Here is a 63879-nt window from a genome sequence, read left to right on the forward strand (position 1 = left end):
GAGTCGTTGGAAGCTACTGTGTCGAGGGATCGAGACCCGGCGGTACCGATCCATTTATCAATTAAAATTCACCTCCAGTTATAGTTCCCCATCGGGAATATTCCCGAAGCAGCGTGAATTGGATATTAAACGACATTTGTAGCTTCATGTTTATATATATATATATATATATATATATATATATATATATATATATATATATATATATATATATATATATATATATATATATATATATATATATATATATAACCTCACTTGATCACTTACACAATTGTTCTGTGCATTAACATAATTAATAACAGGACCTAATTTTTGGCTACCAGACGATGAGGACAAAAATTCCTTAAAAACTTGTGACCTTATTTAATAAAAAATCTCCGTTACATACCATCCTGTTTAATGGAGGCCCAGTTGAAAATATATATATATATATATGCAGTATATATATACTTTTATTTATTCTTATTTTCTCTTACTCCCAGGCTCGTATGCAAATAAATACACCATCTATAGCATAATGCATATCTATTACCACTATTAAAATTAATACATAAATACATATAAATATAATATATATATATATATATATATATATATATATATATATATATATATATATATATATATATATATATATATATATATATATATATATATATATATATATATATATATATATATATATATGAATAATTAATCACTTTCACAGGGAGGGGAAAGTGCAATATGAAGAAAGCCGAGCGGACGGCGCGCCATCAACTCCTACTCGGGATTCTGATGTTGGCCTTGGCTCCAGGCCTGACGAGTGCAAGGAAGTCTGTCCACCAGGCGTCGTCTTTCTGCTCTCTACTCTCTGATGAGACCCTGTCGTGCGACTTCGAGCAAATAGAGGAGGTAAACTATTATTATCATTATCATTATTCAGAAGATGAAACCCATTCATATGGAAACAAGTCCAAAGGGGTCACTGTTGACTTGAAATTCAAGCTTGCAAGAATGTGATGTTTATTCGGGAGAAGTAAAAGGAAGCAAAGGGAAATACAGGAAGAAGAGATCCCACTCATTAAAAATAAAAAAAATATTAAATAGATAAATAGATAAAAAGTATCAAATAGATAAAACTGTGTCAAATGTTCAAAATAAAGTGCTCTTTTCGCTTGTGGACTTCTTGTAGATTAAAATGAATTGGCGTCATCTATAAAATTTGCTAAATAAATGGGAAATCATTTTAATCAACCCTTTTTTTATTGTTGAATATATAGAAGTAGGCTGGGTTTAATTTTGGTGTATACGGAAAACCTACCAGCATTTTTTCTTATGAACAATTTTTTTTTTTTTGCCACAGCAATAAAGTGAAGAGATCAGTTTTCACATACGTTACATGTTTTCAAGGGAATTCAATGCATGCAGCCCTGAATTTATGCTAATGATAATAGAGACACTTTGAACACAAACGTAATATAATACCATACAGAATAACTTTAAAAATATACTCCCCCCTTTGCTTAAGAACTTTTAGGTTAATAGGATGTTTAAGACCAATAATAAAAAAAAACGCTTATAAAGAACACTCCTGACAATACCAAACAATGTCTTAATTACATCAATGTAAGTCATGTGACAATTTGTGCATTGGTCAAAATGAAAAAATCAGTAGGGGAGAGAACAGAACAGCATAACAAATTATAAAACAGGCACAGGATAAAATGGCCGATCATATTAGTGAAAATCATCATGCTCCCAAGCCGACAGGGACAAAAGAAAAAAAAATAAATAAAGGCTGTTTTATTCTGGCGATATGTTGATCAGAAATATAATACGAACAGAATTTTATAGAAGAAAGTTTTCGCAACAATATGAATATCAGCCTATGAATGTTTGAACTTGGTGCATTTATTTCAAAAGAAACAAGCAAAATGTACATATTTTAGTGAGTGCAGTTATTCTGAGTGCATTGAGAAACAGCACAGGTGTGAGCCCAGCTGCATGCAAAACACAAGATTTTTTGATACGCAATCACTCCTATACAAAAATTAGGTTAAGACTGGTATCCACCTTGCCGGATTGTTAATACCTTTCCTGTACGTTCGTTTGTACTATCAGTTTAGCATATGTAGGGTAAATTTCGAAATGAATAAGCCCTCTCTTCTGTTACACACATACGCACTTGTGTGCATGGGAAATTTGTCTTTTGTAAAACATATACACAAATAAGAATATATATACTGTATGTGTGTGTGTGTGTGGTGTTTGTATAAATTATATATATATAATATATATGTATATACCTGTATACATATATATATATATGTGTGTGTATATATGTGTGTGTATGTATGTTAGTAACTGTGACGGAATACGTGATCAAAAGCACAGTTAAACGAGATAAGATAAAAGAAAAGTCAGTAGCGTCCTCTTACTTATCTTGAGATTAACCGCAGTCGCTCAGTGTCCTACGGTAACATACTCTGGTTCTTTTAACTTGTCAGACACGAACACAACTTCAAATACTGTAAGAGGAACACGTGACAACAATAATGATAAACCTGCATAAAATTCACAGGCTGTTTTATCCTACTGAAATCGATGTTACCACGGTCTTCAAGAAAGATCATTCTGCCATAGCGATGACTATGCTTAAGACTATGTGCGGTATATGGATTAGCGATGAAGAACCAGAAGCCGTTTTTAAGAAGATTTTGGCGTACCCAGTTACACATATCAAGAGAATTGTTGGAACTTAAGCTACTGAGTAAAATTAACCAATTATAATTTCGTTCTATGTAACTTCATTTTATAATTTCAGAACCTCCTACTTCAGGAATGAATTACATAAATCTTTCCTTGCTTTTCTTTCTCTTATCAATCACTTCTATGATGAAACAGATAAAATTTGCAGTTCATCTTATCTTAGAAGCAAAAACATTTCTTTTTCTCAGGAGGAAAGCTGGTATCCAGAAAGCTCATTTTCAGAAATACAAAAGAATTTTGGTTTTTTCCAACCAAATGTACCATCACCTTTCCACAACTATTCTGTCTTATTTCCTGGTGAATTTACAGGCTAATCTTTAAAAAAAAATCAATGAAAGAAATAAATTAATAAAAAGCTGTACTTTCTGGTTCACATTTTTTCATCATATGTTTTTCTTTTACTTCTTTAAGTCTCTCTCTCTCTCTCTCTCTCTCTCTCTCTCTCTCTCTCTCTCTCTCTCTCTCTCTATTATTGATAGGGATTACATACTATAAAAAGCTTTCATTATATCTTGTATTATTCTTACTTCACCATAATATTTAATTACTATGTTATTTTATATAAAAGTATGCGAAATTGTTTGTCTTACAAGTAGAGAGCATTGTTAGATACAACTGTATTTCCATGTGCATTGTTTAATACAACTGTATTTCCATATTTCCAGCACGTGCAGTTCGACAAACTTGACAGCGAAGTTGGAAGGAAGATCAAAACGGTCTACCTTAAAAACATCGAGCAGCTGTCAGTGTCGGGTACCCCTTGCGTGAACCTGCACTTGGATGGCATCACGGAGGCCACATTCATCCTCGCCCACACTTGCCAAAGCGTAGGCGACATTTCCATGACAGTAACCAACTCCAAGGTAAACATCGTGCCGAAATATGTCACCCACCTGCACATGGAAGGTTCCACCGCAGACTGGCTCACCGGAGACAAAGGATTCAAATCTCTGTCGATCGTCAACTCTCGCATTAAAACGCTGAACATCGACAAGGCCATTGGAGAACCTATCACCGTCAAGTTCGAGGGCGTCACTATCGACGTTTTCGAGGAGCTGAAACTAGAAAACAAAGCCCAGCTTCTTTTGGTTAACGCAACCATCAACAAATTCAAGTCGAATAGCTTGCAACTAGCAGATGCGCAAGGCACCATCAGCAACAGCTACATTAAATTTGCCGAAGAAAAGGCGATCAAGCTGGAAGAGAAGGGCTTGCTGACTCTGAAAGAGAATGTTGGTACTATCACCTTCTCAGGACCCGCAGGGCTACCTCTCAAGAAAGAGGAACCTCGCGCCCCTGGAGTGCCCCCTCCGAATATTAAGCCTCGACCTCCAAGGAACTCTTCTTCTCCACTGATATGGATCATCCCAACTGTCTTAGCAGTAGTGGAGGCCATGATTATCATGGTTAACTGCACGAACTGGTTTCCCGCGCTCAAGAGCAGACGACATCGAAGATCCTCGTCTAGCCAAGGGCTTTCGGGGTCGGAGTATGGCATGATGCCGGACTCCGTGTACTATGCCACTGGCGACTACAGCTCGATAAATAAGAGGAGGACTGGCATGGAGTCCTGATTTTAAAGCAGCCTGTCATTAGATATTTTACTTTGCAATTCTTGGGGTTGCTTCATTTGAGCCTATACTTCTGAAACGTGTGCTAACAATAATGCATAAGGTTTTCTAAAAGTGTGACTTTAGCTGCAATAATGTTCTGATTTTTTTTATGTAAGGAGAACGAGCAAGAACGTGTTCTGTGTGTTGGAACTAAATCGTTTTCATCTTATTTTTGCTTTTTATTTCCTTGGTTTAGTTTTTACGAGGTTGTGGCTCTTATTATATCTAAGTATGATAGACAAAAAAATAATAATAATAATTTTACTTTAAATAATCATAATACTCTCACGTACAGCATAATCATATCAGTCAGAAAAGAATCTCCGTAGGGGGGGTAGTGCGTCACTGCACCCCACGCGGTGCACTGTAGGCATTACTCAAGGTTCTTTGCAGCGTCCCGCCTGCTCCTAGCTGCAACGCCTTTCATTCCTATTATTGTGCCTCCGTTCATATGATCTTTCTTCTACCTTACTTTCTACTCTCTCCTAACAGTTGTTTCATAGTGCAATTGCGAGCTTTTCCTCCCGTTACACCTTTAAAACCTTTATACTCTCAATTTCCCCTTCAGGGCTGAATGGCCTCATAGGTCCAGCGCTTGGCCTTAGGCCTAAATTTTATTTCATTCATACCAGTCAGAACAATTAGATGTCTCCGAATTACCTTTTAAGAAAAAGAAACTGATTCCCTAAGATATGTAATCACTGATGCGACAAAAACGTCTAAAGTAAAAAAAAAAAAAAAAAAAATTATCTCCTTAAATTTGTGTTAGCTGCGTCTTAGATTAAATGGAATGGATAACTTTACTATATGGAGTATTCATACTAACATTCTGCGTTCGCCCTGACACCAGAATGAATGTCCTTGTGGCCTAATAACATGACAACGTACAACATTCTTTTCTTCTGGCCAACAAAGAAAGGGACAGTGTTGTTAAGATTTCTCTCTCTCTCTCTCTCTCTCTCTCTCTCTCTCTCTCTCTCTCTCTCTCTCTCTCTCTGTGTGTGTGTGTTAACGAAGATTTCTTGTGCTCTTCACCATTTGCGTGTTTATAATAACAAATTCAAAGACAAAGAAAAATTTTGCAGAAATAATGATTGTGCTCATCTCTCTCTCTCTCTCTCTCTCTCTCTCTCTCTCTCTCTCTCTCTCTCTGTGTGTAAACAAGGATTGCCTACATTCATTATTTACTTGACTATGATAACAAATTCGAAAACAAAAAAGAAATCTTGCAGAAAATATGACTGTGCGTATATCATCTCTCTCTCTCTCTCTCTCTCTCTCTCTCTCTCTCTCTGTTAACGAAGATTACTTATATTCTTCATCATCTTCATTATGTTCTTCATTATTTACTTTTTTATAATAACAAATTCCAAGACAAATTATGCTCATTTCTCTCTCTCTTCTCTCTCTCTCTCTCTCTCTCTCTCTCTCTCTCTCTGTTAACGAGGATTATCTATATCCTTCATTACTTGCTTGATTATATTAACAAGTTCGAAGAAAAACAAATCTTGCAGAAATAATGTTTATGCTTTTATCGTCTCTCTCTCTCTCTCTCTCTCTCTCTCTCTCTCTCTCTCTCTCTCTCTCTCTCTCTCATTACGAGAATCACTTATATTCATTATTTGCTCTATTATAATAACAAATTCGAAGAAAAAACTCTTGCAGAAATGTTTTTGTTCGTGTCGTCTTAGTTCGAAAAGCTACACCAGTGACATTGGTTATATAGCGCCATAATGATAAGATAGCGACAGCTTTGAAATAGCAGAGATAAGCAGAAGAGAAGACGTCCTACGATATATCTCGCCAGCTTCCCCTCCTTGCAGCTGAAGGCATCTATCTCCTCCTAGCTCAACCGGGAAGAGGAAAGCCGGGAGGGATCAGGGGATCATGGGCGTTCACCAAGCCACTGTCCGATTTCTCTGCCGTCAACTAGCAACGTATTGCAACCGCGTCTTCGTGGAGCTTTTACCCTCTTAATAGCTTCAAAGAAGTTTTCTTTATATCTTACCATCGTATAAAGCTTTATTATTGCAGAGCCTTCATCTCTTGGACGCATGAAAGATGAAATAGATGGAAGTCGTCTAGCCGTGATGCGTAAAGGACACACAATACGGGAGGCAGAAGTAGGACTCTGGCACGGTCTAGTCCGTGGACTCAGGGTCCAACGGAAATTTCGATCGATAGTTTCCACTCCTGCTGCTGCCCAAAGTCTATCTTGCTGCTGCCAGGCTTCTTTTGTTTTAGAGCTAATTCCTCTTGCAATAGTAAACCATTTAATTTGTCCCTGAATGCTGCATAGTTTGCGGTGCCCAAAACCATCTGTTAGCACAACGCACTGTAATTAAGTCGTTTCTAATGCTGGTTGCTCGAAAGATTAAGGGTTCGTTCTGTTGTACGGAGAGCTTAATTTACCAACAACTTAACCAGTCATGAGAAATGTAGTTCGAATAAGAATGTCTGAACCCGGGGAACGATGCTTGGGGTAATTGTTCATGGCAGATTTTAGTGCATCTCTGAAACCTATGTATGATGAGAACCATTTCATCTTATCTATAGGTATTTAAAATAAACACTTTACGTCTAGATGTCAGCCACATGATAGAAATAATAATGTTGATAGCAATGAAAATTATTCATACCAAAACCTTCTTTAAAATATAATGCATACGGAATGTGCCTTTCTCTATGTGGAACCCGAATATTTTAATCATCTACAGAATATTTTGGTCTGTTAGTAACATAATGGCAAGGTTATGTTTTCGTGTCATAACAGGAGAATTTCAATTATCACAAAAGAAATAGTGTCACAAAAAAAAGGAAAGAAAGTGAGAGAGAACACCGCTACAACTGAGCGAAGCCAGAAATTTCTGAATCTACATTTTATTTTAACGTCAGTCTCTTGAGCTGCATAACCAAGACTGCTTTTGAATGGAATGTGGGTCATCTAGGTTACGCGCCACAAAAGAGGGGCTCATAAAAGGTAAAAAAAAATATATATATATTTTTCTCTTTATTAACTAACAAACAACACTCTGTTTCCTAGACTTCAACATACTTTCATAGATATAGGCCTAGGCATCATTAAGGGCTATAATTTTGAGATTATTTTAACGTGTTGTTAGACACACTACAGTGATCGCAGTCTGGCACCTGCCCTTAGTGTGCACAACACTCATTTGATCGACCTTGGTCGTAGTATTGCCCAACTACGAGTGCATTTCATTGCATACTAATTACTTCGTTTTATCAAAGGCAGCGGCGTCGCTATGGGTGGCCCAGGGGGCCCCGGGCCCCTCGTCAGATGCTTGGCCCCCCCACTGGCGCCCCCAGTTGAAATTCCCTTTGTAGCTAAACTTTAACCCTTACAGTATTTGATACATTGGTGATATATATTGCATATAGTAAGAGTTGGTAATTAATTGAAAATTGAGCTCTATAATTTCAAATACAGGTTTACTAATTACTAATACTATTATTTTCCTTCATTCCCATGGATATATACAACCGAGAATAGTATATTTTACTAATACAGAATTGATACATTGGTTTTGTGCAATTTTCTTTGGCCCCCCCAAAAATAACCTGGCCCCTCCTAGGGGGCCCCACTGGTGGAATGCCTGCAGCTACGCCACTGATCAAAGGTCTTTCAACGCTAGTCCTGGTGTGCTTGTAAAGCAAAGCCACTGCTGGGCTCGAAGCCAGTGCTTATGACATGCATACGAATGATTCAACTTCTTTCATTTGATGCTCCTTATTGGGAACAGAAATTTCTTGCGCTTGTTTTACACGAGATTCGTTCCACGCTCCTCAAGCATTTTAGGAAAGAGTTGCACCTTATACAAAAATCAGCAGCCGCCTAAAAATGTCGTTTTGTATTGAATTTCTCCATCCTGAGTTTTTCTCTCTTTAAAAGAACATGAACACCAAACGTTCGTCATCTCTTCTTGGCAAATGTCTGGAATATTTGAGAGAGAATACGTTGTAGGCAAATGAAACTGTTATAATGATTATTAACCGCAAGTTGTACATTAATTTCATTAATCTCATTTCATATAACATACTCGTACATTACACAGTGACAAACCTCCCACTATCACAGAAGAACCGTAGGCCATATGAGTTCTGAGAGTGACGTTCAATATTATATTCCAATGGAGAGTATTCTCAGAGTAGCGCAGGCAATATCCTGCCAAATGGCTCGTCTTAATGACAGACTATGCTGTAGATATAATTATTTTGCTTTTTTTACAGCACATGGTATCACAACTGAAGAAGTGTATTACTGTCAAAAACAATTCACATTGAATGCTTCTTAACGGTGGCACTCCTGAGACGGAATGGTATTCTTCACTATTTGCGAAGTTGTTCAAGTGAAATTTCAGAAACTTCTATGGTTTTCATCTCATTAGTACAGATAAAGATTTTATAAATGTTTTCTTGTTTTATTGTTTAAGAAACAGACATTTATCATTTTAAAATTTCGTTAAATGTTCGCGTATACTGAGTTGAATACAGCGCAGAGAGAGAGAGAGAGAGAGAGAGAGAGAGAGAGAGAGAGAGAGAGAGAGAGAGAGAGCATTTGCTATATTTTTTTTTTTGTAATGCACAAATTCGTATACCTTACAAACAAATGCAATAAGTTTTGATTATTGTGTTTTAAAGGAGGGCAGGAACCTATGATGAAAAATATTCTACATTTTAAGGAAATTTATATACTTAAAAAAAATTATATCTGGAGGCAACTGTATGAAAAGAGGTGCTTTCTCCGTCGTGACGAGGTTTTATTGCCAAATACTGCCACATGTTGGCACTTACCAACGAGAGGACAAGACAGGTGAGAAAGAGGCTTCATTACAGTTAATTGCAATCACTTTCCCAGGCGAGGCGCAAAGCTCTTTCTCCAACTTACCAGTTATTATTTTTCTTATATTTCTCTTTTCTTAAATGAAATCATCAAATTCTGGAAATTCTCGTTCTGTTAATTTCTGTTTCAGAAATTCTGGAGATCTTAGATTATTAGTGATTTTTATTGTCAATTTTCTCAAGTACATAGTAAATAAATTCTAGAGAGTTCTATCCTCAGAATTTCTAGATGACCTAGAGGCAAGACTCACATGATGTACCTGGGTTAATGAACGATAAATTTGTGCCTTAGTTAATAAGACTTCTTGTCACACCATAGCATATTGTAGTTATTGTTATTGTCAACTATTGCTTCCTTGAATAATATCGTGGACTTTTCCTTGCGAGGCTTATTGGTAGGCTCATGATTGCTTCAGTGATATTTTGTGTTTAGAGCATTTCAATAATTATGCCCTGGCTTACGCAGATTAGCAACCCTAACCCTGACAGGGGAATTTCAGTAACTGTATCAGTTAGGTAAAGGTGTGTGTTTGCATATGCAAAGACCATTACAGATTAAGCGACCTGTTTACTTTATCATCATTCAGGATATTCCTATGATAGGAATATCCTGAATGAGGATAAAATAAACAGGTCGGTTAATTTTTTTAAAAAAAGGTAATTATATTTCCGATGAATCATTACAGACTCTATTACTGCTACTCGAAATGGGCATTTACCGAAATATATCTCATATGTGTTTAATCGATACCATAGTCTACCAATAGTTCGGCAGGTCTCTAACACATAGCGGAATGTATCGCCTTTACTAATGGCTTTATATTTGTTTCTTTTTTTATGAAGTGAAAAGAGCGTCTAATATAGTAGTCTTGGGAGGAAGAAGGAGAAAAAAAAAATAGATGGACTGAAGATGTTAGATTTGTGGAACTTGAACATCCAGGAATTGGGCATGATAGAGGCCAGTAGCGCATTGTTAGATCGTGATGGGTAGGGGGAGGAGCGGTTATCATACCGCTAATGAGACCTCTTTGTCGGTATACAGAGCGGCTGATGTTTAAAACGGTTCATATACAAGATGTGAGTGTAGCAGTGATCATTATCTTGATCATTTCTGGAGCCACCACTTACTAGGAAAACTGTTTAATGGTAAAATAAAAAGCTTAAGCATGTGTGTAATATACACATTTACACAGGTTTACAACCTGTTTTAAGTCGTCAGAACGACAAGTTCCCAAATACCTGTATAAGAAAACGTACAGGTATTTGTTACAGGTATCCCATTGCAATACACAACCGTTAAAAATGAAAAAAAATCATTAACTGGTTATCAGATGCGAGTAATCTTTATGAGTTAACGTTTCTGGTTTGATGTGAAATCAGTTAATCGGCCTTCAACGATGTAGTAAGCGTGACCTTGGAATATTTCTTATGTTATTGTTATTGTAGGTACGGATGGATCGTGTTATTATATCAAACAAAGGCTTTGTCATTAGTACGATATTATCAATAACGATTGAATTTTAAGCTCTCTCTCTCTATCTCTCTAAATTTCTGCTTGTTTATTTAATTTTGAAATATTTGTACATGTAAGAAATATCAGAATAATAATAAAACATGGTTATATTCTCTTAAATTATCTTACATCTGTAGGCATTTTTCATCAGTGCCAAAAGAGAAACTGCGTGATAAGTATCTTTGAATTTAACATTCACGGCAAGTCTTGTTCTCATCATCATTCATATATAAGGCTTTACGTTGTTCAAGTCTTTATTCATCATTTTATCACATTGCAAGTTGGTATTTTGTTAAAAGAATGGTTATTTATAATTTAAAAGGGCCACTATATATCTCAGCGAGTGTAAGCCTACAATCGATGTTTCTTGAAAAAATCTAAGGTTCCTTTTCCTTTTCTGCAACATAATGCATAGCATATTTTGTCTTAGAAAGACACCAGAAAGCTAAGTTTTATGCTGGTAGAAGCTTTTCCCAAAGGAATGCAAAACTTGATGCAAAATTGCAGATATTTGGTGCCATTGTAGCATGCGTCAAAATCAGCCGTCTGGCAACGGTGCGTCAGTAGCATCCAGCCTGTGCTTTCGTACAGTAAGGGTTTTCTTCGAATTTTACGTAAAAATCATGTGTTCCAGTTTTATATAGCCCACGATGTTCAGGGTCAAACGTACCTAAAATACAGTGGAGTAAATAGGTAATCAGGTGACCATATAAATTGCTAAAATAAGCTGCATATTAGTCATTTAGCACATTCTGTGACGTCATCAGTGTACTAGGAAGCAAAATGGCGGGTGAGCTATCGCTCTGAAACTCTGTGCTATTTGAAAGCGAATAACGCTGGTTTATTAGGGTATATCGTACTGGGGTTTGTTCTAACGATGCTTTATATCCTACAGATACGTTTGCCAAGTATCACTGCAACTACTGTGAGGAAGATGTCAACGGGCTGAGAGTACGGTGTTTAGAGTGTGAAGACTTCGATCTTTGTTTACAGGTGAGAGGTCATAGGTCACGTGATCATTATGGCGCCTCTTTTTAAATAAGGATGTCAGATGACTTAATTTATAATGTATGGTTAAATATCAAAGTTGTAAATACTCGGAAGATATGGGATAAGCAAAGGAGGTAATTTTGAAGTACTGAGAGCGATATTAAAGCATCGGGAGTACCCTGGGATACGCTTGCTTGGTCATTGGAGATTGCTTTTCTAATGATAGGGTGTAAACGTTCCCCTCCTGCCGCAGGTTGCACCCCGTCCCTACACATACCCTCTCGATCATTTAACTTGACGTACAGCTTAGGTTAGTGAGTATGGATACCGAGGCTAGATTATTTTTTATAGTCTAGGCTACGGTATTAGCTTAACCTTCATGCTAATTAACATACTTGACTCAGGAATTGCCATTTAGCCCTTGTTTTTTCAAAGTCACTGCACATATCCTTTATCCTAGCATCAGACCCAGCCTAGCCTGAGCTCTAATCAGTGGAAATGGACATAGCCTATTTTTGGTAAAACTGCAAACAACTTCCGCATTAGTCTGATTCTAACTACCATTTCATGTGCAAAGTGGGTGCCATGCTTACTAGTCTACCAGACCTTTGTGGATGAATGTATAAACTTAAACAAAAGGCAGTAAATATTCAGGTTGGCAACTTGCGTAGTTTTTTAATTTTGATACCATTTCTTGGTATTCGAGTTTTTTACGTCTTTCTAAAGTATCCTTAATAGGTTTAATACAAAACCATACTAAATTCTATCTCAGATTTATTGTTATCAAGGTGTTTGCCATCTTTTGTGTATGTTTCAACATTCTTGCCTATGGGGCTTGTACTAAGCATGGCATTCATGCGAGTGGGCCTGGTATTAAAATAAAAGTTCACCAAAAGGGGATAGTACACAGCCTAACCTAATCACAGGGTAGATTAGCAGCACTGGTGGTGATTACCTCATTTCTCATTAAATACTTGTGCCACATATTTTTCAGATTGCTCACTTTATATATTTTTACATTTTTAACCATTATTGTTGGTGCAAAGCACATCATATTCAATGACGAAAAACTCATAAAATCACCAGCAATTGTCGTTGGATAATGGTATTGTTATAATTGTGAAGCAAATGAGAAGGCAGCACATTATACCAAATCCTTGGAAATCATTAGTAAAATATAAGGCAGCATAGAGGAAATGATTACATCCTGCAAATGAAGCTATAGAATCATTTAAAATAGATTAAGGCAAGGGAGCTTTAACCTCTGTGCATTACTGTAGTCTGAATGTCACATCTTTGCATACATTGTTGTTATCTTGAAAGAACACGGGAGGGGTCTTTTTAATCATTTTTTTTCCTTCCAGTGCTTTGCGTGTGGTGCTGAGATTGGTAAACACAAACGTGAACACGGTTACCAATTTATGGTAAGGTTTACATACTTTTTTCCTCTGTGTGGCTTAGGATATTTATGACTAAGTTCCCTTGCTTTTCTCAGCCTTTCTCCTTTCGGATTTCAGTTTGAATAGTACTTAATAAAGTCATTAACAGTGCAACAAAGACTGTTGGAATATGTACTGTAGTTTGCATAGTTAGAAAACTCTATACTAAAAGTTTGTAGATCTTCCATAACTCATCTCCTTGATTAGTATATACCAGAGGTGTGTTATTTTTGTATATTAATTTTATCATGAGAAATACTGAACTTTGAGAATTACAATGTCTAGCAGTCTCATAATTTTTTCCTCAAAATAATTTTGTCATGGCTGTTGTATATTTAAGTTTGGTTTTTAAAAGTTAGTTATTGTAAATATTTGGAAAAGTATAAAAGATAGTAATTGGACATGTTAATTTGGTCCCAGGGCTGTTTATGTAGATTTTGATTACATTTTGTAATGTTAAGGAATTTATTTTGGCAAATTTAACGGCAAAAAAAAGTTAAGTATACCTTAGTTTTACCAGACCACTGAGCTGATTAACAGCTCGACAACAATAGTGTAGTATAAGTAAAAGCCCATTTACACTTCACCATCCACTTTCTATAATTATAAGAATGTGTTTACAGTTTTATTGTTGTTCGTGAATTTCATTAAAGACATTGGCTTTAGAGTTCATTTTGTGTTGCACTTTCAGACAGACTTTAATTTAGACTTGTTCTAAAGAGTCTGAATATTGATAAGTATGCAATTTGGGACGTATTGAGAGGGATTTTTACTCTATAAAAGCTATGTATGGTAAGGTGTGAATACTGTCTCTTTAATGCTTTTAAGTTAATGATACCCAGGGTTCCATTTTTTTTTTTTTTTCCAGTAAGAAGGTATGAAACTTTGTACTCATTGCATTAGTTTTTGGTGACAATGTTACCTATTTGTCATTTGTGTGACATAGAAGTTTAATACAGTTATGCAGCCAATTTAGCTCTGTTACCAAAGTAACATTTAGAATGTTCTAGTCATGTATGTTGTATTTAGAATTACCTTCTTTTATATTCATTCAAACTGATTCATGTACAGTATTAGAGGAAGTCTTTCTATCAGTATAGTGCTTCAGAGTGTGCAACACATATGAGATGTGTTGCCACAGGGGTTTTGTGAGAAACTAATTGATTGATGATACCCTGGTTTAAACTAATAAAAGAGGTTATTTGCAGAATCTCAAGCGTGACTGGTCCGGTGCTTGCTATGTTCATCTGCTGTCTTGGGCTCACCCTATGCTTGCATGGGTTTTATGCTGGAGTTTTGTCTCCATAATGTATCCATATTGTATGTTGATGTTGACAGACTGCATAACATAGCCGTAGTTAATTTAACTGTAAACGAGTGGTTTGATGTTTTGATTGCTGTAGTACATTATATGATCTTTCCCATAACTTGCACATGATATTTTGGCACATACAAATCCTTCTTTTATATTTCCTTTACTTTCTGACTTGCTCTATAGTTTTTTATGCAGACACCAGCTAGATGAGCCTGAGCTTTTGATTTGAAAGGAAAAAGGAGGTGGAAGGAAGAAGGGCGCACCTTAATTACACAGTAAGCAACAGGCTTAATTCTTGAAGAATGTTAGGAAACATAGCAGGATGAAAATATCAAACCTTGGTAGTAATTAACCAGTCGTAGGTTTATGACAAACTGCTGATAACATTTTTTAAATGGTACTGAGAACTGTATTTTAATGTACTTGCAGTCTAATTTTTAGATATATGATTGTTTTGTGTCAGTTACTGCTGTTGTGTTATGGTCACTATTTCAGACATTTGTTCTGTGTTTTGTGTTTGCACAAGCCTCTTGTATCATCTGCACCTACTTGCATATGCTGCCAGTATTCATTCCTAGCTCAGTGGAGAACATTTAGGTTTCTCTAATTATGAAACTGAAGATAGGATTTATTAGATGATAGAAGAGCTTTGATTAGTACAGAAAGTAATACCTGTCATCCACCTTGTATGATTGATGGACATCTGTATACTTGAATTGACAGTCTGCAAGGCTCTACAGTTTTTGGAGAGTGGGCTCATGTTTTTCTAACTCAGTGTGAGTCATGTCAGCATCTATCCTGCTCTAATGCCTCAAAGTGTGGTGCAAACTTCTCTAATGGAGACTTAGTTGTTATCCAACATTCTCTTGCATGAATATTCTCAAAGTTATGCAGAAAATTTTATTCAGACTTTAATCTCTTCACCCCAGAGCCCAGGCTTATCAGGAAATCAATGTGCCCTCTCTTTTATTGTGAACCACGTTCAACATGTTTTCGATTCTCTCAGGAGAATTATTGTTTGATAAGAGGATTTCTTAACCTGAAGGTGAGCTGCCACTTTTGCTAAGTTCCTCTGTCTTTAACCACTGAGGTTATTGACTTCTTAGGACATTCACTCACTGGTTGCTTTTCTTCCCTGAGGTTGGGAAGCTATTTGTACAAAATGTACAGGTCAAATTATAAAGTAAGTGATAGTAAATCATCTTCAACATTTACGATTTTGGAGACTTAGGTCATCACACATTCCTTCTGTAAGGCATATGGTAAGTCTCTTAGCCAAACTTCCTTTTTTCCAACTATGCCTAGCATTTTATTTAATTGCTTTACATCAGTTGGTGTCATCTGTGCAGTATCTGCTGCCTTTCCCAGGATAATGTGGTTTTCTTCAGTGGGATGTTATCTGTCTTTTTCAGTGTACCCTTTTTGTTCGTGCTCATGCTTATGGCTAAATCAAAATATATCCTCCACTTTGCTCTTCAGCTGACCATAAAGAGCTTAGCTCTGAGTGTCCATGATGCATTTTTTTCCCTAGTCCACTTCTTTCATTCATGCTTTTGCTGATGATTCATTATATCTCCTTATTTTTTCTTCCTTCACCTCTAAGGCCTCATCTATTGCTAGCTCTCAGTATTGCATCATTCAGTCTTCATATGTCATATCTGATCATATGAACATATTTGAATGGAAATCTTTCAATTTTGTCAAGTTATCTGCCTATAAGAGACGGTATACATTTCTTTGTTTCTTTTCTATCAATTTTTTTTTATCTGAGAGAAAAATGAGGCTTTCACTTCCATCAAGATTTTGTGGTTACTTGTCTAGGAGAGATCACACAGTTCAGATTGGTAAACATGCTTCTAAAAATTGACTTGATTTGTTTAGATTGAACAATTTAATTATACAAAAGAAGTAAGCTTTGTAAACTCCTAGTGGGTACTGCCTAACCTCTCAACACGAGTTCTCAAGCTTTTAATGCTGTGTTTAGTTTGATATATGTATATATACCTGAATGGCTAGTTCCAATAATTTGTAAGTTTTGTTAATTACGTATCCTGAATTAAGAGTGATACTTTGCACAGACCCACGGGAGGTGTAACATTCAGTTACTTTAGGGTGTTAGTCATCTTAGTTGTCATTCATCAAGTTTCATGGTCAGTCAGTACCTGGCAAGGCAGCACTGAGACATTTCCCTCATACGTGTATTGTTATCAAATGCAAAACAACTTTTGTATTGCATGATATAAATACTATTTTCTCATCCTTCAAAACATTGTTAAAGTGATATAGTATGTACTTGGTCTTTCACTACCAATATAACACAGCACAGATTTCCCTTTATCCATACCATTTTTTAATTTTAGTTTTTTAAACATATCATTTACTACACATATTTCCAAGTTCAGTAGTAGGTAGCCTATGTTAGGTGTAATGGGTATTGTATTACTGTATGAATTTTCTTGTGCAGACTTTATTTGAAAGTAGAGTATGAAAATGTTTGTATTGAGCATTATTTATAGAATTTTTTTTTATTCTGCAAAATTCAAATGTAGAATCAATTCTAGATTGAAGTGAAGTGGATGAAGTGCTATGAATGAATGAAGAATATTCATGTCAGGTTATATATCTCAGCAGTAGTAAATGACTATGTAATGGCCATTGTTATGCAGTCTGGTGTGATGGATATGAACAGCTCACTGATCTGAGGAATGGCATAATTATATATCCTATTTAGATTACTGAATAACACGATGCACCTCAGATAAATATTCAAGTTCTTCCTTTTCCATATTTTAGATATTTTGGGAAGTCTCTTGTTAGGCTGCTGTAATGATGGTTTTATTTGCAGAGTAATTCCTAGGGCATGTTGTGGCATTTATAGAATATTTGTCGTGTCAATTGAGCTATAAAACTTAGCAAATTAGTTAAGTATGTAGGATCTTGATGAATTGGTAAAGAGCCTATGGTGGCGTTATATTTTCTGCAGTATGTGGAGTATGTATGATTCTGATATTGATGACTTTGCATTTACAATTTAGTTAACTTAATCCATAAACTTAAAGTAAGATTGTTACCATGTTATATTTGGAAGTTCAAGATATTAATGTCCTTTGCTTTACCTTCTTATGTTGTTAGATGTAAATTGAAATTAATTACTAGATTATTACTACAGTACCAGAGGGAAGTAATCCTTCAAAATATTTTGCTAAGATATGAGATTGGAGGTACCATATTCATTGTTAAGCAATATATTTTTAATATATTGAGTAAGTGTAAATGCTTTTTTCTTTTTCTTTTTTTAATTACTGTATACTGTAAGTTTAAAAGCTTTTCTTACATCTTCAGTAATTTAAGTATGGGTTTATCAGCTTCCTAGGGAGAGATATGATTTGCTGTTATAAGGTGTCTTTTTGGAATGTCACAGGGTATCCAGCTCCACCCATAAAATTGCATCTGTTATACAGCCATCTCCTTAGGAAATAGATTACCACCCCTTAGGTTGTGGCAGGATGCTTCAAACATATCCTGTGTACAGGACTTGTAAACTAGCCTCTTATGCCTGCTAGCTGTGATTTTTTTTTTCTTTTTTTTTTTTTTACTTGCTTTCCAGTGGCAAAACAAAACAAGAATTGCTTCGCTAGATATAATTGGCACGGCCATGTGTGACCAGGATGTTTTGACTTGAATATTTAAGATATTTATTTGATAGCAGTTATGGTTCCTTTTATTTACCTTTTTCCACGATAGTGATTCCAGTGGAACACCTTTATAACAAGGTTTCTTACATCCTGATCATTGAACTGTTTTATTTATTTCTTATAGTTTCTGGAGTTGTTTCTGAGTACTGTAGACTATTTCTCATTTTGCACTGTGCACTTGTTCTGTATGTATTTCCCCATGCTGTGTTATGGTGGCAGAGTGCATGCTTGGTTATTTTTGGTCAGTTTTGAATATTTTTCAACTAATTCCTAAGTCAAGAAATTGCTAATATGAAATTAAAGATACTGGACATCTATGTTATGAATTGCATACACATATTCACTTCAAGACTGATTATAGATACCTTGGGAGCCAGCTAACTTATTGAATAGAAAGAAAAACCTTATTAATTCTGAGGCAGTAATGGATAGTTCTTGAATACTGATTTCTTCTTATCATATGCTCATTTATTTAGTTATAGAATATGATATATGCAACTTCTAATTTAAGTAAGGCTTCATTGATGTTTTGGAATTTGTCTTTTAAAAGTAATCTACACTCTATCAGGGTAACTTGCATTGCCTTTCTTTACAAAATCCTCTTGATGATATTTGTGAATATAGTTCAAGTCACTGTGTCCCCCCTTTTTTAGTTTTCTGTAAAAGAAAACTATTGTGCAGGCTTTGTTTGCCCGTCCACACTTTTCTGTCCTCACTTTTTCTGTCCACCCTCAGATCTTAAAAACTACTGAGGCTAGAGGGCTGCAAATTGGTATGTTGATCATCCACCCTTCAATCATGAAACATACCAAATTGCAGCCCTCTAGCCTCAGTAGTTTTTAAAATTTATTTAGGGTTAAAGTTAGCCATACTTGTGCATCTGGCAACGATATAGGACAGGCCACCACTGGGCGATGGTTAAAGTTTCAGGGGCCGCGGCTCACACAGCATTAATCCGAGACCACTGAAAGGTAGAGCTATTTTCGGTGGCCTTCATTATATGCTGTAGCGGCTGTATGGAAAATACGATTGCGGTGAAGAAACTTTGGCGCATTTTTTACTCGTTAAACTTGATGCTCATTAGTTTTTACTGTATTTCTTTCATCGTAAACCCATTGCTCTAAACATAGCCTAGATGTGCATTACACAGAAATCTCAGATGCACCATTCCATTTACATAAGAAAAGAGATGATGATAAGGTGGCTGTGGCAGTTTGGTGTAATACATAAATGCACTTATGTTCCATTAGGTTCTTGGTAGTTAATGAAATCACTTCTTGACATTTGGAACTGTTTAGCATTACAGTATCGTCTGTTACTTCCAATTTTATTTTTTCTGTTCATTTCTTTGTTTTATAACATTGTATGCTAAATACTGTACACTAATGAGATTTTAATTGAAACCTTTCTTAGGTTTGTGAACTGGAATAACCATTTTCTTCACCATACTGGAGGTAATTTTAGAATTTTTTGTAATCACTATTGTTACTATACTTGAATTCACAAGCTCTGAGTTTTTTAACTATGCTGCAGTGATTTTTTTTCGTGTTTGAAATTATTGGTTTCCTTTATGTATCCTTGTCCAGGTCTCTCATGTTTCTTCAGGTCCTTTTTGTTGTTTTAGTGTCAGCAGTCCAGCACACCTCCCACCTTATTTCTGTCCGAGAAACAATATAGTCAAGCTTTGCCAGCAGGGATGGAAGATTTGGGACTGGGGGACTCATTCACTGCAGTTTATCACTTCTTACTAAGGGATCCTCCTGTCATACTTTTTCCAAGGTCAATTGCTTCGTGATTAGAATGGCTGGTGCTCGTGTTCTTAAAATTACAAATTTTTATGTTTGAAAACCGTTTTTATTTGAGATGAACCTTTCCTATTGTTAAAGATAGCTTATATCTCCGTGTCGATAGGCAGGGAGATATAAGCTATCTTGAAGGTAAGTAGCCAAATAATGAATTTTATTATGAAAATCTATATATTTTCTCAAGACAGCGTTCCACTCCTTTCTGAACCTTGTTTTCTCCAGTGCACTGGCTGATCTGGATCTTTTCATTCTTTAGAGGCTTCATGTGGTTCCTTCAGATCATAGAATATTCAGCAGTGTAGCTCCATCTCATCTGAATTGCTTTTCAGGCTAAGTAATGGTTTTGGATGAAACAAAAATAAAATAAAAATTTCTCTGTGCAGATTCATTACTTTGAACAAAATATCTCTTCCCACTCTGGATCATAGTACACACTGAATGATTTAGTTAACTACTTACGACCTAAAGGAACATTTGCTAGTGCCACTCTACCTGAGCACTTGATCTTTTTTCTATTACTAATGCCATGGTGTGTCTGGGGTTTGCTTGTGATGTGCAGCCTGTATTAAAGTACAAGTAATTGATTTTCATTGATTTTTTTTTTTTATTTGTATTGTGCTTTGAAACCCTCTGCTGCTCTTATATCTCTTAAGCCAAATATTTTCAAACACAAGCTAATTGGTGGGAATGAGTCAGGACAATTTGATTGTTAATACCGTTGATAATTATTATATAGTTTAAGGAGACTATGGAATCTTATTTCATAGGGTGCCATAAGGGTTTGTTTGCAAATGGCGTAAAGATTGGGGCAAGTGAAAGTTATAGAAATTGAACGGCTGGTGTGTGAAGAGAACAAATGAAAGGGGTGAAAACTAAATTTTCATAAATTTTTTTCTTCATACAAACCCATCACTCATATATTCAAAGAGTTGTGGTCTTGGAATATTTTTGAGAACAGATAAAATAAGTGATAGTAACAAGGCTGATCTGCCACATGGATCCTCAGTTACCTGTGAGTGACTTGCCTTTATGTTTCATGCAATCTGTAAGTGACGCTGTGAGATCAGTGGGGCTGGGAAGTGGGGTCTTGCTATATAAGTGATGGGATGAAAAACTAATTACAGTATGTTACAAAAAGTCGGTATGTTTTACCACTCTTGTATGCCCAAATACTGTGTGTTTTATCACTCACAAATGCCCAAATTCTATGACTTTAAGCAGGAAGCTGCCAAACTTTGAAGATTTTATATTGTATATTATTGCATAGGGTGTTGAGGATAAAGCTCATTAGGACTGTTGTGAGTCACAGACCAAGGCTTTGGTTACCCTGAGGATTGCTATAGAGGTTTGGGACGCTATGAAGGAATGTGTGAGAAGAAATGTACTAGAGGAAATGTATGATTTATATAAGATTTAGTAATTGTGGCTTGTCACCGTTAGGTACAGGCACTTCCAATAAAAGATGCATCCATATGATGTTTAAAGGCAAGAGAAGTATTTAGGGATCTGATTTCGTGGGCTAAAACTGTAACATGTTCCCTTTCACCATCTGTCACTTTCTTATAGGTTGTGCTTTGACCTGCCTGAACTTGAAGGAAACTGTTCCTCATCCTGTTTCTTGTGTTACCTTTTGCTGATTCTCCCTCAAAAAAGCGAATTTTCTTGACCTATGTCAAAGGTGCTAATGCCTGGAGAATAAACATTTAGCACTAAGGAACCTCAAAATGCTAGACAGTCTTCTTTAGTTATACCCAAGAACCCATGTCTAGTCTACAAAGTTCAGACACCTGAGATGGTAGCCATATAGCCCTTCCTGGTGTAGAATGACAACCTGCAGTGCCATGGGATTAATGTCTCTGTCACTGCAGTTATTACAGAACTGATTCCACTTGTCTTATAAGAAGCTCTGTACCACTGTGACCTCTCTGGATAATGTCCAAGTGCTGTAACCTCTTGTGTTGCTGTGGAATCTGGAAATGTATCTTGACTGAACAGCTTCTAGTTAGGGAACTCCTGTGATTGTCTTTTCAGCCATCCCTACTATAGGCAAAGTGATCTTCACTTTCCTGGATACTTGAGCTTCTCAAGGACCTTCCTGATGAGTCTGAAAGGTGTGAAGGCATACACCTGCTGGTTGTCATAGGGAAGCATCATTTATATTTTTCCAGGCTATTTGGTCTGGCTTATCTGTGCAGAATACTGGCTGTTTGCAATGGATGCCAGAGAGCTTGGATGCAGCAGTGATTCTGGTAATAGGGCTTACTTTACTCCAGTAGAGACTGTCCACTGCTACGTTGTGCCTTCCAGGAATGAACCTTGATACTATGTTGATGTGATTGCTTCTATTCAAATAAAGATGTCCACTATTAATGTACATAGTATCTGAGATTACGTTCCTCACCACCATGCAGATACCAGTATTTGACTTCATGCATGGCTTCATTGATACAGTGCTCTAATAATATTTTAATTTAAGGTGGCCTCACTCAGTATTACTCTAAGCATGTAAGGGTTGACAGATCCGGGGTAGGAGGTAATGGGATATCTCACCCTTCTCAAGTCAGAGTTTCTAAAAGATACAACCCATAACCATGGGTCGTTATTATTGTTCTTATAAAATAGTTTAATGAGACCATTCTCATAGGGCTTGCTGGAATGATTTGTACTTTATTAAGCTGAAAATATGAGCAACGTAAAGTTTAAAATGATCAACAGGTAGAAGGGAAGAGATCCAGCTAAGTGGTTGGAAAATAGTAATGCAGCTTATACAGAAGGTATGCTTCAGTCCTTTGGTGGAGATGTTGACCTTGCAGGTGAGGAAGAGAGAGACTTGCTTATAGGTCTAGTCAGCAGATTCTTAATATGCCACATCCGAGTAATGTATTTTCATCTTACCAGTTACCATATTCCATATAGAACCATGATGTCAAGATATTTCCTATGCTGAATGGCTGCTGGGATTTGCTACTTTGCCAAGTAAGAAATGTGAAGCTTATCCCCAGGTTCATCTGAGGTACTGTCACTCTTTATGAAATGTTATTACATCAGAGGGAAACTACAGCTGTAGAAATGTTGCACGCCATTTGAAAGGCTTTATTGCTCTCCTGAACAACAGATTGCCAACAACACCAAGGTCCCAAACAGAGAAACTGGAATTATATGCAGCCTATCATTTTCCTTTAGTGCTCTGTGCAACAAAGTATCGTCATCCAAGTACTCACATTGATATTCATCTAACCCTTCTGATGATAGGAGGCATGTCCGCAGGTTACTGTTACTTTCATCTAAGGTTCCTAAGGAGCTGTTTTATGGCATTCTTCTGAAGCAGCTGTTGAGCCTCATTGAGAAGGTCCAAATATGCTGGAAATGCATAGCTCCATAAAGATTATTGGTACTAAATACTGTCTTCATTAATTTTGTATCTGGAAAAAATTATGAAGTAGTTTAGAACCAGATCCTTTGTGTGACAGCCCTGTCTTGTCATTGGGCTTCCCAGATGATTTGCTTTTCAATAAAGGGTAAAAACTGAAGGAAGACAGTTGTTGGAGCGCTGATGAGAAGAGACCTTACAATGGATGAAAAGTAGATGGAGAGCAATGCAGCTGAGGCTGTTAGAGCACTGCAGAGAACCTTATTGCTGCATACTGTGCACTCTTCAAGGCACACTAAATGGTAGTTCCACCTCCACATGTAGAAAACTGAGAACTGTCATGTGTCCCATCTAGGTGGTAGTGATTTGTCAAAATTCAAAAAAGAGGTTATTTTATGGACAGTTAAGTAATTTATGCGATCCACAAAATTAAACTAGTATTTTGAGGTTAGGGCCTCTTATACCTCATCTAGGTGGCTTCTTTCATACTTTTAGCTTTTTGAGGCTGCAAATGTTCTTGGCTGTATACTGGCTGAGAGAATGGCTTAAGACCTTTTTAATAGTAAGTAACTTACCCTCTGCTAGGTTTGTTCTTAAGAAGGAAAAGAAAAGTATTTTCAGTGGCATAAGCTTTGATTTGTTTCTTTAGAAGAATGTAAAGTATCTGGTGTTATCCATAAGCATTTTTTTCCCACATGAATGGAGCCTTACAAAGAAGTTGCCAGATATCAGTAATATATTTAGCATTAGTCCAGGAATGTGGTTAATTAATCTAGTAGCTTGTATTACATTGCAATACTCTTAATAATGAATTTCTTTTCAATCAGGTTTCAGAGAAAGTTAATGCAGTGATTAGTACAGTACAGTATTTGTCATTTTGTTTGGCCAGTTCAATATTGTTCGAGAATTACAGAAAAAGATTGTACTCCTTTGATTGTCCAGCAAAATATTTTGTGTAATACCACTGTGCGTTAGATATGGTGCAATAATAGTGTAAATTTTGCTTGAAAATGATCTTAGCATTAATTTGAAATCAGTAGTCCATGGATATTCTTGAAGGAGTAATTTACAGTCAGGCTTATAACTTTGGTAGCAGATGTTTTCCATTAGCTGTTGAAAATAGACTTTGCTGCTGTTGAGATACTGTAAACATACCCACATTATGAACAAAAATGCTGAGATTTGTAGTGCATTTGTAATGTATAGAAGGAACCCCAGAAGTATTTGAGGAGTTTTTGAGGAAGATATGTTTTGCAAACCAGTAAGTGCAGTTTCAAGTTTGGATTGTAAGCAAGTTACATTATTATAAGAAGGTGAGTTTTGAATGCTGTATTTGTTTTATAAGCTTTGAAGAGTCAGAAAGTGTAGGTCATTTTGAAGCAGTGGAGCATTTGTTCTTATGACTGCAGACAGTTGTAAGCTTGGAACAGCAGTTATTAATACAGTTTAGAGGGTCATGTGATTTATTTAGATTTGATTAGAAGATAAGGTTTATAAAAGGATATTCTCATTGGACGTACAGTGTATGGGTAATTGTTTATTAGATGAGGAGAAACAATCAGTACTTTGTAGGTATACCTGGTAGCTGACTTATGTAGCAATAGCCATCAGTTTTTAAAGGTTTGCTTCACATTTTAGGACATGTTCTGGAAGAAGTTAGGTGGCCTGTTGATGATAGGATACATTAATTCTTAATAATTATTAGATCGTGAAATTTGGGTCTTTTTAGACATGCTTCATGAAATTAAAACTTTAAGGGAAGTCTGAAGATATAGTCATTAACTGTAACAAGGTTCAGTTGGTAGTTTCGATGAAAATTGACAAAATGACATGACTGTGATGGCTTGGTGCCGTCAGTGCAGCTGCCCCCACCACTGCACTCTGCCTACCTGCGCCCCCCTCCACTAATGGGTTCAAATCTCTTTTCGGGCCCACTCTCTCACAGGCCGGTGTTTTCCAGGATACAGGAAACTTTAGCATTTTCCCCGGTCAAGGACACTGGACGGCCCGAGAGGAAGTAAGATTACTAGATGCAATAGAACAATACGGGTATGGCAACTGGGAAGATATTGCTCGTCACATTGAAACAAGATCCCCAGATGGTAAGTTACTCATTGATCTAGCAAGGATTATTCGTGTTTGATGTATTTGATATATTAATTTTATATTTTTTTGAGTGTCTGAAATGCTCGTCATTTTTTGCAGAGGCTAGAAATAAATACATCAGCAGTTACATAGATGGCAACATTGGCCGTGCTTCATGGAAACCTGCACTTGAAAGATTGCAGCTTCCTGTTGAACATGCCAATGCTTCAGAGACAGGTCCCCTGTCCCCAACTTTGGGCTCCTCTCTTCCTTCACAACCTCTTTCTGTAGAAGAAAATACAATCCTTGGGTATATGCCACACAGAGATGATTTTGAAAGAGTAAGTAACTCTTTATATTTATCCTGATATTTGTTGGTAGTGAGATAGTTGTCGTAAAAGTATTGGGGTTTGCCAATGAAATATTTGTATATGTTGCTATTAAATATAAAAGTAAGGTAAACTGAAAATTAAGAAAAGAAATATTACAAGAAAATGTACAATTTTGTCATTCCATCAGCTATGGACCACCTCTTGTAAGGCCATTCTTTCTACCAAAACATGATTCTCATCTCCTCCCTTCCCATATTGCTCTTCTTGAGTAATGTGGACATTGGAGAAACAAATCTACAATTATGTATGGGTACATACTGTATATATTTAAAAATAAATCTCTAGACAGAGCTTTCGGGAATCTGTTTGATTCCCAAAAGCTGTCTGTACGGATTTATTTGTAAATATATGTATCCATACATAACTGAGGATTTGGTTTTCCATTGCAAGACTCATGCTACTACGAGTATTTTTTAATATGGACATTAAAAATGCCTTCCTCCAGTTATATTTTGCAGTTTGAGTATTTCTTGTGGCACCATCTCACACATTGAATATATGTATGTAGTATTGCATTCACCTCTTTCAACATCTACACAACTGTTTTCTTGACTATACTCTTTCCTTTGCTTCTCTGCTCATTATAATCTTGATAAGTCTTTCCAATGCCCTTTTATTTTATAATGACCGTCTACTAGTAGGCACTTGGTCTGATGTCTGCTGCAGATTCACAAGTGTCTAGTAAACATTATTTATTAAGATTAACACTTCTTTTTCTTCCATATCCATCTAATTTTATTTTTCTCATTAATTCAGGGTTCATTAACCCTTAAACACCGAGCGTCTATTTACAAAAGTGTCTCCCATATGGCAGCGGGGTTTGAGAGTTAGCGCCGAAGCGAAAAGAAAGTTTTTTTAAAAAATCACAGCACGCTTAGTTTTTAAGATTAAGAGTTAATTTTTGGCTCCTTTTTTTGTCATTGCCTGAAGTTTAGTATGCAACCATCAGAAATGGAAAAAATATCATATATAAATATTGGAATATTGGACGGCGCGAAAAAAAAAATTTCATATATAATTGTATACAAATCGTGCTGTGAGCAAAACGGTTAAAGTTAATGAGTTATTTTTTTTTCGTTGTATTGTACATTAAATTCCGATGAATTTGGTATATAACAAATTGTAAAACAATTAAAGCAACACAGAGAAAATATTATCACAAAATGATGCATGAATTCGTAATGAGCAGACGTAAAAAAAAAGTTTTTTCAAAAATTCACCATAAATCGAAATATTGTGCTAGAGACTTCCCGTTTGTTGCAAAATGAAGGTAAGTGATTGAATATTACTAGAATGTAAGAGTTTTAGCTTACAATTGCAGTTTTCAACCATTTCAGTCGAGTTAAAGTTGACCGAAGGTCGAATTTTTTCTATTTATCGTGATTTATATGAAAATATTTCAAAACTGATAAATGCTACAACCATGAGCTATATTTTGTTGTATTGTACATGAAATTGCACACATTTTCATATATAAAACTTATGTAATGGCCAATAGACAACGGTGCAAAAATTACGACAAAGTGACTAAAGAATTTCTGAGATGTTCGGCCGAGTTAGCGTGCGCGCGGATGTAAGGAAAAAGTTTTTTCAAAAATTCACGAGAAATCGAAATATTGTGCTAGAGACTTCCAGTTTGTTGCAAAATGAAGGTAAATGATTGAATATTACTAAAATGTAAGAGTTTTAGCTTACAATTGCATTTTTCGACCATTTCAGTAGAGTCAAAGTTGACCAAAGGTTGAAATTTTGGCACTTAACGTGATTTATATGAAAATATTTCAAAACTGATAAAAGGTACAACCATGAGTTATTTTTTGTTGTATTCTACATGACATTGCGCACATTTTCATATATAAAACCTTATGTAACGGCTAATAGAAAATGGTGCAAAAATTACGACAAAGTGACTAAAGAATTTCTGAGATTTTCAGCAGAGTTAGCGCGCGCAGACGTCAGGAAAAAGTTTTTCTCAAAAATTCACCATAAATCGAAATATTGTGCTAGAGACTTCTCGTTTGTTGCAAAATGAAGGTAAATGATTGAATATTACTAGAATGTAAGAGTTTTAGCTTACACTTGCATTTATCGACCATTTCGGTTGAGTCAAATTTGACCGAAGGTTGAAATTTTGGCACTTATCGTGATTTATATGAAAATATTTCAAAACTGATAAAAGCTACAACCATGAGTTATTTTTTTTTATTCTACATGACATTGCGCACATTTTCATATATAAAACTTTATGATACGGCTAATAGAAAACGGCGCAAAAATTACGACAAAGTGACTACAGAATTTCTGAGATTTTCAGCAGAGTTATCGCGCGCGCACGGACGCAAGGAAAAAGTTTTTCTCAAAAATTTACCATAAATCGAAATATTGTGCTAGAGACTTCCCGTTTGTTGCAAAATGAAGTAAATGATTGAATATTACTAGAATGTAAGAGTTTTAGCTTACAATTGCATTTTTCGACCATTTCGGTCGAGTCAAAGTTGACCGAAGGTTGAAATTTTGGCACTCATCGTGATTTATATGAAAATATTTCAAATCTGATAAAAGCTACAACCATGAGTTATTTTTTGTTGTATTTTACATGAAATTGCGCACATTTTCATATATAAAACTTTATGTAACGGCTAATAGAAAACGGTGCAAAAATTACGACAAAGTGACTAAAGAATTTCTGAGATTTTCAGCAGAGTTAGCGCGCGCACGGATGTAAGGAAAAAGTTTTTTCAAAAAATTCACGATAAATCGAAATATTGTGCTAGAGACTTCCCGTTTGTTGCAAAATGAAGGTAAATGATTGAATATCACTAGAATGTAAGATTTTTTGCTGACGCAAAAAAAACAAACACGCTAACACTTGCACAAGTTCGGCAAAACACGAACGCGTCAAGAAATCGCTCTCTGACGATGCATCGCTGATGCTTTCTAGTGGGAGAAGAAAGAAATTTGCGCATGCGCAGCTGGGTCACGCTTGTAAACAAAACAACAGCGTGATCCGTGAACTCCCAGCATCCCTCAAGGCACGTGATTTAAAATTTTTTGCAAACTAGGCTTATAAGTATTTTTCTGCAAATATTTAAAAAAAACTTTGTATTTTACATCCATTCGGCACCCGACAGACAATTTTTGTCAATGTAAAATACGTCCAGTTGGCGTAAAGGGTTACGTGCATTTGGCTGTCCATCACATAAGTATTTCATATTGTGCTTTTATGTTTTGTGTTGCCATCTTTGATTTTTTACTTATATATTTTGACAGCAGTATTTTATTTCAGGAATGGGATAATGATTAATATATTTTGACAGCAGTATTTTATTTCAGGAATGGGATAATGATGCCGAAGCAATGATAGCGCCTCTTTTTATTCATCCTGTTGATGATGAAGATATAGATATAGCACTTAAATTAACTCAGGTACGTTTTTGCAGATTATGTGGGAGTAATTTTATTGTTTTCAGTTGCTTATCCTTGTTTTGATTATATTGTATAATAATGAGTTGCATACCTTCAATATATTACATTTAATATCTCTGTATAATGTACAACTGAAATATGTAGTAAAATTATTTTAATTTTCGTTTTTAAGGTTGTTAATTTTTACAGTGTATATTTTTCTAGAATTACATTTGTGATTTGACTTGGAACTGTATATTAAATTTTATAGCCCTTTCAGTATCCTTGCCGACTTAAATGATGGTTATGGCACCCCTGCTCTGGAAGTCCTAGCTGGTATTTTGTATCTATTGCACCACTTTAACCACTACTCCTTCCTGTGATGACTACAGATGCTGCCACACCTTTTATATCTGTTATATTTGTTTTGTTTACTGTTCCTACTTTACCAGCTGCTTGGCTACTTTTGTGCTTAGCTTAAGTAGCCTTCACTAGTGTTTTCAGTATGTCCTTCAACTGTGTGCTACATCATTTCTGCCAAAATCATTATCTGCAGTTTTTGTTAATGCTTCAACCAGTGCTCCTGCTGTTGCCACCAATCTGTTGGTGGATGTCACCTGTTCTGCTGCTCTTGGCATTCGAGCAATGCTGTTTCTGTCAGTCTCTGTTCACACATCTGCAACAGCCATACTTTTGCACCTGCCCACACTTGACATTTTGCTTCAAAATTTCAGCAGTCCTTTTCTCTCATCTCCTGGGACTTCTGCTGTGCAAGAAGTTCAAACACCTCCACCTGCTCTCTCAAATAGGGCCATTGTTAAAGAGTTGTTCTGGAAGGGTTGTGAGTTATAGGGATGATTGTTCCATCCACTCTGCAGACATTCTTTTAGCTATCGGTTCTTTATCTAGGTCTTCAGATCATTAGGATAGCCACCATTCAGACATATTGGATGTAGCTGCAAGGTTAGCCTCGTCATTTATGGTTGTGTTGTTAGTTTCCTTAAAAAATTCTGAAGGTGGTGGCAAGAGATAAGGGGCAGGGTTGGTGGATATAATTCATACTAGATGTTGGTTTCCCTTATAGATCCAATCAGCTCTCTACCAGTTACATCCTATGGACTACGAAATATATTTTGGGTAATCCAGAAAGTTTCAGGATTGTGGACAAACAGGTGGAGTTGATAATGGGGAAACAGTTGATTGAGGAGGTGACAGACAGATTGCCAGGTATCATACTTGTCTGTATGGAAATGCAGGATGTGTACTGTCCTAATACATCTGATATCAGGAACGTATATCTGCTTTTCTTTGAAGAGGGTAAGATTTCTCAGTTCTGTGTCTGTGTATTGGCCTAGTGATAGCTCTGCAGGTCTTCACTCAGATGATGGTGCCAGTGGCAATCTAGGTGCAGCAGTCTGGCATAAGACCTATCTGGACAGTTGTTTAGCTCTAACTTGGGAGAACTTACTCTCCTGTTGAACTTGCTCAGTTAGTTTGCTTGTCTGGGAATGGAGATGGACACTTTGGCAGCATTGGTTTGTCTCTCGACAAAAGAACTACAGCCAAGTTATGACTGTCTTTGTTAGGTCATAACAATTTTAACCCTTTGTCTCAATTTTGATGCATTTTTAATGCAAAACCCAACCATTGGAGTCAGTTATGATGCATTAGTGCACTTTATTTTATTGAGATTTTGACATGTTTTTTTATGGATTTGATTTTTAATAAACAATGCAATAAAATGTTAAAGTATTTTGTCACCAGAATGACCCTTGCTTAAACTGGCAGTTGTCTTGACCCAGTAGATTTTAACCCCAAAGGGATGGCAGGGCTCTTTTGATTCCAATAATTGCACATGAAACTCGTTGGTTCAGCTCATATGATTACTGTTATTTTGCGCCATAATATTTTAATGAATTATGCGCAAAAATATTCGTGTCACTTGAATGGGACATAAATGGCTATATGGCAATACTCACAACTCCGCTCAAAATACGGGAGATCAGTGTGACTTGCGATTTCATTGGGGAATGTACTACATCTTGTCCTAGTACATCTTGTATATATATACCCATAAATATACTCAGGAATTGCTGTTGATTTTAGTTCTTATCTTTTATGATAGTATGTCAGCTGTAATTATAATTTTGCTAAGTAAAGTACAAAAAAAAAATCTTGGAAAAACATTAAAACTCGCTACAAAGTACTACATATCCCCATCCCAATACGTCCTGTAAATGTTTTACCATAAATATACTTGGGGATTGTTGCTGATTTTAGTTCTTATCTGTTATGACATTATGTATGCTGTAATTGTAATTTTACAAAATAAAAACAATTATTAGAAGGGACATGTACAGCTCACTAAAGTTAGCATATTTTTACAAGTGCCATAGAAAAGATGCTCCACACATGGTTGGAAATATTCACTTTCAACTTCCTATGGAAGGTACAGAGAATTTTTTTCTTCTAACAGGTGCATTTGCACATCACCCTCTTTCCAACCTTAAAGTTTGCCTGGCCTTGGGGTATTGTTAATGTATATTCAGTCCGGCCTGTAAGGGTTAAGGAAGGTGTTCATGACTGCCTATTGGCAGGAATGAGTTTGGGGATCCATGAGTAAACTTGTGGATGGTGCAGCAGATAACCTGGCTAAGATTATTTATACCACAGTACAGACGTAGTAGAGCTTTATGTCATAGCTTCCTTGAAGCTATTTTAAGCAAGAGTATAGTTTGGTTTAACTTGATGTAAAAAGTGGATGGTAAATTATCCTTATATTCATGACAGGTATTGCCTTTTTTATGCTGCATGTAAAAGTTTGAGTCCCATAAATTTATATTGTGTATACTTCTTGCAGGTAGATATGTATATGAGAAGACTAAGAGAACGGTCCAGAAGAAAACGTGTTGTGCGAGATTTTCAGTTAGTTCCACAATTCTTCAAGAAGGAGAGAGAAAAAACACAAATACCATTAAAGAAAAAAAATAAAGATGATAGGTAAGCAGCACATAGAATCTGATTGAAATTGAAACAGTTGTATTTTCAGTAACCAAAAGGACTTAATAGAATTCTGTTGGAGTATGTAATTCTGATAGTAGAATAAAAAAAAATAGGTTTTCTATTGAATAAATCTGAGTTTCTAAATAGTAACAGTAACAGTGGTAGTTTATGGTTATATGTGGGAAGAAAATGAACATGAAAGGAAAAAAATTAGATATTGAAGTAACTGCCTCCAAAATGTGGATTGCAAAGAGGTAAATATATGATTATGGGATGTTGGTTATGCAGAGAGAATTGTAGCTTGGATTTGTGAAAGTCGGGACAAAGAAATTAGTAGATTGATTGAAATTGAGAAAGGACTGAAAAAAAAGGAAACAATTCTTAAGTGTGGTGGAAATTGCAATTGTAGGCATGTATGAGAGTCTAGTATATAAACAAAATAATTTCCAGCCCAAGAAGAACCCTAAAATGGTTCTGAGGTCTGGTTAAACAAATCATTTGTAAATAAAATGTTAAGGTTTAAAAGCAGATATTTGTGACTTTTTTTTCGTGTTCTGTATTCTTGACAGTTTTTAGATTAGAGGGGCAATGATTGCTGAAAAGTATTTGTCCACATTAAAAAATCTTGGGAATGTAAAATGCAGTGGTTAACTTTGTGCAGTATTTCATGTACAGTATGTAATTGTCTCCTATATAATTTACAGAGAGGTTATAGCTGAAAAACTACGTACAATCAGTCAATTTCAAACGGCGAGTGAACATGCAAACTTAATTAATTCCATGGTTCGTGAAAGAGAGCTCAGAACGCGAATAAGAGAGCTTTTAAGGTGAGTCATTCGTTTAAACTTAGATTAATTATTTCAAGGTTTGAATTGTTACCTAGGATTGAAACTGCACGTTTTCTTTCCTTTTTGAAAGTCTTTTTAGTAAGTATAGATGTACTAAGTTGTTGTTGTTGGATTTTTTTTTTTTTTTTGTACTGATGCATTTGTTTACTTTCGAGTAATTTTTCACAACACGTATCAAGGTTCAGAAGAAATCTTTGAAGTGAATTTTGTCAGAATCTTTAACATTTTCACTTTGTTGTGTGACATATGTAAGGAATTGCAGAATTTAATTTAATCTAATATAGCTTATCAAGTACAAACCCCCAGCCAACCCCGTGAGAGTTGTGAATAACTTGCTGATCTTGTTAAAATATATAATAAATATTATAATAATAATAATGATGGCAATATAATATCAATGATGGTAATAAAAAGTGTAATTTTTCTTCCCTGTGAGAAGCTTTGCTAAGGCATTAATAATAAAATTGAATGTTCTCCTAGGAATGGTGCTTTTGTATGGTAATTACTGAATAACTTTTGAAGACTGACTTCACTGTCACATTATAGTCATTAAGTTAGTTAATACTTTAGCATGTATAACCATATTTCATGTTAATGAAGGAAGAAAAAGGTTAATGTGAAGCATGTATAACCATATTTCATGTTAATGAAGGAAGAAAAAGGTTAATGTGAATATGATATTTAGTCAAGCACATAAATATTAATGAGGGCTTCTCTTCCTGTACCATCAAAAACAAGTTGGAAGTTTTTAGCTGATCTTTTTCAAAGTTTGAAACTGACTAGTGATGCATTTGTTGTTCACAAATCTACTTATTTGTAAGTTTTGGGCAGGAAAGAAAAGATATAGAAATTCTGCTTCTGCAGTAATGTTTGTAGAACTGCAGCTGGAAGCATCATAGACTAGTGCTGTTCTATATATGTAATATCCTTGATTATGCAGTTAGAAAAAATATAGAATATATTGCACCAGCAGAGGAAAAATAAATAACTGAATTTTTTTTTAAGGAATTCTTAATGCTTGAACTCTTAATGCCATCTGTTCAAGTAAAGTAAGGGAACAGCTATTAGTTCTTTTATTGATTTTGAAATGGTAACAATTTTACCTAACCTTTTAGTTATACATTTCCTTATTGTAGATGCAATAGAATTTTAGTATTAGTTCGTGATTAGTTGTTTTAATGCAGTAATAGATAAGTTTCTTCTGGACAGCTGCATTACTTTCTGCCTTTAAGTTTCTCCAAATTATGGATGTGACTTCCTGATCTCATTAAACTAATTTGCTGTATAATAATGATAATGACATTAGGATTACTATATCATGGTGAAGTTCAGTGAGACCACTGAGTCACATTGCTAGACATCCATAGTCCTTTGTTCCTAAGAGAATGAACAAGGTGAAGTTACGGAAGCCAGCTAGTTTAGAAAAGACCAGTTGGACCAGATGAAGACTCCAAGGCAGAAAACAGTGCACATGTTTTTCGTATAGTATCCTTTTGTAGGGGAATTGGATTATTGGTGAGAAATTTTATTCTACTGTGCAGCGTATGAGCTCTGGAGTCAGTGGTTAGTAATGGAAAATAGATGTTATAAAATCTTACTTTTGAGTAATTAGGGTTTGTCATTATTGGGATATGTATAGGGAATGGTTTTTTGAATAACAGAGCTTCTGCATACACTAAATATTTGGGAACTTTTGCTTTGTGACTTCAAGTCTGTTACCATTGTTAAGTTTGGACCTGTTTCTGCAAGCATTGAATGCAGTATTTTTCTAGCCGTGCTTCAGCTTGCCATTTTTAAGAGCAGAAGGATATATTAAGAGAGCATACCATGCACAATTATTCTTCTATTTCAACACAGTAACTAAGGAAATTTAACTAAACTTAAAAAGTATTATAGAGGGTTGAAGAGGTTCAGAACATTATTTTTTGTTGGCTAATTTGATTGCCTGAACACCAGCTCCTGTGGGCAATGAATACTTCATTGTGCTGAGAGCATTTTCCAGGTCCTTTAGGAACCTGACCTCTGATGAAAAGAAAAGTAAATTAATTATGACAGGTTTTATGAGAGCCTTGGTTATATGTTAGTTTTAGAAGTTTTATTTTTATTTTTTACACTAGTGAAATGGTATGGGTGTTACAAAATAAATGGTATGGGCGTTACAAAATGTATAAAAAGCACGTTTAATTTTATGAGATGTTTTTATAGCAAAGCATTCTTTATGTTTAAAAGTATCTGTTCTTGTTGTGACATCATAGGACGAAAATGGTGGGAGGGAGCAAAATGTGAACAAATGCAGGTGGGAGTGTTGAATAGAGTGATGTGCGGTAGAGAGAGCTCTCTGATGGTTAGGTTGTTGATTTTGGGTTGTAAGTCTGTTTAGTGGTTTTTGTAGTCGTAAGCTGGATTATTATATAATAAAAGAACAACGTGAACAGGTGGGTGGATCACATAATTGTAGCATTTTTGGACGGGTTAGGCTAGAAAAACTTCCAAGCTTGACTGGTAGTGACCAGGAAATGCTGGAGACACCAGATCAGTTATCCCATCGGGATACACATGCTAGCTGAGAAAATGGTATGCTACTTTGGGCCTCTTTGTGTTGTCATACTAAATTTATTTAGGCTAACCATACTGTTTACTTGTATGCTGCATGTCATACTAAATTTATTTAGGCTAACCATACTGTTTACTTGTATGCTGCATGGCTGGTCCGCGCTGGGCATTTTAATGTGATTAGTTAATCCCTGTACTGTTGGTTGGGGAGGGGTTATCTTCCAGCTGAATGTCCTTTTTGTTGCACAGTCCATTTATTCATAAAATATCCCTGCTTTGTCAGAGTAGACTTGGTCACACATACTTAAAATATTATGTAAGGGAAAAGTTTCTATGTTCATGCGAAGCTCGTACTCCATAGGTCTGGGTAAACAAATCATTTATGAATAAAAATAAAACTCCATTGGCCTGGTGGAGAAGGTATTATTTCTCCACGTGATAACTTTGAAGTCAGTTGTGCTGCTTCACTTCCCAGGATTATTGCTGTTTTCCCCCAGTATAGCCATACATTACTTTTCATTTGCACAATTGTTCATTGATTTTATTTCATGTAGATGTGTTGCACTTGTTGTTTAGGGAATTTATCAATAATTTAGCAACTCTTTGTATTTCGGTCAGTCTCACCACCATTGTTACTGTGAGTACTCCCCCTTTCAGTTTTTCAGTCATTTCTTCATTCATTTGATTCCTGGAAAGTCCTCCATAGTGGGATAGTGCCATCAGTGCACCTCATGCGGTGCCTTGTAGTCATTTACTCAAGATTCTCTGCAGCGTCCCTTTGGCCTAGCTTCAACCCCTTTCATTCCTTTTACTGTACCTCCATTCATAATTTCTTCTATCTTCCTGTCTACCCTCTCCTTACAATTGATTCATAGTGCAACTGCGAGGTTTTCCTCATGTTACACCTTTCAGACCATTTACTGTCAGTTTCCATTTCAGCGCTGAATGACCTCATAGGTCCCAGCGCTTGGCCTTTGGCCTAAATCCTATATTCTATTCTGTTCCTGGAAAGTCACTGTGTAATCTTTCATTTTCACAATTTTTGTCTAGGGGTAACAAGGGAGTTTGTTAGAGTAAGCTTTCCCTTTCCAAATCCTTTATTAGGGATTGAACTTTTTACTCCGTAAAATGTTCAGAGTAATAGTTACCTTTGGTTATCCATGTCTCTTAGCTAGTTGTAACTGCATATTATTTTTACTTGTCTGTTAAGATATTTGGCATTTTTAACTGTGGTTTGTATACTTCTCTGTGGTTGTCAAGTGGTTTAGGAATTGTACCCTAATCATGCCACTGCGTACTTGTTTGGGCAAGTATGGTAAATTTCATAGTTTGTTTATTTCATCCATGGACAAGGACCCACATTTCCAGTGTGTATGAGGTGAACCCTGGACCCATAGTTCCTCTACTTGTAGGTGAGTGTATAAACATTCTGGTTATTTTCTTACTCTTCATCATGTCTTGATGCAACCCTTCACTGATCATTGTTCATCACATGCCATTTCCTGGGCCTGCATCCAGAAGGAGGTTGCCTCTTGTGTTCCAGGTTCAACAGCACTAAACTTACCCTGCAGAATCTCACACACTTCCTTTCCTTGGGAAACACAGCAGCATTACCAGCTTCATTGAAGTTGCATGGATGAATAAAGCATTGCCCAACATGCTAGTGGATTTGAGATTAAGTTGGTGTAACTGAGAGCTATTTGCACGTAGTACAGATAGTATAGCTATTAATGATTATTGGGTTCATAAGAACAAATGAGTCGTATAATATAAAAACATTGCTTTTACCCAGTAATGTTTGTTCCCTTTAAAACGTTCCTTTTCACATTTATTGCTATTTAGCACTGTTGACGTGTGATAGGACTTTCTGTGGTGGTTTCATATGAATATAGAATTTTCTGTGAAAATCTTCGTGGGACATGGTCTCCTTTGCTGACATAGGAGGAACGTGATTATCCTAGTTGAAGAATCCACTAAGTTAGCTCCTGATTCATTAATACAAGTACTTAGTTGTCTGTTTAAAGTATGTAATAATAATGGCCAAGTATTTTAAATAACTTTCCTTTTGTTCCAGTTGGGAATTTCTTTTACTTGAAATTATTCAAGATAGTTTTGTTGTAGATTCAGTGAAGTAAATAATGGGAGGTAATCAAAGCTTTAGCTTCTCTGTTAGAGACTGGGTCGGTGGTGTTATAGTATATTGAAACCTTTCACTTGCAAAAATTTGGCAGTACTAGCAAATATGTTGTCTGATTATGAGGAGGTATTTTCCCTTGTCAAGAGTAATTGCTCTTAATGTTATAGGCAGGCAGTGAGCAAATAATGAAGTTATTGATACAAGATGGCAATTTCACGTGTTCATTCTCTTTTGGGGATTCTGAAGAGACTGAACAGGAACAATAGAAATTATATAGTAAAAATTAAATTGGTATGTAGTGTATAGCACTTTGCCTGTTGTCAGAAATAGTTTCGTATGTGTAATGCATTTTCACTCATATACACCAAAATTTTTTTGAACAGATATCGTCGTAATGGTATAAGACATGTTGAAGAGTGTCACGAATTTGAAGTAGCAAGATCTAGGAGAGACAAGAAAAAAGAAAATAGAAAAAAAGGAGTAAGTATTTTTACCAGATTTGTTTGTTTCATTTCAGAGTTTAGCTCTTATTACCAAGGTATGAGTTATAAGATTGTTATTTGTAAATTTCATGAAAATTTTATGGTTAGGTTTGTTTCAAATCTGATATTAGAATAGATTATTTAAATATTGTGGAGGTCATTACCTTTGTAAAACCTAATAAACTAAATAAAGTAAGAAAAAGATGGGTTTTCACATTAAAGAAGTCAAAAGAAGGAAATATTGGGTAAATTTCTCAGCTTAGAAATACAGCCTATGAGTCAAGATCAAACTTGTCGTCTGTGGTAGCAACAAGTTTATATATAGGTATTCTAGATAATTTTTTTTCAGAAATAGATGTATGGTAATGTTTGTCTCCTTAAGTTGAAAAGCTTATTTTTGAAGCTCGTTTCTTCATTGATGTAGGAAAGCAAGTAATAATTCATATTTTGGTTTACTGTACTGCATTGCTTGTGTGGAAGTTAATATACCGAGGCAGTTGATACTATTAAAGGGAAGGTATTCTGAACCAAGATCTTTTTTATATTTGTCTACCTACTGTAGAACAAACAAATTGGAGCTCTGTATAATATCAATAATTTGCACAGAAGTAATGCCCCCCAATAAGAAATGCCATGAAATCATAGTAATTAATTGTTTACTGTAATAGCTAGGGAGAGACAGTTGTTTTGTAGTGATGACAGGAAAAGTGAATTAAAGATTCTACCACTGGAGATACCCTCAAAAAAATAATAAATGAAAGACAATGTTCATGCGAATTACCAACCTATTACTTTTACTAATGCTATTACTCCTGGTCAAAGTCAGTAGGCTGAGAGCTGAATTAACATGAAAGATAAGCAAATAATTTTGGGTTCTAATAAGCAAATCAGTAGTTTAAAGAAAGACCGTACATCTGTGATACAGAGCACTTACCTTACTTGCCAAAACCCGTTTCACCTAACAGCCAAATCACATTAAACGTGTGGAGGGACTGTTCATCTTACATTGAGGATTTATACTTGTTAATTTTTTGGCGTGGTTAATCTTGAATTAGTATTTTGTTGTGAAGTTTTTTTTTATTATTACACTTATTCCTTTGATAGCTGTGTTGCTGTTTGTAATTAAAATTCCTTTGATAGATGTGTTGCTGTTTAATTTTGTACTACAATCAGTGGGCCCTTACTAATCCCCCAAAACCTTGGATATTTTGAGAGCTGCAACATTATTATTCAGAAGATGAAACATGTTCATATGGAAGAAGCCCACAGGGGCCATTGACTTGAAATTCAAGCTTCCAAATAATATGGTGTTCGTTAGGAAGAAGCAAGAGGAGGTAAAGGGAAATACAAAAGGAAGAGATTCCACTCATTAAAAGAGAAAAAATAAATTAATAAATAGATAAAAATTTATTAACAGCAGTGCAAAGGTAACTAGCATTTGGATGGAATGACTTGGAGGAAAAGTGCATGTCCCAGGAACTACAGTTGAAGCACAAAATTGATGTGCGCCTAGCTTTTGGACAGTTGCAATACCAGAATTTGAATTTCATTCATCCATGTTTACAGTTAACAAAATTCAATGTAAAATTTACATTGAAACTTGCTTTTGCAAGTGAAATGAATGAGATAATACACATATAAAAGAATTAATAAATATGTACATTCAGGTTTATGTCACCATTGCTCTTTTAAAAATGTCTTAAAGGGCTCAAAAAAATTTCAGGACATTCAATCAAAATTATCACAAACCCCAATGTTCCATGCACTGGTGTTTCACTTGGTGGTTTTTTTTTGTTTTTTTTTTTTTCTCTCCCTAAGTGGAGTAAATTCTTCTGAGCAAGACGGGGAATATGGATTTGATGTTAAATGAAATTAAACGTTTTTTTTTTTTGCTCCCCTTTCCCAAACCCAAAGCCTTAGAAGGTTAATATAATCATGTTTTCATTGTCTGGAAGTACAATCCTCACATCACTGATCTATTTGCTTTCAAAGGCTAAAGGTATGCTCAGTAGCACAAGTATATATGCAATAGGCATATTGGAGCTTCTGGTCATTCTAGGAAGAACTTGTGCCACTACTCAAGTGTTTGTTTCATCTCTTCTCCAGGCTATATACCCCCATACATGGAAGATACATATACATAAAAGGGAGGTGTTGTAGATGTCTTCAAGTTGGAAATGCAGACATCAGAGATTAGTTGACATGACTTGGGTGAGCAAACCTTCTCTTGCAAGAGTACTGTGGAAGGAAATTTTCATTTCCAACTACTATTCCCACCCATGTGGATTTTGGCATTTTCTTAGAGAACAGGAGAACTTCACATTCATGGACAAGTTACCAAATATAGTACCATTACTAATACTATTCCAAGAAAAATAATTAAACCCCATTGTCAGGTTTCCCACTCCTATTTCTCCCCTAGAAGATTGGTAGAGATTGGAGAAGGAAGAAATGAAATTTGAAAGCCAAGTAGAAAGAGACCAAAGGAAATGAATGGGAAGTGAGTCATAAAATACCTGAGGCTCAGAGGACTCTGTTTTTTGCATAGAGTTTGAGGGAAGGTTAGGAGGAGAGGTCTGTTAGATGGTGTAAGTTTTCTGCACACTATGGTCAGTAATACCCAGTGGAACTCAAGCAGTAGTTTAGCCAGACCAGTAGGTTTAAAATCTTAACTGTACTTAGTAGACATAATAGGTAAGTAATATTTAAAAAAAAAAAACTTCAAACCCTTTTAAATAATCTCCGTTCAAGAAATCTCTTAACACTGGCCAATTTGTACAAACCCCTGGATATTAGATTGAGTAGCATAGTATGCATTTACAGGAGATGAATACTCCTTGGCAGCCTCATCTACCTTTAAACTAGTTGTTATAAGTATTAGTTATGCCAAGAGAGTGCTTCCTCTATGACCAGGTGTAGTTGTACTAGTTAAAGTAATAGGTTTGAATCTGTGAAACAAGAATATTTTTTTACTAGCCATGTCAGCAACCACATCTAATGATGCTTTAAATTAAAGTCTGTAAGATATTCAGCCTTTATAATCTTGGTAATATTTCAGTTGCATTATACTAGTTGACATTACTTTCTGAAGATGTGTAAAGTTATTTACATCCAATTATATGTAACATTGTTCTGTAATTGCTTAAGAAACTTTGATATCGATTTATTATTGTTAACATACGTAGTTTTGTTAAGCTTGTAAGGGATTTTATTTTTGTTTTTGAAGCTTTTGAATGATCCAAAGGCCTTGCTGCTTGAATAATGACTAAACTTCATAATTATTGGAGCTTCATTAACGGTATATTTAGAAAAAAACAAAGAATAATTTTTATTTATGCCTTCTGTCAGTAACTGTGTGGTGGTGGGGAAATATATTTAATTTGGCATTGTTAAGGAAAGTAATTTGGAGTTATTATAAAGATATTTGTTGAAGGTCTAGGATTTATTTTATGTTTCTGGGTGTTTTGGTAACATTTTTATCGTAGATTTTGTTGTGCCATCCAGATGTGTATATCTGATGTTATTGTTAAAGCTGTTTTTGCTTGAATGGAGTTGAAGTTTCATAATTGTACTTTCATTAGGACTTTACTTTCTTAAAATTCTATTTGGATATTGAGAAGATTATATTCTTATACTAAGTGATCAGCTTTCCGAGAGGGAGTCCTAGAATCTTATCAGTTTTTAATGCCGTTTGTTTTGTGTGAGACCTGTCTAATAAATAAGCTTTTACTGAAAGGCCAGCATCTTTATAACAAAATGTATATTTATCATAAGTCCTTCTTAATGTTCACCCTTTTAGTTTCCCTTATATTTTTGAGATCCCAGAGTTCTAGTAGTGTCCCTTGTTTTTGTAATTTTTCACATATATTTCCACCATAGCCTATAAATGCACATTTCATAAATGGGTTGATTGTGAGGTGTCTTATTCTTTTTCATGTGTTTTATTACATTCACTGTTAAAAACTTTCAGTGATTATTATATGTGTTCTTGCAATTTGAAGAATGGCTTTAACATTGGGCTTAAAGTGCTCAACATTTTCCCTGCTGAATGTGTGTTAGTTCTTTCACCACTTATGTTTTGCATGACTAGGCCTCAAGAATGTATACTTGTGGTTATATGCTACAATTTGAATCATGACCACTTTTTGTACTCTGGAACTCAAAAAGTAGATGGGGATAAAGAGTTGTAGGTGTCAAATGCCCTTGTATGATTTAAATACTTACCTAGATTCCAGCACAGACTATCAAATATAATGGATTAACTCTCTTAGTGCTGTTTTGCTAAATTTAGTCAGGAGCAGTAGTTTCAAAGTCACAGTGTCTCACCTCAGTTGGTATAGGCCATTTATTGATGCTGTCTTTGTTAGAATCCCTTTATGAAGTTCATTTGCAAATGTGGTGAAAGAGTGTAACACCTCTGAATTTCTTTAATTACTACTGTGAAATTATATTTACTCATATGCCCTCATTCACTGATAAATACTTGTAGCAATTAGGAATTCTGAGGGCCATTTGAGATATTGCCTAACTTGATAGGATGCTCCCCCAGCATAAGAGTACCGCAGTATGTTATTCCGTTTTCTCTGACTATTTGAGGCAAAGATTTTGCTATGTAGTTGAGCTTACTGTAGGTTCTTTTTCTCCCTTTAAGTAATTGAGTGTTTTCCTTGAGGAAGGTGACCTATGTGTTGGGCTTTGCAAAATCTTATGAGAATTGTGTACGACCATATGTAATTTTTCGTTTGTTGCATTTTATTCAAATATCATAGAAGATTGTGATTTTCTTTGATGTTCATTTGCTGTCCTAGTTTATACTTTTTAATTTTAATGCTTGGTTTAGTTATTTTATGAGTCTTATCAGCTTAGCTGATATGTCTTTGAAGTCTGAGAAACTGAATGTAAATACTGTGCCCCGTACTCTGAGGTGATGAGTTTAAGATTACATTAACCACCAACGTGTAGACTTGAGATACCCCTCTTGTTTATCCACCTGCCGGGGCAAGTGTGGAATAAGCTAACGTTGGCCCTTGTGTTACTTCCGCAGCCGAGTATTCACAACTTTGCCTTTCATGCAGGCCAGCCTGCCTCAGATTCCGACTCAAATGGACCTGTCCGCAAAGTCAAAAGAGTGAGTACAGTACTCCTGTTTCTTGTTTTGTAACTTTAGTTTGTTATTTTGATATTCTTTTGCTTTTTGATAAGGGTACCTAAGTATACACACTTGAGCTGTTACATCAAAAATTCATTAACATTGTTAACTAATACTTCAGAAGTTTAGATTTTGGGGGGGACGCCAAGGAGCTTTTAGTTTTGGCTGTTTGTGCTTTGGAAAGTTGTGCTTGAGTTAGCGCTTTTTGGGATTTATGTAGACTGCATGATGTGTGTGTAGTATTATGCGGCAACTGTAAGAATTCTTGTTCATTAATTTTTATATGTTTTAAGCCTAGTTATGAGAGAACATTAACTGGATACTGTTTATTGGTTTGAATATTGAAATAAGGCTGCTATTTCTATCATATCTTTTTGACAGGATATATGTATGTTGTTGATATTCTGGTCACCACTTACATTTAAGGGGGACTCTTCTATCATTTTATTGAAAGCAAGATAATTTCTTCATGTTATGAAGTAGATCAACGATACAGCAGAATTGCATTACTACTTTCTTGTAGGGTTTGTTTTTAAGTGAGAATTTAAAATGGAATTACGTAAAGCTGAAGAATTTGGACGTCTAAATGAAGCGATGTTGCAAAGCACTTTTAGTACCATCTGCAGTATGCTGCAAAGTGCACACTGTGTATGCTGATTTTCTGATGTTATAAGTCAAGAAAGTGTATTTTCTCACTTTTTTTTTTTTTTGTCTTGCATCTTGATTATCATTCAGGTATATCCTTAGTTTGATTCTTTTTGCATGCCCCAGCACCTGTATTCATTATAGGAGATTCAGCTTTATGGCACATAATAGTGCCATCAGTCAAGTAGTGAGTCGTATGTTTCTAGTATGATTAAACAACTTGATAATAAATTACAAGACCTTTTGAAGTTTTACTTATTTTTCTTGACAGGTGGTCATATTAATATCTGAGATTGTTAGTCTCATGGAAGCAACCTTGGGAAATGATAGACCACTTTCATGTGGGAATTTTGCTTTATATTTATATTAGCCTGGCAAATGTCTTGTTATCCATGCAGCTATGACTTGTAACTGTGGATGTTGGTTTTTCCTTGATGCCTATTATATGATAGCTTGTATAAGAAGATTCCATGAATAGTCTGTTCTTTCAAAAAGCACCCAAGTGAAAGAGCTGTTCTGGGATTAGCCTTGTTACTAATTTGATATACTGGTCTACTGAGATATGTGGTGTGCATTGTCAAATTTTATAAAATTTCATGCCTTTTCTACAAAAAAATATTGCTTATTTTGGTTTTCTCTATTACCTACTGTGGTAATTGTGATTTAGACCATTGTGTGAAGATGATTTCAGTAGGGAACTTCTTTTTCTGTTGCCTTTAGTGCATTTTGTCTTACTGTGTAGTCACTGTATACGCTACTCTTTCCTCTAAGGATCAGCATCCCTATTCCTCTGAAATGCTAGTCATGTTCTACTGATGGACTTTCATTTGCCCTGCTGAAAGACTGCAAGACTGTTCCTGTCAGTTTTGTGAATGTTGATGCTTTTATGCTTGTGAGAGGTTTAATTGCAACTTATCCGTGTACTCAACCTTTGACTTATATGTTATTCCTTAACACCTGTTTATTTATTTATATCTATTATCTTTATTTCTCATTTGGTTTTTTTGTCTTCACTTTATATTTTTTCAAATGGGCATTCTTTGCAAAATTTCTTAGCAAGTGAATGGATGTATTGGCTTTTGTATGAGTGTACACATGAAGGATGAGAGCGTTATTTAAATTATTTTTCCTGTTGCTCAGTTATAAACATAAAGTGAAAGTTGAAGCAAGACATAATCAAAGTTGGTCATCTTGGGAGAAAGTGGTCTAAGGGAATGCACAAAAAGATGTAAAAGCAGGTTCAAGAATATACATTTTAAAGGTCAAATACTACACTGAACCACTAATTTGAAGTTACTTTTTAAATCAAGGTAACTGGGCCTAGGCTAGCACTAAATTGTAATCAACTTAAAGTACTCCAGGCACATGCACTATGTCTTCTCTCAAGTATATTTGAAAGTCTGGTTACTGATTAGTCATACATTCAGTTATTAGTACTGTAATGGCTTTTATATTCATTATTTAGATTATATTGTAATGTACTATAATATTTTTTTGCAAACAGGTTGTAAAAGTAAGGTACTACCTATAGTGTGCCTTTCCTCATACCCTGCCAACATTACTCGCTAGTTTTTTGTAGCTTCCTTTCCTTCAGACTTGTTTAATTTTTCATACAGAGAACAATTCTCTGGGCCATCCATATAAAAGTCTAGAATTATTGATTCATGGGTCTGAAATTCCAAGACGGTTGGTAAACATACAGGACATAATTGTATGGTGCAGGTTTATTATGTATTCAGTATTTATTGTAGAGATTGGTTATAAGTTATTAATCATCTCTTTAAAATAAGACTGCATTACCAACAGTGTTTTCAACTTTATTTCTTGTGCTTTGCACTAATTTACACGTTTCATTCAAGTAGTTGGCAATAAAGTTTCTTTGCAGCATCCATTTGCCCACTGCTGCATTGCTTTTTTCTTTTTTCACCCATTCCTTTTGCTCTCATCCCACCTTGCTGTTCATCATTATATAGTTTGCTTTTCACTAACCTCAACATTTCATTCAAGTTCTTTAGATTAGCTATATGAGAATGTAAATGTGAGTGTGGCCTTTTTGAATGAATGAAGTAGTAATGATAATGATACAAATGACAGTGGAAATCAATCATATCACTTCCAGTCTCATAAAGGGAAACAGACATAAAAACATTTGTGATGATGATGAACTTAGGACTGTGGGCTTTTTATTATGTGCAGCAATAAGAAATTAAAGAGTAATGCAAATCAGTGATTGACTGCACCATGACAAGAACTAAACTTAAGCTTATTGTATTTGTATTCAGTTCTCACTGAGTGGACCATCTGAAGTGAAAGTCATCTTAGTAAAGTTGCAATGAGAAATGTTTGAGAGTTTATTGTGGTTGCTGTACTCTATACATTTACTGTAGCATTTTTATGTTTTATTTCTGTGTTAGTGCATTTTATGTTTCAATTATTTGTTCTTAGGTCTTCTGTTTTGATCTTTTCACCTTTTTCTTCTTTTAGCATGTTTTTAATTTGTCTGACTGAATATCCAGTTTTTTACTACATGTTTATATATACATTTATGTTTGCAAAGATTAAAATGCATGATTCCAGTCATTTATTGTCAGTAATTTTAGAGTTCAGTTGCCCTTTATTTCTTTCTCATCTCTTTATCTCTCTTTTTATGTCTTCCTTCCAGGCCTGATGAGGCCAAATAGGAGATATTCAACATTAGGGGATTTCTTCAGTCCAAGTATTTTTAATAAAGAAATTTAAGTAAAAATTGCTGAGGTTGAAAGAAATATACATGACCTTTTCTGTCTCTCATCTTGGTCTTGCATCCACTTTCCAGGGATTTCAGAAAACAGATTGATTGATCAAGTCTTTTTCATTTGCCTCAACTTTTAATACATAAAATTATATTCTATTATTGCTGCTCATTTCTTGTTATGGATAATGTTTATATACAGTTTATTCATTCACAAAAAATATTGGGATATTTATTTTTAATACTACTGTATTTGCATATATTATACATTTTTATAAAGATTTTAAAGTTTAGTTTACAGAGGATGTATACAGTACACATAGTAGGTAAATACTGTGGTATTAATAGCACTTTTAAGATTACCATACAATCAACACTACTTTGCACTTTGCTCTACCATACAATCAACACTACTTTGCACTTTGCTCTTAGTATAGTATCACAACAAACCCGTTATTTTAATTAACCCTTTTTTGGCCACAAAATTTTCCCAGACCCTAAGTTCCTCTTAAAATGAAGAAAGAAAATGGTAGCCAGCCATTAGTGCTTGGTACCATATGTGCATGGCAGCTGAAAAAGTCAGTTTTTGGGCTTGTGTGAGAGTTGAGTGCTGTCGTGAAGTCTCTTTTTTAAAGATTACCTTTATTTGTCTCCTATTTCATTCTTTTCCTTGGCAGTTTATGTATTATTCACTCATACTCAGTACATTGTGATTAGCATTTTTCTTCAGTTTTGAGACTGAGAGTTTTCAGCTGGAGGGTTATTTTCACCCTTTGGTGGATGGTAGTTTGCCCAATATGTAAGTAAGGGAGATATTGCTTTACTTCCATAAGTTTGCGAAGGTTTTGCCGAGTTGGTGATGGTAAGTGCTTGCCAGTTGTCTTTTAAATGATTGATTTTCCACTAACTTTTAAGTTCTGCCATTCATGTTTGAGGATGAATTGTTGTTGAGTAAGTTTTACATCTTATACTTTGCTGTAGTTGGAGATTCGATTACAGTATCTGGTTGCTTGCTTGAGGTTGACAAACCAGTTTTGATGGTGGTAGTTTGTTAAATATTATTATGTACTTTAGTTTTTCAAGTACCTGGTTTTTTATTTTTTTATGTATTTATTTATTTTATTTTATTTGTTTATTTAATTTTTCTTATGTGTTTACTGCAGTGCATTACATTCAAATTGGTCACTTTGTCATCTTTTCTGGTCGGTATAAAATGCTTCCATGTTGGTTTAATTGTTTGTCTACTTTGACTACACATTAGTGATAACATAATTATTGCTCTGCTTGGTTTTCTTTGCTGGTCTGCATAGTTGTTAATATGGATTGTAGTGTGATGAGGTGTTTCATGTCTACATGTCAAGCATTGAACATATTCTTGACAGTGCTAGAACTGATTTGCCAACAGTGTTTTCATATGAATGCCTGCCAGTCTAGGGAAAGACTTAGTTCATGAATTCCTGTTAGAAAGGACACCTGCAACAATTCTGTAGTGGTTATTGATGCTAGGTTTGTTCTTAATTTTTCACCTTTTTTTAAAACTGGTTAGTAGACCAGTGAGCTTTGTTTTATTGTTGTGCCCTAGAATAATGTGGTTGATGTAAATTAGTCTTAAGCCTTTATTCTTTGTCCTTGGTCTCTCACTGGTAAATAAGAACTCTTTCAAAATGATTCAATCAGCAGTGTTGTTAGCCAGGTTGCTGGTGCATTCATGATACTGCATTGAAGCACTGCTTCATGCCTGTTGAGGGAAGTTAAGCAGTGCAGCTCACTGATGCTACTGTTCTTTCCATGGCTATGCTGGCTTCAAGGGCTTCTCTCACTGCCCATTTCTCTCCTTACATTCCTGTTGATGTAGATGTTAGTTCATTAGAGGTTATCCATGACCCATTCACTTGACCCACAGCTGAACAACTTCAAACATGCAATTGTTTACCAGTACAAAGCCCGGAAAAGTTAGTTTTGGCATGACCGTCTTTATTACCAACATCAGGAATTTCCCAGGTTTTTTCTACCTTAAGGGTACAGTACTATTATTGAATGTTTATTTATAATCATGAACAGGGACCCATATGCTTTACATTCAGGTTCCACCTTGCTTCTGCCCGAGCTGCAAGCAGTATAAGTAGGATTGACTGGCATTTGTTTTTCCCACAGGTAGAATATCAGTATAGTTGCTTCTTGACTTACATAAATTTGGAAACATGGTTGGAAAATATTTGACAGAAAAAATCCAGGAAATTCCAAAATGTATAATTTTTTTCCAGTACACCAAGCACACTAGGAATGTAAAACATAAAAAACATAGCTTCATACTTAAAAGCCTTATTACTTTTGTCATAATTACCATCATACAACACATTCTGTTGTAACCATAGCTTTATACAGCAACCATGATGCAGCCAGCTCCTTACCAGAGATAGTTACAATAACTTATGTAAGAATGAATGCAAGGCTTACTCCATCTCTATTAAGAATCCAGTTAATTCACATGTATGTAACTGAAACTGTTGTGAGGGAGAGAGAAAGAGAGAGAGAATGAATTTAAATTTCTGTTAATTTTTATTCTGCTCAATGACTCTTGTGTATGCAAGACATGACTTGACACGTGTGAGGCTTCAGTAAATATAAAAAAAAATCAGCCAAAAATTGCATATTTACAGAAAGTCAAATTATTATGAGCCATCAACAGACTCCTCTGCTAGTTGCTCAGGGCTCACAGAGTAAGACCTATATGCATTTTTTTTATTTTATTTTACTTATTTGACAAGTTTGACACATAACATTAGGGTATGGACCCTAATGTAAAGTGAGTGGAAGATTTTCATAGAAAAATTTACGGCACATACTCATCTGTCGTTTATTATCACTTGTCAATTTCTTTTTTGTTATTGATTTTAAATCTAGGTGAATTGCAGTCCTTCATGTATCGGCAATAAAATGGATATATGTTCCATGGTAATTGCTTGTTACACTACTATTTTTTTTTATCATATTCAAGTACTTATTATGCTGCACCCTAATAGTATTTGAAGTTGTGATAAATATTTATATTAACTATCACTGATAAGTGAGCCCCCCATGTTATGATGTATGGACATCCTTAATAAAATGTTTAGTTCATCATTACAGTAGGTTTTTTCAGAGTGCATCTATATTTCAAGATATAGCCTAACATATAATACCCCCTTTTAGGATGGAGTATTAAGAAAGAAAAAAAAAATTTGCATGTGAACATTTATGTTATTGAAATATGTTGGTAAAATATGTAATTTACAAGAGACAACAAAAGCATTTTAGGAATAGCGGAAAACATTTGATAACATTCCCCTCCATGCCCTGAGCCTCTGATGAATTACTCTGATGGTGATAATGGTGTGTATGAATAATATTTTCGGTAAAGTTCATTTATATAAGTCAAGTACACAATAGCGTTTTATGTAAAAGTCACTGTATATCCTAGCTAGCAAGTGTGTAAGTACAAGTATTCATAATACTACACATTTATTGTGTACCTCTCTCTCTCTCTCTCTCTCTCTCTCTCTCTCTCTCTCTCTCTCTCTCTCTCTCTCTCTCTCTCTCTCTCTCTCTCTCTCTCTCTCTCAGTACCATATTTTTATTGACATTTGATGCAGCAAAATATTGTACTTAATGAAGCAGTGTAGTGTTACATATTTTTTAAGTACGTACTCGTGTACATATATGCATCTTTTTAAGGCAAACTACGAAAATTCTGTCTGTTTAAAAATGAGAGAGAGAGAGAGAGAGAGCAAGCATACATACAGTAAGTTTATTGCTGTGAGTAGTTTCAGTACATGCCTGCTATCTAATGCATCTGTGTGAGTGTGCGTGTCGCTTGCTGTGCCAGTTTAGGGATTTAAGCACTACAACCCTTTGTTGCTAAGGTGATGGTTATGAGGGATTTTATTGTAATAGTAATAACAGTAATAATAATATTTGAGTAAATACTGGATACAAGAACTGGTATTAATGGCATCATGGAAAACATCAGCCTACCAGATACCTCAACTCACATATCAGATCCCAGTGAATATTTTGAGCCAGTTTTTGTGAAAAAAGGCGGTCTGATATGCTATCAAATGCAGTATTAAATATGTTAAAAATTTATTCATGTAGCCACAAACTTTGATATGTTAAGTGTAGCCTAATGTTCTCATAATATAGCCTAGCCTAACTTTGGAGTGCTTAGACAATATGGGCTCTTAACTTAATGCTGTGTATATGATAAACTCATGATTTTTGAGGAAAAAAGAGGGTCAAAATATAATACAAATATATATGGCCCTGGCCTTCCACCTCTTCCTTATCAGCTGATCATTCGATGTAATCACGTATGCTAGCTACGTCTGTTCATCTATCCCTCTGTGCTTATATCCAGTAGTATTTTTGGTGAGTACCCATATTACAGTAAGTTGTTTATTATTGATAAGAACGAATTGCATATTTATTTTTTGTTGGATTAATAATGAGTTAATGTTCAATATTCATTGGGAAAATAGTATCAAGTATTAGGACAAGTTTTTTTTAGTAATATCAGTCAATTTATCAGTGTCAGAAATGTATCAGTTGTTTTTGATTACAAATCGTATTTGTTTTAACACTAATGTAATTTAACTTTGGTAAGCAGTATTGGACCTTTACATGTACTGTGTGATACTGTTTTCAGTAATAGTATGTGTAAATGTGGTTTTAATGTTTAAAAAAGGATTAGTTTACATGAATTTAGTAACAAAACAAAGTAATGAATGTGAACACTTTTTTGAAGTTTAGTATCTAATATTTTAATTTTTATAGAAATGTTGGGAGATGTGCGCTTGTAATTCAGAATTCCTCCTGGTCTACCAGATGTTGAGTAAAACAAACCTGTGCATATGTAAGGTTCTTATTCTGAGTTTCACACTTCTGCAGGAAAAATATCTAACAAAGTATTATTATGTTCATGTATTTAGGAACACTGTGCCTCTTTACACTGGTAATAAGACTTAGTTTGAATACAGTAGGGTGAGAAGAGTTTGAATACAGTAGGGTGAGAAGAGTAACCGGGACCCATGATTGTGTTATTTTAGAAAGGTCAAGCAAATTCTGCTGGTATTAATCAGATGGAGTAAACATTTATTTATGATACTGAACTCTGATTCATACCAGTACCATATTTGTGTTGCCATGCTTAAGAAAACTTATGTATATATGAATACAATCTTAAATGAATCATAATAAGTAGTTATAGTCCCTTATGTCTTTTAGGAGCCTTATGGAGTTGAAAAATTGAATAGTATTTTGTTTTGTGTCTGATTATAGAAGTGGGTCACACACTTCATGATTTATTAGGTAAACAAGGGTACTGTTTCGGTATCCTGGACTTCATATACCAGGTACCAATCTTTTAAGATATTTTTGTTACTATCCTGCCTGAAAGCTTTTCAGTTAAAAAAAATATATGCAGAGGTGTCTTATGCAACTTGTATTTTTTAGGTTTTCTCATCTTGTTATACTCATTGATGTATGTGTACATTTCATGTTCAGAAAACAATTATACAAGACATTGTTGTAGATCTCATTGGTCGCACAGCAGTATAAGATCTGTGACATTTATATAAATTCAGTTTCACAGATGTATATACTGTCTTTTCTAATGTAGAAGTGTTATAATTTCTGTAAAGGATTCTTTATTGAATAATGTTTGGGCCTTATCAGATTTTTCTTGTTATTCCACAGAAACGACGCAAGAAGTCCGAAATGTTTAGTAGAAAAAAAATTCACGCATCTCGATACTGGCGGTGGAAGATGGCTCAGCGGGAACTTGAACGGCAGCGGCATGAACAGGAGCGACTCCATGCTGAATTGGGAGACCGGGAACAGCATACAACAAACGCAACAGGGGGCAGCAGCAGGGGGGAATGATGACCCAGTTCCCATTTCATCTTTACCGGGGTACCATCTGTTGTCTCAGAGAGAGAGAAAGGTAGGTTGATATAGTATAGTTCATGGACTGTGAAAATTTGGTTTCCTGTATGTTTATCATGAAAAATAAGCCTTGTAACTACATTATTATGTTGCCTTTAGTGTATACCTATCCTACGTGGTATTCTAAGGATTACAGTACAGGATTAGAATCCTCTTTTTATATTAGATTGAATTAATTTTAAATCTTTATGACAGAAGATGAATACAGTTGTATTATACTGTATACCAAGTTTCCTTTGCTCATTAAGATGGATACGGTAGAAGTAGATCCCAGAATTACAAATTATTTTTCTGATTTGTTAAACAGTTAAAGTATTCCCCACTATGATAAACACCCTGTCTGCTGCCAAAAAAATGATTTAGGTTCCAGTCATACTGCTTTTTTGTCACGTAATTTTCATCTGCTTTCATTGCTGTCTTACACTTGGTTATCAAACTTCCAGCCATTTCCTGCTACAGGTGTCGTCTCTCCCTCTTTCCCTTCATATATCATTAAAAACCAAGTTCTTTTATGTTGTTGTAAAAGAAGTTTTTCACATTATTAAGCCCTCATCACATACTACAGTAGTACCACTTAGACCCTCAGCCAGCCATCTAGCAACCTCTTATGTTGTGGGCACCTTAGCATACAACTGCAGGAATAGTAGGCAGGCACTGTGAATATAAATGATTGAATGCAATGAAAAACTTGTTTTATGATATAAAAATTTATGTATTCATTTACAACCCGTTAACCATATTAAGCCTGTCCTTTTAGTCAGAGTTGAGTAGAGAAAACAAAGGGTGCTGGTAAAATGCCTTGACTGCATATTGTTTGAGTTCTTATAACAAAAATGGTGCCTCTACTTACCCAACCAAGACCACTGGTGAGTGTCATCCAGAGAAAGTTACTTTATTCTTCTTCATAACATGTGGTTTTGGGAAAGGTGGATGTGAATTCTGTACTGTGTACTAAGTATAAGAGATGATGTCACAAGTAGTGTTCAGGGTTATAAAATATACATGGAATCAGATTTTTTGTATGTCCAAACTGCAATGCAAGAGCAAATAAAGAAGAAAGAGGAGTTTTGAAACATGTTGTGATAGGTAGCTGACTTATCAGAGGTTGAGCATTTCTATTACCTTGGGACTCATTGCACTGAAACAGGAGTTTAGAAAGCTTTAAAAAAGACTAGTTACAGCATAGATAAAATGGAGAGAGAGAGATATAGCCTAAATGGTGAATGCAGGTATAAGTTCATGTAAAAATGTTCATGATGATGATGTTGATCAGAGACCATATTAGAATTTCAAATAGATTTCTTTTTATTGTAGCATAAATAAGCCTGATAGTAGCCATCTTTCAAAGTAGCCACCACTAAAAAGAATTAGTTCTAAGAACCCTAAATGTAAGATTGTATAAATATCTTAAATTTTACTGCATATTGAGAGCATCGCAGTCAGTTGGGTTATTATAGTTTAGTTATTGTTAGTAAGGTATATATTGCTAGTAAATTGTGCTCTAGTTCATATTCATTGCAAACATTTTATAATAAAAATTTACTTTTTTTCAAAGGTGTGGTATTACTAATGTTTTCATTTGCTTCCATAATTTTGGTAGTATTGTCAAGTAATAAGTATTGATGACATGGGAAGAATATTTTGTAGGGTTATAATTGTTTATTTTTAATTATTCTAAGTCACTAATAGAAGAATTTTCCCCACAGTTGTGTGCCTCATCAAATATCAAACCATCCCAGTACATTGCTTACAAGGCTGTTTTGCTAAAGGTCAGTAGTATATGCCTTGCTGTTTGAAAGTTAGTTTTATGAGAAATTACAAGGATTGTTTTGTATTGCTGTAGTTTTGTTGATATATTCATGAAATATGCATTTCTTGGGAGAAATGTAGCCAGATATGCTAAGCACTATTATGTTATACTTGTCAACTTTTAAAATACTTAAGCCTATTGAGTGTGCAGTTAATCACAAAAAGACTTATTTTTCCTTTCCCGTCATTATTAACCCTTAAACGCCGAGCCTATATTTACGAAAGTGTCTGCCGTATGCCGGCGGCGTTCGGGAGTTAGCGCCGAAGCGGAAAAAAAGTTTTATTCAAAAAATCACAGCACGATTAGTTTTTAAGATTAAGAGTTCATTTTTGGCTCCTTTTTTTGACATTGCCTGAACTTTAGTATGCAACCATCAGAAATGAAAAAAAATATAATTATCATATATAAATATTGAAATATATGACAGCGTGAAAAAAAAATTTCATATATAATTGTATACAAATCGCGCTGTGAGCAAAACAGTTAAAGCTAAAGAGTTATTTTTTTTTTTGTATTGTACACTAAATTGCGATGATTTTGATATATAACAAATTGTAAAACGATCAAAGCAACACAGAAAAAATATTATCACAAAATGATGCATGAATTAAGTAACCATGGGACGTAAAAAAAGTTTTTTCAAAAAATTCACCATAAATCGAAATATTGTGCTAGAGACTTCCGTTTGTTGCAAAATGAAGGTAATTGATTGAATATTACTAGACTGTAAGTGTTTTAGCTTACAATTGAAGTTTTCGACCATTTCGGTCGAGTTAAAGTTGACCAAAAGTCAAATTTTTTCTATTTATCGTGATTTATATGAAAATATTTCAAAACTGATGAAAGTTACAACCATGAGTTATTTTTTGTTGTATTCTACATGAAATTGCACACATTTTCATATATAAAACTTTATGTAACGACTAATATGAAACAGTGCAAACATTACGACAAAGTGACGAAAGAATTTCTGAGATGTTCGGCCGAGTTACCGCGCGGACGTAAGGAAAAAGTTTTTTTCAAAAATTCACGATAAATCGAAATATTGTGCTAGAGACTTCCAATTTGTTGCAAAATGAAGGTAAATGATTGAAAATTACTAGAATGTAAGAGTTTTAGCTTACAATTGCGTTTCTCTACCATTTCGGTCGAGTCAAAGTTGACCGAAGGTTGAAATTTTGGCACATCGTGATTTATATGAAAATATTTCAAAACTGATAAAAGCTACAACCATGAGTTATTTCTTGTTGTATTCTACATGAAATTGCGCACATTTTCGTATATAAAGCTTTATGTAACGACTAATATAAAACAGTGCAAACATTACGAGAAAGTGACAAAAGAATTTCTGATATGTGCGGCTGAGTTACCGCGCGCGGACGTAAGGAAAAAGTTTTTTTTCAAAAATTCACCATAAATCGAAATATTGTGCTAGAGACTTCCAATTTGTTGCAAAATGAAGGTAAATGATTGAATATTACTAGAATGTAAGAGTTTTAGCTTACAATTGCGTTTTTCGACCATTTCAGTTGAGTCAAAGTTGACTGAAGGTTGATATTTTGGCACTTATCGTGATTTATATGAAAATATTTCAAAACTGATAAAAGCTACAACCATGAGTTATTTTTTGTTGTATTCTACATGAAATTGCGCACATTTTCATATATAAAACCTTATGTAATGATTAATATAAAATGGTGCAAACATTACGACAAAGAGACGAAGAATTTCTGATATGTTCGGCCGAGTTACCGCGTGTGGACGTAAGGAAAAATTTTTTTTCAAAAATTCACCATAAATCAAAATATTGTGCTAGAGACTTCCAATTTGTTGAAAAATGAAGGTAAATGATTGAATATTACTAGAATGTAAGAGTTTTAGCTTACAATTGCTTTTTTCGACCATTTCGGTTGAGTCAAAGTTGACCAAAGGTTGAAATTTTGGCACTTATCGTGATTTATATGAAAATATTTCAAAACTGATAAAAGCTACAACAATGGGTTGATTTTTTTTGTATTTTACATGAAATTGCACACATTTTCATATATAAAACTTTATGTAACGGCTAATATAAAATGGTGCAAAAATTACGACAAAATGACGAAAGAATTTCTGAAATTTTCGACCGAGTTACCGAGCGGACGTAAGGAAATATTTTTTTTTTTTTTAAATTCACCATAAATCGAAATATTGTGCTAGAGACTTCCAATTTGTTGCAAAATGAAGGTACATGATTGAATATTACTAGAATGTAAGAGTTTTAGCTTACAATTGCGTTTTTCGACCATTCGGTCGAGTCAGAGTTGACCGAAGGTTGAAATTTTTTGTAGTCGACGTACGGTATGTCTGCTTGTCACCCGACAGGCAATTTTAGTCGACTTATGATACATCCAGTCGGCGTTTAAGGGTTAAGCATTATTTTCTTTCATGAAAAACAGTAAAAATGAGAATTAACGAGTAGCTCTCATTGCTTATGCTGAGTAAAAAAGACCCATACAGATGATATAAAGTCAAGACAGCCTGTACTTTACTGCATAAAATTTACATGTACAGTACTGTATAAGATTTACAAAAATTTCATTTCAGTTATTCTTATGTAACAACTTGACTAAATATTCGTAAGGTGCACACATGTCGAACAAGACAAAAGGGTCACTAACTTATGTAGCTGACATCCAGATATGATGTTTATGTGTATAGAAGAAAAAAGCAAGAAGGTAGTTTAATAATAACTAAGTAAAATGTATTTTTTAAAATGAATAAAGGCATGGAAGAGATATGACATCTGAAGGTTGCATTATATTATCTGAATTGTACAAATTCATCAATTATTACAGTTTTAACAAAATGCTTATATATTTACTTAGAATTTTTTTTATCCCTATCTTAGGATGAAGGTGACAAGCAGCAGGCAGGAGTCAGCCCAGCAACGCGAGGTGGTGTATGCTGTCCCCAAGGACTAGACTCCCATACACAGAGGCTGATCACTACTTTCATGACCCAAGCAGGATGGATTTCTTTTACTTGACCAACTTTAAGTTTATGGGTTTAACCCCAGCCTAACATTTTTACTGGATTTTTATGAAAACTGTGAATTCTTATTTGGTAATTTTTTATTACATTAGTCGTAGCTTTTATTGTGATGAATATTATAAGAGTAAGCCATGATGATTGGGCATTTTTTCTGTAATGATAAAATTAGATACTTAAATTCTTAAAAGAAACCATCTCTTCAAAGTTTTATTGGGCATTCATAAGTTGCTGGGTAAGTCTGCTTAGATTACTTCTTAGCCAAGACCTGAAGACACATTTGCATTCTTTCAGTTTAATAAAGTCTGTGTACTGTGGTGATGGTTGTATTTTTTAAGGTTGCATTGTATTTGATTATTTTACAAATGATTTTTGAGTCTCTGAGAGGTATAAAGTCAAAGAGCTCCAAATACATATGACTCGATTCTAGTCAGATTATTTTATGTATACTCTGCTCAAAATTAAATTTCATTTTTATTGGTTGATCATGAAAAGCAGTTTATGTACTCTTGGTACTCTGTTGGTAAGTTGTACTAACACCTTTTCATTTTGACTAACTGCCTATTTGCACCAAAAATTGTAGTGCTGTAGCTATTATATGTGCTATTATGACAGTAATATTCAGATCTTGGTTTGTCAAGCCTATATCAATAGCATCACTTTGACTAGGTTCCAGAAGTGAAGATTTCTTTAATCTAAATGAATCTCTTCTTTGGAACCTCTGCCGTAAATATAGCCAAATACATGAGAACAAAAATGCTAATAAGTTCTACAGGCCTAGAAAGACACAAAACCATCCACAAGACTGTAGTCTACATGAACACCAAATACTGTACTTATATTAATAGTCAATTTCACTAGTTAATGGCTAACAGGTGTTTGTACTACTTATCATTAGATATCAGTATTTAAGATATAATTTTTTTATATGGAAATTTTCATATTTTTTGTACTTTCATTACTTGTTTGAAGGTGCACATCTATAAGAAAATTATTATTTTAGTAATAAGGAGAATTTTTTATACAAATTTATGTACCTGGATATTTATCATTTTTTTCATTAAAAATCCTTGGCTACCAGTATTTTCATTAACAGAATTCACCTATTTTTTGTAATAACCAGATTTCAAATTAAGATTTTAATTGCTCTTGAAATCCAAAACCTATAGGCATGCAAAAGGGTGACAAAAATAACCCTAACTGCACAGGCTTCTACCAAGAAAGGTGCAGTTTTGAATTTATTGCTGTTGCATTTAGAGATTACTGATCATGTGAAGATACTTCCCCACAATGGTTGCAGCCATGGTTGGCCCCTAACTGCAACCTCTTTCATTCCTTTTACTGTACCTCCATTCATATTATCTTGCATCTTGCTCTCCACCCTCTCCTAACAGTTATTTCATAGTGCAACTGTGAGTTTTTCCTCCTGTTACACCTTTCAAACCTACCTACTCTCAATTTCCTTTCCAGCGTTGAATGACATAGATCCCAGTGTTTGGCCTTTGCCCAAAACTCTTTATTCCATTCCATTCCATTCCTGACCAGCCTTGGGCCCTATCTCACAATTTAGTGTTAAGTGGATTAGATATGACTTTCCCCCAGTCTCTTCTGTTTGTGCTGTCTATTACAATCCTAAAATCTGTATGAAGTATTTTCACCTATGCACCACATTCCCTATAGACCTTACTCACCTTACCTATAGGGGGTTAGTGCCATCAGTGCACCTCACGCTGTGCACTATAGGCATTACATAAGGTTCTTCGCAGTGTGCCTTCAGCCCCTAGCTGCAACTCCTTTCATCCCTTTTCCTGTACCCTTGTTCATATTCTCTTCCACCTTACTTTCCACCCTCTCCTAAGAATTGTTTCATAGTGCAACTGTGAGGTTTACCTCTTGTTACACCTTTCAAAGCTTTTTCCTCTCATTATCTGTTTCAGGGCTGAATAACTTCATAGGTCCCAGGGCTTGGTCTTTGACCTAAATTCTATATGTATTCTGTTCATATCGACCTTGTAGGGGTTAGTGCTATCACAGCACCTTATGGTGCACTGTAAGCATTACTAAAAGTTGTTTGCAGTGTCCCTTTGGCCCCTAGCTGCACCCACTTTTTAACCTTTTACTTGACTTCCGTTTCCACTTCCTTTCTTCCAACTTGCTGTCCAACTACTCTAACCCCCTCTCTTCTTGTTAAGCACTGAATAGATGAAAGAGCTTCAGGGCTTGGCCTTGTAGCCAAATTTTTATAAGTCAGTCAACATTCCCAATAGAAAGTTGCTTGACATATCCACCAGTCAACTACAGAATCAAAGCTGAACACCATGTGCATAAAACTTCCACTTCATATACTGTGGTAGCCTCACCAGCAGCATACAGACCTCAGAAAACACTATGCTACTATTTTTCAAGTACCCTTGCAATTTCTGAATATAATGTCTGATGAATTCAAACCCCTTCTTCCACATTATTCAACCACAGTAATTTTGTCTTCCTTCCCTCCTGCCTTCCAAGTTATTCAAATAACAATAACATACAATCTTCCTCGCTTTCCTTTTGGACTAATGCCCCAAAACTCTTGGCCTGTCTTTTCACCTATCCAAGTTTTTCATGGGTCATTACTAGATATTCTCTTCCTTCCAATTTCTCCTGCTTCAAAGGCTATACTTCTTTTACTAAAGTGTCTACTTTTTCCCTTGCATTTGTATTCTACTTGCATACTTTATTCCCATTTCCAGTTTTTGCAGAAAATTGCTTGCTTCTTTCATCCTACCTTCATCTGTCCAAGTTATGCCTAAAAAAACTCTGCCTAAATGAAACGATCTACATTTTTACCAAAATATTTTACTGCATTGAGGATGTAAACAACCTCATGCTGCCGAGAAAGTTCAGGTTGCTTATACAGTATATTACCATCAGTGTTGGCAAGGGGGCGGGGGAAGGATGATGGAGACGCCCTTAACTTCATGCCTTGTTGAGTTTAGTTTGACTATAGAGCGACGGAGAAAGTAGGAAGGGAAAGTATTTTAAAATTTGATTAATTGATTATGGTAGCAGTATTTGGATGTGTACTGAAGTATGAAAGGAAGCTGATTCTTTTTTATATATAGAACAATGATATCGAGAACAGTTAGAGAAGAGTAAAGTTTTATCGGGGTCAGATAATAACCTTTGTCATGTTCATCATTCATGACTCGATTTCTCATTTTTGTTTCGCCCAGTATCTTCTTTTGTTAATTAGAATTTTCTTTATCGTCTTCTTTCTCATACTTTTGTCTTGAAAAGAGAAAGCAGACGAAAGTAAAACAAGACCGGGAACATGATGACCACACAGATTTATTGGTCTTCTGCACCCAAATATTTGAAATGGTTTACGCTCAGTACCATGTCTTAGATTAGCGTTTCATTCCAAAAACATTCGGACATCTACTAAGGGCTGTACACCGTTTTGCTTGCTGTTTTGTACTTTTCATAAATTTATGTTCACTGTTCAGTGGCTTTTTTTTTTCCTTATCCAGCTTTCTAGAACTAAGGAGAATATAATAGATGAAGATATATTGAAATTTATTTAGCGAACGATTCAATCTTTTTTCCATTTTCACAGTTTCCGATAATTTATTACACTGCCAGATACAGCTTTATCAGCAATATTTATTTAAAAAATGCTTAAGGATTTATGAGTTGGTCGTCTGTCAAACATAGTTAACATGTCCTGAATGTTTCCAACCCCTGTTGGAAGTTGCAATGAAACGATTTAGTTTTTTTTTTTTAATAAGTTAAATCATTCGGTACGTTGTAATTCTTCGGTAGTATGAAGATGATGATGATGATGAGAGAGAGAGAGAGAGAGAGAGAGAGAGAGAGAGAGAGAGAGAGAGAGAGAGAGAGAGATTCTGGTCATATATTAAAATAATCATATTATTTTTAGCGCTCCTTATTGATAAAAACCAACCTAAGAACAGTAATATTCACGGAAGAAACATAATTATAATTGTAAGGTTACCCATAAAACCAAGATTTACGTTTTCTTTAAATATTCTAACCTATAACTAAAGAAAATGGATCCCCACTCTTACAACACTAAGTAAAAGGTTCCGATCTCAACTGTACTCAGTGATAATCTGGTCCGGCTTGTGTAGGGTTGTCTCCTTATCCGTCTTCGGATACCCGCTGACATTCAGTTGGTTAGTTAGTACACCTTGCTGAGAGTGCGTTTTGAAAAAAAAAAAAAAGTGGCTGATGTCGAAGTCTTCCTTTAGAAGTTGATCCAATGCTCTTACGTTTTGCACTCTGAACAAGGAAAATAGATGTCCCTTCTAGGTCTACCTTATGCGGTAATGGTGAGTGCGGATGCTTTATTGTCAATTGAAAATTGATTTCCAACATTTAATACCACGCACTATGATTTTAACACCATAAAAATCATAAGAATATCAGTTCCCTATGTAGGTTTTGCCCAAGAAACCAAAAGTAACTACTCACAAGATATGTTGAAAGACATTTTCATCCAGAGTTTCGTTTTTATTTGCGCTCTTAAAACCTTTTAACAATTACCCTCTAAATTATTAGTCAATTTATTAAGACACTGAAATGACAATGCGGAAGTATTTTGAAAAGTATATGCTTTGTGACAGCAGATTCTGCATGCTCACTACCTTCAGCGAGTGTCTTCAGTTTTCTATATCATGACTAAACGTCTTCCTTTGTAGATCGCCGAAAACCCCTTCTAGTAATAAAGCCTTTACCACAGGTGGAATTGAAAGGTGCATACTCTGAGAGTCTTGAATATGACCGCAATGGGTTGTAGGAAGTTTGCTGGCAGAGGCGTGATCGTATGAACTCTCTACTATAGGTACCCCTAGAATGACATTATTATTGATTATTTTGCTTGTAAAGGAGGAGAGAGGGAGAAGAGAGATGGGTTATGTCAGAAAACTCATGTCCTGCTCTAAAAGGGTTTAAAGTGTTCTGAGAAAGAGAGGGGCTGGAAGGGAATTTGAAGAATTACCGGATAGTAAATATAAACACACATACGAAGGGGAGGGGGAGAGAGAGTTAAGTTAAATATGTCGTGGTTTAACCAGACCACTGAGCTGATTAACAGCTCTCTTAGGGCTGGCCCGAAGGATTAGATTTATTTTATGTGGCTAAGAACCAACTGGTTACCTAGCAACGGGAGCTACAGCTTGTGGAATCTGAACCACATTATGATGAGAAATGAATTTCCATCACCAGAAATAAATTCCTGTAATTCCTCATTGGCCGGTCGGAGAGTCAAACCCCGGGCCAACAACGTGCTAGCCGGGAGCTCTACCCACCCCTCCGATGAAGAACTGAGGGGGGGGAGGAGAGAGAGAGAGAGAAAGAGAGAGAGAGAGAGAGAGGGAGAGAGAGAGAGAGAGAGAGAGAGAGAGAGAGAGAGAGAGGGGGAGAGAGAGAGAGACAGAGAGAAAGCAAGTACAAAACCTGAAAGCAATAACTTTCAATAACACATATAAACCAGCTAATAATAAAAACAATAACGTTCGTTGTATGGGGCTAGAAGCTACGAAATCACTTCAGCAATGTTTTAAATAAATTTCTCCTCCTTTACAAGCAAGATAACCTATAATAATAAGTCATTCTACGGGTACCTACAGAAGAGAGTTCATATGATCATGCCTCTGCCAGCAAACTTCCTACAACCATAGCGGTCATATTCAAGACACTCAGAGTATGCACCTTTCAATTCCACCTGAGTTAAAGGCTTTATTACTAGAAGGAATTTTCGACGAACTATGAAGGAAGATGTTTAGTCACGATATAGAACACTGAAGAAATTATGATTGCTATTATTACTGTCCTTCTAAGCAACTGTTCGGGCATAACTGTACCCCACCATTGGCTCTTGCTAAGGCAGAAATGCCCATAGAGTGTGAAATCTTATTGCGACGCCTTTTCCCACGTGAAATGATGGCTCTAGACGGTAATAACCTTCCAGTTTTCGGGTTACTCTTTTTGGGGTGAAGTTTCAAGTCATAAGCATCCCCTACGACCATAGACACTAATATTTCTCGAAATCCAAACACACTGTTACTTAGCTTTACTGATATGCCCGGATGTGTGTATGTATGAATTAAGACATAGCTTTGGCTCATTTCACTATTTCATTCTGTAAAAGCTCACGCATTGTCTTTTGCATTTTAAATTTCAAATTTTCTTCTCAGAAATCGTCTGCTCTACTTGTTACCAAAACCTTTGTTGTTCAAATCCTCTTAGATTACGCATTTCACAGTA

The 63879-nt window shown here is 35.2% G+C and overlaps 2 protein-coding genes across 7 annotated transcripts in view; both read left to right on the top strand.

The window, feature by feature from the left end:
* LOC136839178 (uncharacterized) overlaps positions 1-4536 on the top strand; it is a 6087-nt gene extending 1551 nt beyond the window's left edge. The window contains exons 2-3 of the mRNA XM_067104881.1: positions 713-897; positions 3420-4536. Coding sequence (XP_066960982.1) covers positions 730-897; positions 3420-4328 — 1077 coding nt within the window. The 5' untranslated portion in view covers positions 713-729 and the 3' untranslated portion in view covers positions 4329-4536. The remainder of the gene's footprint in view (positions 1-712; positions 898-3419) is intronic.
* Positions 4537-11297: 6761 nt separating this feature from the next.
* Positions 11298-58686, top strand: LOC136839179 (transcriptional adapter 2-beta-like). 6 transcript variants are annotated; one of them, XM_067104884.1, is made up of 13 exons: positions 11298-11436; positions 11639-11736; positions 13098-13157; positions 25303-25459; positions 25563-25783; positions 29168-29260; positions 32100-32239; positions 32947-33069; positions 38164-38260; positions 43338-43390; positions 52521-52767; positions 54476-54538; positions 57470-58686. In XM_067104884.1, the coding sequence occupies exons 3-13, from the start codon at positions 13155-13157 to the stop codon at positions 57605-57607; spliced, it is 1335 nt and encodes a 444-aa protein (XP_066960985.1). In that variant the 5' UTR covers positions 11298-11436; positions 11639-11736; positions 13098-13154; the 3' UTR covers positions 57608-58686. The 6 variants fall into 6 exon arrangements, 4 of the variants coding, with proteins under 4 accessions (XP_066960985.1, XP_066960986.1, XP_066960983.1 ...); XM_067104885.1 differs by having other exon boundaries at positions 25318-25459; XR_010853242.1 differs by having other exon boundaries at positions 11424-11533; positions 25318-25459; positions 43307-43390.
* The last annotated feature ends 5193 nt before the right edge of the window (positions 58687-63879 follow it).

Source organism: Macrobrachium rosenbergii, chromosome 6 (genome assembly GCF_040412425.1).
Source record: "Macrobrachium rosenbergii isolate ZJJX-2024 chromosome 6, ASM4041242v1, whole genome shotgun sequence".
In the NCBI taxonomy this organism is placed as follows: Eukaryota; Metazoa; Arthropoda; class Malacostraca; order Decapoda; family Palaemonidae; genus Macrobrachium; species Macrobrachium rosenbergii.

Excerpts from the sequence above, each read along its gene's own strand:
- LOC136839179 (XM_067104882.1), top strand. Across the intron at positions 25,784-29,167 it reads ACAGAGATGATTTTGAAAGA|GAATGGGATAATGATGCCGA; the intron begins GTAAGTAACTCT and ends ATTTTATTTCAG. Across the intron at positions 33,070-38,163 it reads CGAATAAGAGAGCTTTTAAG|ATATCGTCGTAATGGTATAA; the intron begins GTGAGTCATTCG and ends TTTTTTGAACAG.